This window comes from Ricinus communis, chromosome 3 (genome assembly GCF_019578655.1).
Source record: "Ricinus communis isolate WT05 ecotype wild-type chromosome 3, ASM1957865v1, whole genome shotgun sequence".
NCBI lineage: Eukaryota > Viridiplantae > Streptophyta > Magnoliopsida > Malpighiales > Euphorbiaceae > Ricinus > Ricinus communis.
In genome coordinates this window covers 22,584,101-22,655,554 of record NC_063258.1, presented here as the reverse complement: position 1 = coordinate 22,655,554, position 71,454 = coordinate 22,584,101, and the positions used below count along the sequence as shown (strand labels likewise).

Here is a 71,454-nt window from a genome sequence, read left to right as displayed (position 1 = left end):
AAGATTCATCACTAATAGATACAAAACACTTGAAAGATGGATGAGTAATTTTGTGTAGGTATTGCCACTTCTTTCTCCTTTGAATATCACTTTGTCATCCACTAGGGTGTTGACAAGATATCTAATAGAGTCAAAAGTGACTTTGTTTCCTTTGTCACAGAATTGAATTAGACTTAATAAATTATATTTTGATCCATCAACTAGGAAAACATTATCGATAAAAGATTTACAATCCTTACCAATGAAGCCGATGCCAGTTACCTTACCCTTGGCATCGTTTCCAAAGGTTACTATGACACCCGTACAATAATAATAATAATAATAACAATAATAATAATAATAATAATAATAATAATAATAATAAAAATTATAATAAAGATAATGATAATAGTAATGATAATGATAGTGATAATAAGGATTGTGATGATGATGATAATAAAACTATAAGTTTTATAAATTTAATGGATATGACTAGAGTAACCAGTTTTATTTAATATAATTTGATTTGTATTTTATTTTTAAATTAGGGTGAGTTAGAATAGGATTATAATGTTAGATAAAAATAACAGGGTTTATTAGACTATATCTAATTAGTTTGACTTTTCTTTTTTATTAATAATTAATTAGGTGAATTATATAAAGGGTAAATGTGACACTCAAATTTTTTCTCAATATGAGTACATGAATTAAATATTATATTTGGAATTTATAAAAATATTTTTATAGAAGAATTATCATAGAAAATGGCAAGATTTTAATTAGCAAAATAGTAATGGATTTAATTGAAAAAGAGTTACTAAATTGGTTAATTAAGTTAATAAAATGTTATGATTAAATTGATATTTATTTATGAGAGAGGGGCCTAAAAGAAGAATTAATTTGAAATGGGGTTTAAATAAGAATTTTTAAGGTTGGTAAATATGTCGGTAGGAGCATATAATGGTAATATCAAAATCAAAAGAAAGGGTAAATAAGTAACTACATATTTTTCATAATTTTGATTTAGCCCAAAAGTAGTAGTTATAAGCTTAATTGAAGGAATAATTTTAAGCTTAAGTGTAACACCCGGAATTTTTTTTATATATTTAATAGTGAGTTTTTATTTAAGTTAATTTTAGCTTTATTTTTATTCAAGTAAACTATTTGAGAAATGATTATATTTTGGTTATTCAAATTTTCCCAAATGCATATTTATATAAGTAAAATTATATATTGAAAAATTTTGGAAGAAATTATAAAGGATGTTTTTATAAAAGAATTTTGAAAAAATTGGTATTATAATTGATTAGTAGTATTAAATTTTAAGTTGGAAATTGATTATTTAATTTAATTGTGTGTAGGATTTAATTGGAGGATTATTTTGGAATAAGGATTAAAAGTATAATTTTATTTTTATGGGGTTTTAATGGAAATTTGTGAGCTTGGTATTTTTGTAAATAAATATGTCGGTCAGGGGGTCAGGGGTATTTTTGTAATTGTGTATTTTCAATAATTCGGATTTGGCCCAAATTAAATAGTTAAGGGCTTAATTGAAAGGCTAAAGGAAAGTTTGGGGGTCAAATTGGAATTTTAATGGATGAAATTGTAAGTAATTAAGAAAGTTGAGGGACCAAATTGCAATAAGGAAAATTTCAGGGGTCAAATGTCGATATTGAAAGGAATGGAAATCGGGGAGAGAGAAAAGAAAGAAGGAAGAAGAAGAAAGGGAGGAGAGAGAGAGGCGTCGGCGTCCATGGTGGACGGGCCCGAGGGGCTGGCGTCGGAAGGAGGCACGCCAGCGGCCGATGGTGGCGGTGGAAGCGGCGTCGGAATCGCGACGTGTGGCGGCGGCTCGTTCGGCTTCCGCTTTTCGACCGATCTCGGTGGCGATCAGCTCCCTTGGAGAGAGCTTCCTTTTGGCGGCGGCCGGTTTAAGAGAGAGTTCGCGAAGTGGTGGCAGCCGTGTTTTGGGCTTTTCCGTGAGCTCCCGTGAGGATGGATGATCGGAGGATGTATCCCGACTCTCCTCAGCTCAAGCTTCGCGATGGCACCGGTTTCGTGGCGATCGGGCTTCGTTTGCGAATCGATGGTCGAGATCGTCCGCAAATCTCTCCGGATGATCGGGTGTCAGATCGGAAAATCGAAAGCAGGGATCGTCATCAGCGCGTCGTTGTGAGTCCGATGGTGTATTCGGATCGTCGATCGGACTCCGGCGACCGGAGGCGAGTCGACCGAGCGTCTCGGTAATTTTCTCTTGCCGTTGATCTTAGAAATTCTTGAATTTAAATTTGTGTCTATTGGGTTATATTGAGTATTTGATGTTATTTGTGAGTCAAAAATAATTGTCTGTCAGTTTGCTTGCCTCGTATTTTGTGCTGTGTGGCGGAGTCGGGAAATAGTGAAGTTTGGGGACCCGACTCCTATTGTTTGAATCGTTAAGTATTTGAAGTGTTCTTCCGGCAGTCTGGACCCGCTTTTACTGGGGTAATGTTCGTGTTGTAAGGGAGGTTCTCACGGATTTTCGGTAGAATTCTCCCGAGTCGAGATTCTTAGACAGTCACCCTGTGAGTCTAGACCTAAGATTAATGATCGATTGTTTCAGTTTTGATAAATTGTTTTCCGTGATTAGATGATCTGTCTGCTCGCCCAACCGAGGCACCGGAGCGAGCTAGGAGGTCGCCCAATCCCTGTGAGTTAAAGTCATTTAATCTTTCTTGCTAGTCCGATTTTAATATGCTATTTAGAATTTGTGCTTAATATGATTATTAGTATCGCAAAATAAATGATTTCACTTGATTATTAATATTTGAAATAATATAAATATTATTATTAGTATGTTATAATAAGATAAACGTTATTATTTTTCCCTCACAAATTGCACGTTGTTTTACCTTAAATCTTTAATCTTTATTTCCGATATGTGTTGGTTGAGTTCATCGGGATAATGATATTTATTATATGTGATGATTGTGTCTTGGAAAACGTGGCTTGTAGAACATGCCACTTTGATGGGTTACATCACAATGATCATGGACATGTAATAAGATTTTCATGGGTTTGCCTTGGTCGAGCATGGCTCTGCCGATTTGTGTAAATTGTCGGAGGTAAGGTCCCCGGTCGAGCATTGCTCTCGGTATGCCGGCTTATTTGGATACTTAAGTGACCGGTGGAGGTAAGGTCCCTGGTCGAGCATTGCTCTCGGGGGCGCTTATTGGATTAAGAGAGCCGAATGGCTACTAGATTTCTTATTTGGATATTTAAGTGACGGTGAGGTAAGGTCCCTGGTCGAGCATTGCTCTCGGGGCGCCAGTCTTATTGGATTAAGAGAGCCGAATGGCTACTAGATTTTGGGGTTTAGGGTTCTACCGAGCCACTCGTCCCGTAAAAGTAAAAATATATTTTTATTTATTCATTTATTAATTTATTGTGGTATGATTATAATATGGATTGTATTTACGTGCATGGTTGATATTTTGATTCGAATGATTAATATTTTATGTGAAGGAAATAGTAGGGTATGATTATAGTATGGTTTGATATACTGATTTGAATAATCTATGTTTTCTGAGAAGAAGCAATAGTCCCTAGATTATTTGATTTTAACTCACTCTCGAGACTGACAGTCTCCATTTATGTTTTTTTCAGATTCGTGACTGTTAGTTCTCCCGCGACTCTTATTCAGTAACCCGACTCCTTCATCATCGGGTGATGTATTTGATTTGGTATGTAAATTGGTAAATCTTAGATTCTCCGCAGTAGTAATAGTAGATGTATCAGTTGTAAATTTTCTGAGTTTCAGGTCTCGCCTAGTTTTTCTGGCAGACCGAAGTATTTATGTAAAGTGTAACTATTAAGATAATTTGTGGTTTTAATAATATTAATTTGAGATGAGATTTGTTTAAATCAGTGAGTGTCAGGCTTACTACGGGTTTCGGTGGCCTTAAGCCTACCCATTCCCTAGTGCCGGTCACGGGCCCACGGGTGGGGTCGTGACATTAAGGATTTAGCGGATATTTACAGGGGGGGTTATGGTTATTCAAATAAAAATAAAGGGGCTAAAGGCTGTTATGTGAAAAAAAAGGAGAAGAAAAGAAGAAAGGAAGGACGAAGAAGAAAAAGGAGGGGGGGTGGGAGCTTGACTGCCATCAATAGCAGAAGGTGGAGGAGCTAGTTGGAGCGACAGGAAATTTGACCGGAGGTGCACCGACACCCATGAGCTCGGCGATGACAGCAGAGTAGGCCGTGAATTGAGAAGGATAGCAACAACATTCTTGCTATCGTTTAAAGTGTTTTCAACAATCATTGTCGGTGGACCTGGTCTTAAAATGACCAGCATTTTATGGGCTTCCTTTGGGGGTTGGCAACAGTAGTGAAAGTGGCCGGAGGAAGAAGATCCAATGAGGTGAATAGTGTAAGGACAATTTGATTTTGAATTTTTCAATTAATGCCATTAAGCTTCCAATGCTTAGAGGACACATTCAAACTCCTCTTGTCACAAGCTTTCTGATGGCACTAGTTTCGTGGCAATCGGACTCCATTGGAAAATCAACAGTTGAAACTGTCTGTGATATTTAAGGATGATCAGGAGTTGGATCAGAGAATCAGATACTAGAATCATCATCTGCGTATTATCTTAAGTCCGTAGGCGCGCTCGGATCGTCGATCGGACTTTGTCGGCCGGAGGCGAGTCGACTGATTTCAATACGCGTCTGGATAATTTCTTAAGCTTAATGAGTTTAAAATTGTTAATTAAAAATATACCAGTATGAATTTGGAGAAAAATAAATTAATTTAAACATCTTTATTTAAAATATATGTCATTAAAATGGGTAAATTTAGCAACGTGATAATTTTATAAAGACTATTATTAGTTGTTTTATAAATATTAATAAGGAGAAGCAAATTAATTAAAAGATACAAGTTAATTGAACTTAATAACAACACCCAGAACTTTCAGAAATTTAATTTAATAAATTTCGATTGAGATTTTAATTGAGTAGCTTATAATTAAATTTAATTATGTTATTAGTAGATAATGGATATACTAACATAAGAATATTATATTTAATTAGAATAAACAAAGAGAGTAAAATTTATATTTAAGTGATTAGAGAAAATTGGTGGAATTAATATTAGCTATATGATTATAAGATTGCTGGCCTGAAATAATTAGTAGTTTGTTTTGATGCCTAAATTGTGAGATAGATAAGTTATTCTTTTATATTCAAGGTTAATTATAATGTCTAGTAAATAAATAGTAATATTGAAAAATAATTTATTTTTGAGGTCACAGATGGAATTTTATGGACTGTGCTGTGTGAATATTTTCTGCAGGTTTTGGACCCCTTTTTATGGAAAAGATTAGTCTGTTTTATAGGAAAAATGCTGCAGAATTTTCGGTATACTTAACTAAATGGGATAGATAGAGAATCAATAGAATTATGTTAAAATAAATTTAGAAATTTAAAAGTTAGAATTAGATTTTTAGATATTCGGTAGTAGACATTGGTTAAAGGTTATTAGAAATAAATTTAACATTAATTCTAATTATGTTTGTGCATGAAATTCTAGGATTTGTGCACTCGAATAATAGTTCGGATGAAATTAGAAGAGAAACTTAGTGAAGGTATAATTGGTCGAGTCCTGCATACCGGGTAAGTGGATAAACTTATAACATTATAGTTTTCTTTAATAATATTATATATGTAAATATATACACATATTCTATATGATAAATGCTCTATCTTATGAAATTTTCTTTAAATAAAAAAAAAGTCGAATTAGAAAGATGAGAAATATTTTCTATAGCACCTGGGAGCAGATAATGGTATTTTAAATTATTATTATTATTATTATAATATTATTATTATTATTATTATTATCAAAAGATTATGTTGTGATTGGAATAAGTGTACATACTTATTTATGTAGCCTATATGATCACACCTTAGATGTCAGATATTAATTGAAATATACTATCTTTGGGGCAGCGCCTAATGTACATTGGCTTTTAGGGTGTATACTGGATGGTTACCTTTTGGGGGTATTGTCTCCGCGGTATGACAAGGATTTGCATTTTGGTGCTGCCAGGTTAGACATCCGTTGCGGCTAAAGCTGTTAGAGATCAATATGAGACATTTATGATTGTGCACAACTTTTTATTACACTTCTAATTATTGATACTATCGTGCTTGTTATTATTATTATTATTATTATTATTACTAGTAAGGATAGTAAGTAGTTTAATTTTATGATTCTGTCCTCTGACAGTTTAACTAGCCGGATTTACGTTCGCATTTTCTTTTAATTATTTAGCTTGATGTATAACTCTTTGTCTATTTCTCCTTGTTATTTGTTTATCCTCTCACTGAGTTTTACCCACCCTTATTTTTCCTACTAGTGTTATGCAAGATATTAAGAGTCTAATCTAGTTAGAAATCGAGCAATTAGAGCTTCAGGTTGCTAGACTCCACGGTCTGGAAAAGTGAAGATAGAAGATTAAATAATTAGGCCCAGTTTAGGCAGGGTCGTTACAGTTACTTTACCTTCATTATAGTTCTTGACATTCACAAAGAGACTCTTGTCATCCGTCATATGACCTGAACATCCACTACCAACATGCCAAAGATTTGTGCTTGTGGGTTTAAGACATACCTATAAAAAGAAGTTAATTTACTAGATTTTAGGTACCCAAACAAGGTTAGGTCCTTTGGAGTTAGCATTGGAAAACCTAATCATGAAAAGATGCATCTTCCTTATTTGGCATTTGACATTGATATACCAAACTCTCATGCAATAGTGGAAGTTTAAGTTCTTCTTAGCCACTTTTACTTGAGGTTTGGACCTCATATGATTTTTTTCGCATATACATGAACAAGATTTGTTAATTTTTGAGTTCTTATACATGAATGCATGCTTCTTCTTTTTTTTTTTTTACTTTTGGCTTAACCTTTGGAATATGTGTACCTTTCCCTTTTTTTTTTTAGATAGGAGGTGTAGTGTGTGTTTTGTTCTTTGAAACTCCATTTGAGTTTCTCTCAATTGTTTGTGGTAGAGTTGCCTTGACAAAGCTTGTGTTGTGAGATGTAGATGATGAAGCTCAATTGAACCCAAGTCCATGTCTGAGAATGAGAGGTCTTTGAGATACAACTAGTGTGTCAAAAGACGTTTTCCCTTTGTGAGATCTTGAAATTGAGTTCCTAAACTCTTCAATTTCCTTTTTCAAAGAATTGTTTTCTTTAAAGATTTTTTCATTTGAAATTTCATCCAATGATTTCCTTAGGTCCTTATTGGAAGTTTTTAAGGAGGCAATTTTCTTCTTTGAGACCTCAAGGTCTTCCTCCAAACTAGAACACTTGTTTTTGTAAAGATTTAGTTTCGAAAGCATGTTTTATAAAAGCTCATTCTCATTATCCAACACATCATCACCAAAAGAATGAGAAGAATTGCATGAATGAGAAGTAGAGCGTATCTCATAGGAGTCTTCCATGTTGGCCATGAAATAAAGACTGGCATCTTCTTCTCTTTTACTTTCATTATTGGAGGATGAGAATGCATCACTCCAAGACTAGCTTTCTTTTCTTTTTCTCCCTTCTTCCTCTTCAAGTATTTGGGACAATTCGGCTTGATATGTCATTGCTTTCTACATTCGTAGCAAGTGACTTCCTCTTTTTTGTCTTTGCTTATTCTTGATTTGGAGAAGGGTTTCTTACTTGTGAAAGGCTTGTTGCTTCTCCTTTTGGCTTCAAGTATTTTTTTTTACATGTTTGGTGATGAAAGCTATATGATCACTCTTACTTAATGTTTTTTCTTGATCTTCATCATCACTTGGGACGTCATTTACTTCTTGAGCTCTTGTGCTAGCCTTAAGTGCTAGGGATTTTTTCTTTTCACTATCTCTATCAAATTCATCCTTCACAAGATACATCTCATAGGTTAGAAGCTTACCTATGAGAACATCTGTAGAAACCTTTCCTAGATTTTTATGATAGTTCTCCAAGGTAGTCCAGATTCAATGAGCTGTAGTGCAATGTTGCACTCTCCCACATTCTTCTCTAGAAAGGCAACTCACAAGTGTCGTTATTGCTTGCTTATTTTTGTGGTTGTGCTTCTTGTGGACATCCACCCATTCTTTTCTAGGAAGAATCCTTTCTTTACTATTTTTATTTTGGTGGGAACTTTCAATTTATTCACTACATAATCCCACACTTCATCTATAGGAGTTCAAGTACATTTTGAGATACATATATAAAGTTATAACTACTCATTTAATAAGAATAAATTAATGAACATGTAAATAAAAAATGATGGAGAACCTTCAATAAAACAATCAACATTTAAAAGTTCATGTAATAAAAAATGAACCTCATTATAATAAATAAATAAATATTGTGTCTACGAATAATGAATATTGATATCCATCATAAAATGCAACACTTTTAGTTTTAGAATTATCAATACACTATGAAGAATTATTTCAAATAAAAATAACGTTGATTTTTTTATGAAAGTTAGATTCACTGTTTTTCTAATGCATATTAAAATATTTTTGCGACTGACATAAGCATTTATCATTCATAGACATAATATCCATTAGTTTGTTAATGGATATTCATAATTAATGAACATCATATTTATTAATGGATTCAAACGGACATATATAATATAGATATAATAAATATTTTTTCAACAAAATAAAGTTAAAAAATAATAAATATTTAATGTTTAAATAATGTACATTCAATACATGTTTAATAAATATTTTTTTTCAAATCTAATAAATATAAAATATTTAAAAAAGATACACGTCAAGATTCTGATACACGTGTTGCATCTCGACCGAACCACAATATAATGTGGTATGAGGACCAAGATATAAGGCCTCGAAATATGAAGTATAAAATATTTTATATTTTATTAAACAATATTTGAATATGAAGATCCAAATGCAAGAGTTGCAATTGACTCTCGGACTCGGGTAAGCATAAGGTTATAGAATTATGTCCAATTTAATTATTTCTAATTTTTCAAATAACTTTGTTTTTTTTAGCAAATAATTATTTAAAATTTTTAGAGTTGTAATCTTTAATAATCTATTATCAATTTTTAATAATAACACAGAAATATATAATCTATTACCAATCTTCATACATAATAAGAACTACATAAAAGATATCTTACATTAAGCAACACCAGTAAGACTTCATCAAAAAGAATAAAATTACTTTCACTCTTATAAAAATAAATTGCAAGTTTGCAAAATATTATCCCATTTTTCGCAGAGCATGTCACACTCCCATTACATGCTAACCAATAGACATTAGCCAGGAAGCATACAAGCGTCGTAGAATATATACTACATGTAGATAGGTCAATATGCAGGTTGTTAAGAATCAAGACACAAGGTTATTAACATATAAACATATGATTATACTTAAACATCATTTATTAAGTATTCAAAACATCTTCTTATGTCTTACAAGGCACACTTCCATATACATCACATAACTACATACAAAATGCATCAGGAGGAGACTCCACAAAACTGGCCCAACCTGACAGAACTACTAAAAGCTAGACTTCGGATATAGCCAACGGATGCACTACTATTTACAAACCCAAGAAGAAAAATTTTGGAGAGGGGTGAGCCTCAAGCTCAGTAAATAAATAATCAACATAATCTATATCACATACACTTCATACAATTTCCACCCAATCACATAACTTACCATGATTCATAGTTTAGGTATAAATTCATACCATTCTACTCAATTCATTACAACCATCATAGAAGAAATACAATTCAACAATTATGGTTAGTTCTCACGGCTTGTGAATCCCCTTTTATGTGCTGCTCCGCCTCATCCTCACCCATCGCACACGTAAGTTGCTCCGCCTCATCCTCACATTATACACTTTTATAGCCTCTCTAGACTTTAGCCTCCCAAGGCTTTATATATATATTTTTCACAGGGGAATCCACCATTCACATGCACATATGCACTTAACATCACAATTCAATCATTTCACTTATATCATATTGAAGCAATAACAATTGTTCCACCCAACACCAATCATTTCCATCTCATTCATTCAAACATAACACAATATTAAGCAAACACAACCATTCGCAGAATATTTGATTAAATATATGAATATAGCAAATATTAACTATTTACTTACTCAAACTACACTTATTCCTTCAGCATATAAGAACCTCCTTTCTCCACAACTTCCTTTCCAGGCCTTTGAGTACCTGTCAACACATTCATCAATTCACATTTCATGCATATTCCAAATATTCATGTAAATGCTAGTTCTAATGCATTACAAGATCATCCCCTCTCTAATTCATAGGTCTAACTCTTCCTCTAAGACATTTTTCATCTAGTTAAATACCAATTTAACTCAAATTAACATCAAATAAATTGCATAAAACTAATCTCCAACATCTCTATTTTCTAGATAGAATTTAGTACCAAGGTATATTTATTGCTGGGCAAAATTGGCTTAATACAAAAATCTCGTATTAAATAGACATATCCGTTTATGCGTCTAGTTTCATCTCCAAGAAGAATTACTCAATTTCGACTTCTATAGATTTAATTATCTTCAAATTACTGAGCAAGGGTCATACAGCTAGTTGTACCCGAGCAGAAATTTGTTTGCTCAATTTAAGCAACTAAAACGGCAAAAATAGCAAAATCACAAAACTACAAAGTTATAGAGGACTCTTCAAAATCACAGAACATCAAGGTTGCTAGAATTTTGACAGTTTTCCATCTTGACATACTTAAACTTAAATCAAGCTTAATCTCTATGCAATCATTCAATACTCTACTAATTCATGATAATCAGACCTTTAATTAATCAATGAGAGCATTAATTGAAGTTTTTCCAATCTGTAATCAAGAACCCTAATGACAAATTAATAACACTCAAGTAACAACTCACCAATTTCAGCTTTTGGGTTGTTAATATGCTTAAATCCTTTAGCTTTAGCTTGGCTCCTTCAATAGTTGGTAAAATCCTATCTTAATCTTAAGTTTTTCTAGGTATTCCACTCCTCTCTCTTATTCCAAATTTTGTGTTTTTGGCCATGTACGAATTTTAGAGAAATGAAGAGGTAAAATGAGCTTGCTCATGGTTCCAATTTCCAAGATTCATCTCGCAATGCCACCACCTACTTAAACTAGTTTTATCATCCTAAATTAATTCTTACTAACCATATATAGGTACTAACTTTTAATTGTATCTTTCAAGTCCAATCTATTTACCCAACCTTCAACTTTTGGTTCAATTAAGTCTTAAGGCTTAATACACATAACCTAAGTACTTAATCAACTTATCTAAATTAATAATCTAATAGCATGCTTCTTATTCTCTACTTATAATTAATATATATATATGTTCTCATAAAATAAAAATATTATTGATATACCATCATATGCCCAATGATTAAATGTAAATGTACATAACATGAATGATGAGAAAATGCAGGCGTTATAACTCTCCCTTCCTTAAGAAATTTCGTCCCCGAAATTTTAACAACTCACCAACATTACAATAGAATAGATGCGGATACTTCTATCTCATATGCTCTTCCACTTCCCAAGTTGCTTCTCTTGGTGAATGATGACTCCACTTAATTTTGACCATAGGAATGTCTTTATTTCTCAATTTCTTAACCCTTCAATCAAGAATTTTTATCGGTTCTTCCACATATGTCAACTTTTCTGTGTTTTCTATCTCTGGCTCTAGAATGATATGACTAGGATCTGATCTAAATCGTCTCAACATAGAAACGTGAAAAACATTATGAATAGAAGACAGCTCTGTAGGTAATGCTAACCTATAAACCAATGGTCCAACTCTTTCAATAATTTCATAAGGTCCTACATACCTCAGACTCAATTTCCCTTATTTACCAAACCTTAATATTCCTTTCTATGGTGATACCCGCAAGAAAACTTTATCACCCAAAATATATTCCATTTCCCTTCGATGCAAATCAGCAGAACTCTTTTGTCTGTCCTGTGCTACTTTCAAATTCTTTTTAACTATCTCTATTTTATCCACTGTTTCTTATACCAATTCTGGACCTTCAAGCTGTCTTAAACCTTCAACATCCCAGTATACTGGACTTCTACATTTCCTCCTATACAAAGCTTCATATGGAGCCATACCGATACTAGAATGAAAACTGTTATTATACGCAAATTCCATCTGTGGTATGTAATCATCCTAGTTACCCTTGAACTCAAGTGTACAAGCCTTCATCACATCTTCTAATATCTGAATAGTTCTTTCTGATTGCCCATCTGTTTGAGGATGAAAAGCTGTACTAAAATGAAGTTTAGTACCATATGCTTTCTGTAAACTCTCCCAAAAACGAGAAGTAAATCTGGGATCCCTATCTGATACAATAGATATAGGCACACCATGCAGTCTAACAATCTCAGAAATATACAATTCAGCAAGTTTATCAAGTGAATCTGTTTGCTTCACAAGTAAGAAATGAGCATATTTAGTAAGTCGATCAACAATTACCCAAATAGCATCATGCTTATTAAATGTACGCGGCGATCCATAACAAAATCCATAGTAATCTTATCCCACTTTCACACAAGTATAGATAAATAATGAAGTTTACCTGCAGGTGCCTGGTGCTCTCCTTTCACTTGCTGACATGTCAAACACTTACTCACAAATTCTGCCACATCCTTCTTCATTGTCGGCCATCAATAATAAGGCTTCAAATTTTTGTACATTTTGGTACTTCCAGGATGCATTGCATAAGGTGCATAGTGCGCTTCATGCATGATTTCCTTTCTCAAATCCCTTACATCAGGTACACATACACGATTTCTATTCAATAACACACCATCATCTTTCAACACAAATTGTGTATTCTTTCCTTCTTGTACTCTACCCTTCATCCTTTGCAAATAAGAATCTTCACACTGTGCGTCTTTAATTTTATCTCCAATCAAAGGCTTTACTTGTAATGTGGCTAACAGATCATCTTCATAAACATAAAACTTCACATCCATAGCTCTAAGTGCAACTAAATATTCCACATTATAACAAATCATACTTGAAAAATTTTCCATTGACTTCCTACTTAAAGCATCGAAGAACAACATTTGTTTTCCGGTGGATGATAATCAATAGTGCAATCATAATCCTTCAAAGCTCAATCCATCTTCGTTGTCTCGGATTCAACTCTTTTTCGTAGGGATATATTTCAAACTCTTATGATCAAGAATATCCGAAATGTCTCCCTGTATAAATAATGTCGCCATATCTTCAATGCATGTACAATACCGCTAATTCAAGATCATGCGTAGGATAATTCAGTTCATGAGGTCGCGAATTGTCTTGGAAGCATAAGCTATAACCTTCCCATGCTGCATTAAGACACATCCAAGTCCTTGCCTAGAAGCATCAGTATATATAATATAACCTCCATTTTCAGATGGCAATGCGAGTATCGGTGTAGTAGTAAGCCTTTTCTTCAACTCTTGAAAATTTTGATCACATAACTCCGTCCACTGGAATGGCACATTCTTCTTTAACAAAGTTGTGAGAGGCTTAGCAATAACCGAAAAATCTTTTACAAATCTTCTATAATAGCCGTACTAACCTAAGAAAACTTGAACTTCGGGGAAACATTTCTGAAGCGGTTCCCATTCAATAATTGCTTTAATCTTTGATGAATCCGGTTGCACTCCATGTTTAGAAATAATATGCCCTAAGAATGCAATTTCCTCCATCCAAAACTCGCATTTGTTGAATTTTGCATACAACTGTTTTTCCCTCAAAATCTGTAAAACAATTCTCAAGTGTTGTTCATGCTCTTCTAGGCTTCTAGAGTAAATCAGAATATCATCAATGAACACAATAATAAAGTGATCTAAATATGGCTAGAAAGTCTTGTTCATCAGTGACATAAAAGCACCAGGAGCATTTGTTAAACCAAATGGCATCACAATAAATTCATAATGCCCATACCTTGTTCTGAACGCTGTCTTGGCAATAGATTTCTCTTTAACCCGAAGTTGCCAATAACCTGATCTTAAATCAATTTTAGAGAACACAGTTGCACCTTTTAACTGATCAAGCAAATCATCAATTCTCGGCAATGGATATTTATTCCTCACTGTAATCCTATTCAATTGCCTATAATTAATACATAATCGCATACTACCATCCTTTTTCTTCACAAACAGAACTGGTGCTCCCCAAAGTGAAGTACTTGGCCTGATGAAACCTTTATCAAGTAACTCTTCTAATTGCTTGTTTAATTCTTTCAATTCCAATAGAGCCATTCTGTATGGTGCAATGGAAATAGGTGTCGTGCTAGGGATGATGTTAATCTCAAAATCAACCTCTCGATTTGGTGGCAAACCAGGCAAATCATCTAAGAATATGTTAGGAAATTCTCTGACCACTGGAATGTCTAATACCCCTGGACTGACCTTAGTAGTATCTACAAAACTAATTAGATATGCTTCACATCCATTTTTAACTAACTAACACGCAGTCACTGCTGAAATCAAACAATTAGGAATTGTCTTCCTTTCACCCACCATTACTGTTTTCATTTCTCCTTGTATTTCCATAGCCACTTCCTTCGTTTTACAATCAACAATAGCATGATTTCTTGACAACCAATCCATCCCTAAAATAACATCAAACTCTCTAAGATTAATAACAACCAAATCTGCATGTAGTTTGACACTATCTACTACTACAGAACATGATCTCACTATCGTATTTACTGTGATAATATCCCCAACAGGCATAAATATATATATATATATATATATATCATAACCTAATGCCTCTATATTAGCATGAACATGCGATGCAAAATCATGTGATATGAATGAACATGTGGATCCAGGATCAATAAGAACATGTGCATCAGAATCATGAATAAAAAGTATACGAGTAACAATTTCAGGTGCTACAAATGCTTCATTTCTAGTAGTAGCAAATACTCTAGCTTGTGCTTGTGGTTGACCAATCTGTTCTGATGGTGTTGCTGAAATAGTTGAACCTCCTCTGCATCTGCCTGAACCAACTGGAATATTTTCACCAACATTACTCTGACCCACTGTATAAGATTCTCCAGCATTATTTCTTCTCATAGGACAATCTCTAGAATAATGTCCTGGCCTACTACAAGTGAAACATACTACTGGTCTAGGTCCCCAACATTCTCCAGTATGTCTCCTGTTGCACATAGGACAAACAGGAGCAAACCCTCTACTAGCCGAAACTTGTCCTCCTTCAAGTCTGGATGAATTGTATCCACCTCTACTATAAGGTACTGTGGAGGATCTACTAGACTGACCACCAAACCCTCGTCCACGATAACTACTCCGCTGTGAATTAGAGCCTCTGAACGAAGAAATACTAATATATCTTCGAGGATTACTATAAGTACCAATGATCTTCTTCTTTTTAGCTTCCATAGTATTCCTTTCAAATGATGTTTCTTCAGCTCTCAAAGTAGCTTCAATTGAGGCATTGTAATTCTGAGGTTTCACTGCCATTTTCTCACGAATGTCAAGCCTCAAACCCATCTCAAATTTCTTCCTTTTCAGTTCTTTAGTGGCTATTTCTTCTGGTGTATACTTAGATAATCTCACAAATTGAACTTCGTACTCTGCAACTGACATATCATTCTGCTTCAACTGAAGAAATTCAAGCTTCTTTCTGTCTCTATAAATTTATGGAGTATACTTCTCAGTAAATTCTCTCAAGAAATCATTCCAAGTCAAAGTCATTGGTCGATCTTTACTTCTTAAAACTGTTTCCCACTAATCAAGTGCATCTTTTTCTATTAAAGACACTGCATATAGAAGCCTTTGTTCTGATGTGCAATTAAATCTGTCCAACACCCTTTTTGTATTTCGTAACCATTCCTCAGCCTCAGCAGGATCAGTAGTACCCTGAAAAATATTAGCACCTTGTTTCCTAACCCTTTCATAATTATTATCTATCACAGCCTCTTGTTGTTGAGTCTAAGGCGTCGGTGCTTGTTGTCGAGCTACCCGTTGCATCAGAAAATCCATAAACTGTTCTATAACATTTTGTACATTCGATTGTGCAGCATTTTCAGAATGTAGCTCATGCTCATCATGTTGATCATGTTCAGATGCATTTTCATGACCATGCACAGACTCTAATGACTTATCTGGGCCAGTTGCGTGTTCTCCTTGTCTCTCCATCTATATATATGAAATGCAAATACTCAGTCAAGTTCAAAGAACATATGTCATATGCTTAATGATGTGCAACATGAATCTACTCCCAATGAATCTAATCCCTGCTCTGATACCACTAAATGTCACACCCCCATTACATGCTAACCAATAGACATTAGCCAGGAAGCATACAAGCGTCGTAGAATATATACTACATGTAGATAGGTCAATATGCAGGTTGTTAAGAATCAAGACACAAGGTTATTAACATATAAACATATGATTATACTTAGACATCATTTATTAAGTATTCAAAACATCTTCTTATGCCTTACAAGGCACATTTCCATTTACATCACATAACTACATACAAAATGCATCAGGAGGAGACTCCACAAAACTGGCCCAACCTGACAGAACTGCTAAAAGTTAGACTTTGGATAAAGCCAACGGATGCACTACTATTTACAAACCTGAAAAGAAAAATTTTGGAGAGGGGTGAGCCTCAAGCTCAGTAAATAAATAATCAACATAATCTATATTACATACACTTCATACAATTTCCACCCAATCACATAACTTACCATGATTCATAGTTTAGGTATAAATTCATACCATTCTACTCAATTCATTACAACCATCATAGAAGAAATACAATTCAACAATTATGGTTAGTTCTCACGGCTTGTGAATCCCCTTTTATGTGCTGCTCCGCCTCATCCTCACCCATCGCACACGTAAGCTGCTCCGCCTCATCCTCACATTATACACTTTTATAGCCTCTCTAGGCTTTAGCCTCCCAAGGCTTTATATATATATTTTTCACAGGGGAATCCACCATTCACATGCACATATGCATTTAACATCACAATTCAATCATTTCACTTATATCATATTGAAGCAGTAACAATTGTTCCACCCAACACCAATCATTTCCATCTCATTCATTCAAACATAACACAATATTAAGCAAACACAACCATTCGCAGAACATTTGATTAAATATATGAATATAGCAAATATTAACTATTTACTTACTCAAAATACACTTATTCCTTCAGCATATAAGAACCTTCCTTTCCAGGCCTTTGAGTACCTGTCAACACACTCATCAATTCACATTTCATGCATATTTCAAATATTCATGTAAATGCTAGTTCTAATGCATTACAAGATCATCCCCTCTCTAATTCATAGGTCTAACTCTTCCTCTAAGACTCTCAATTATTGTTTTAATATCATAAAAATATTTTCCATCTAGTTAAATACCAATTTAACTCAAATTAACATCAAATAAATTGTATAAAACTAATCTCCAACATCTCTGTTTTCTAGATAGAATTTAGTACCAAGGTATATTTATTGCTGGGAAAAATTAGCTTAATAAAAAAATATCGTATTAAATAGACATATCCGTTTATGCGTCTAGTTTCATCTCCAAGAAGAATTACTCAATTCCGACTTCTATAGATTTAATTATCTTCAAATTACTGAGCAAGGGTCATACAGCTAGTTGTACCCGAGTAGAAATCTGTTTGCTCAATTTAAGCAACTAAAACGGTAAAAATAGCAAAATCACAAAACTACAAAGTTATAGAAGACTCTTCAAAATTTTCATAGACACCAATTAAGCTTAATTTGGACTTATATAACCCATGTTATGCCTAAAATAGAGAACATCAAGGTTGCTGGAATTTTGACAGTTTTCCATCTTGACATACTTAAACTTAAATCAAGCTTAATCTCTATGAAATCATTCAATACTCTACCAATTCATGATAATCAGACCTTTAATTAATGAATAAGAGCATCAATTGAAGTTTTTTCAATCTGTAATCAAGAACCCTAATGACAAATTAATAACACTCAAGTAACAACTCACCAATTTCAGCTTTTGGGTTGTTAATATGCTTAAATCCTTTAGCTTTAGCTTGGCTCCTTCAATAGTTGGTAAAATCCTATCTTAATCTTAAGTTTTTCTAGATATTCCACTCCTCTCTCTTATTCCAAATTTTGTGTTTTTGGCCATGTACGAATTTTAGAGAAATGAAGAGGTAAAATGAGCTCGCTCATGGTTCCAATTTCCAAGATTCATCTCTCAATGCTACCACCTACTTAAACTAGTTTTATCATCCTAAATTAATTCTTACTAACCATATATAGGTACTAACTTTTAATTGTATCTTTTAAGTCCAATCTATTTACCCAACCTTCAACTATTGGCTCAATTAAGTCTTAAGGCTTAATACACATAACCCAAGTACTTAATCAACTTATCTAAATTAATAATCTAATATCATGCTTCTTATTCTCTACTTATAATTAATATATATCTGTTCTCATAAAATAAAAATATTATTGATATACCATCATATGCCCAATGATTAAATGTAAATGCACATAACATGAATGATGAGAAAAAGCAGGCGTTACAGAGCATCCATTTATTGAAGAGGAAATTACATCTCCCATATTATTTTGTTTACTTTTTTACTTTTATACGCTTTGTTTCCTGTTTTTACTGTTATGCTTTTTATTTATTTGTTTTTGACATTATTTAGTTGGTTTTGTTTTCTATTTTATCTTATAACGATTTTTTTGCACTAAACCATATATTTGATTACGATTTCCTTTCCTTATTCTCTCTATTTTTTGAAAATCCGTGGTTTGTTGTTCATGCAAGTGATCTTCTTTTTTGTGGTATCGTTTGCCATGGAAAGTGAAAGCATTTAACAATAACAAAAAATTACATATTTTTTCCAAAACAAATGCCCATCCAAACTCTAAAAAATTACAACAAATCTAACAATAATCTCATTAGTAATTCACAAATTCACAACATGAAACAAAAAAGTTAAAGATTAGAAACTTATTGAAGATAGAAATTCATCAATTCTTTAATTTTATAATACTTAAGTCCAATTTTAAATATATATTTAGTTGATTTTATATTCATTTAAATTTTATTTCATTAAAATTCTTTAAAAACTACTAAATTATGTGATTTATTAAATATTTTAAAATTATAAAAGATGAATGTTGAATTTCAAAATTCGGATCTACAGAAAACTAAGTACTTAGATCTATTTTACAAAAAAAAATCCAAAAAATAGTATATATTGAGTATATATAAATATATCATAAGTAGAGTGTGTTTGCCGGAGTATAGGTCCCTGGTCGAGCATTGCTCTCTAGGCGCAGGCTTATTTGGAAACATAAGTGACCGGACTGGATTTAAGGACCCTGGTCGAGCTTCGCTCTCTAGGTGCCAATCTTATTGGAGTAAGATAGCCGAAAGGCTAAGAGAGTTAATGATAATTAAGTGACTGAACTAGATTTAAGGACCCTGGTCAAGCTTCGCTCTCTGGGAGCCAGTTCTGTTAGAATGAGAGAATTGAGATGTTAGTGTTGAGATTAGGGTTCTGCTGAGGTACTTCGTCCCGTAGTATGTGAAAGTTATTTTTATTTAAGCATGGCATGACACATTTATTTTTTTACATGAATTAATATTTATTTCAATTAAATAAATGTGTTATTGAAGCGGTTGTAACTGTTTTTGGATATATGATTTGAACTCACTCTCAAGAGTGACAGTCTCAATTTTACTGTTTTTCAGATCTGTGATTGTTAGTCCTCCCACGGCTCTTATCTAGCAACCCGACTCCTTCATCATCGAGTGATGTATTTGATTTGGCATGTTTGACTTGTAAAATTTTAGATTCTCCGCAGTAGAAGTAATAGACTTATTAGTTGTGATTTTATGTAGTATCAGGTCTTGCCTAATTCTTCTGGCAAACCGAATTAAATATGTAGAATTTAATGATTAAGAAATTGTGACATCAGTGATATTAGATGAGATTTAATTAAGTTAGTGAGTGGTCAGGCTTACTATGGGATTCGGTGGCCTTACGCCTACCCATTCCCTAGTGCCGATCACGGGCCCACAGATCGGGTCGTAACAGTATACCTCATGGGAGTCTTCCATGTTGTCCACGAAATAAAGACTGGCATATTCTTCTCTTTTACTTTCATTATTGGAGGATAAGAATGCATCAGTCCGAGTAGCTTTCAAACCCATTTTCTTTTCTTTTTCTCACTTTCTTCCTCTTCAAGTATTTGGGACAATTTGGCTTGATATATATCCTTGTTTTCTATATTCATAGCAAGTGACTTTCTCTTTCTTGTCTTTACTTATTCTTGATTTGGAGAAGGGTTTCTTACTTGTGAAAGGCTTGTTGCTTCTTCTCTTTTTGGCTTCAAGTATTCTTTTTACATGTTTGGTGATGAGAGCTATATGATCACTCTTACTTAATGTTTTTTCTTGATCTTCATCATCACTTGGGACGTCATTTGCTTCTTGTGCTAGCCTTAAGTGCTAGGGCTTTTTTCTTTTCATATTCTCGATCAAATTCATCCTTCATAAGATACATCTCATAAGTTAGATGCTTACTTATGAGAACATCCATAGGAACTTTTCCTAGATTTTTATGATAGTTCTCCAAGGTAGTCCAGATTTAATGAGCTATAGTGCAATGTTGCATTCTCCCACATTCTTCTCTAGAAAGGCAACTCACAAGTATCGTTATTGCTTGCTTATTTTTGTGGTTGTGCTTCTTGTGGGCATCCACCCATTCTTTTCTAGGAAGAATTCTTTCTTCACTATTTTTATTTTAGTGAGAACTTTCAATTCCTTCGCTACATAATCCCACATTTCAACGCTATAGGAATTCAAGTACATTTTGAGATACATATATAAAGTTATAACTACTCATTTAACAAGAATAAATTAATGAACATATAAATAAAAAATGATGGACAACCTTCAATAAAACAATCAACATTTAAAAGTTCATGTAATAAAAAATAAACCTCGTTATAATAAATAAATAAATATTGTGTCTACGAATAATAAATATTGATATCCATCCTAAAATGCAACACTTTTAGTTTTAGAATTATCAATACACTATGAAATATTATTTCGAATAAAAATAATGTTGGTTTTTTATGAAAGTTAGATTCACTGTTTTTCTGATGCATATTAAAATATTTTTGTGACTGACATAAGCATTCATCATTCATAGACATATCATCTATTAGTTTGTTAATGGATATTTATAATTAATGAACATCATATTTATTAATGGATTCAAACGAACATATATAACATAGATATAATAAATATTTTTTCAACAAAATAAAGTTAGAAAATAATAAATATTTAATGTTTAAATAATGAACATTTAATACATATTTAATGAATATTTTTTTAAATCATAAATATAAGATGCACGTTAAGATTCTGATACAAATGTTGCATCTAAACCGAACCACAATATAATGTTTTTTGAGGATCAAGATATAAGGCCTCGAAATATGAAGTATAAAAATATTTTATTTTTTATTAAATAATATTTGAATATGAAGATCTAAATCCAAGAGTTACAATTGACTCTCGGACTCGGGTAAGCATAAGATTATAGAATTATATCCAATTTTATTATTTCTAATTTTTCAAATAACTTGTAATCTTTATATAATCTATTATCAATTTTTTATAATAACATAGAAATATATAATCTATTAACAATCTTCATACATAATAAAAACTACATAAAAGATATCTTACATTAAGCAGCAACACCAGTAAGACTTCATTAAAAAGAAGAAAATTACTTTCACTCTTATAAAAATAAATTGCAAGTTTGCAAAATATTAACCCATTTTTCGCAGAGCATCCATTTATTGAAGAGGAAATTACATCTCCCATATTATTTTGTTTACTTTTTTACTTTTATATGCTTTGTTTCCTGTTTTTACTTTTATACTTTTTATTTATTTGTTTTTGACGTTATTTAGTTGGTTTTGTTTTCTATTTTATCTTATAACGATTTTTTTGCACTAAACCATATATTTGATTACGATTTTCTTTCCTTATTCTCTCTAATTCTGATTTTTTTTTCTTAGTCTTTATCTTTTCTTTTTAATTTTGTCTTTTATATTTTTGATATTTCCACTATTTTTTGAAAATCCGTGGTTTGTTGTTCAGGCAAGTGATTTTCTTTTTTGTGGTTGATTGTTTGCCATGGATAGTGAAAGCATCTAACAATAACAAAAAATTACAAATTTTTTCCAAAACAAATGCCCATCCAAACTCTAAAAAATTACAACAAATCTAACAATAATCTCATTAGTAATTCACAAATTCACAACATCAAACAAAAAAGTTAAAGATTAGAAACTTCTTGAAGATAGAAATTCATCAATTCTTTAATTTAATAAGACTTAAGTCCAATTTCAAATATATATTTAGTTGATTTTATTCATTTAGATTTTATTTCATTAAAATTCTTTAAAAACTACTAAATTATGTGATTTATTAAATATTTTAAAATTATAAAAGATGAATGTTGAATTTCAAAATTCGGATCTACAGAAAACTAAGTACTTAGATCTATTTTACAAAAAAAAATCCAAAAAATAGTATATATTGAGTATATATAAATATATCATAAGTATATATTTTTAAAAATTAGTAATTTTGTGTTTATATTATATGTGCTTGATATATGACTTATAAAATCTTTATATATTGACTATTATATTATATAGATATATAATTTAAATAAATAATTGTACATTATATAGAAAAATAATTCTTCTTAAAAATATAAAATAATTTTTTAAGTATACAATGAAAAATATAAACCAAATATGTAACAAGTTTATTTTAAGTATATAATACTATGATTCTCATTTTCTTTTTCTATTCAGATTTTTAAAATAATTTTTGATATTTATATGGACTATCTATTTTTCTTTACGACAATAGCAAATGACATTTAATAACAATAACTTTTGTAGTCAATTTCATGACTTAATTACATAAATTAAAACTTGTGTAACTAATTTTTTTTTTATAATTAGTTAGTAGCTATTATGAGCAGTTAAAATTATTTATTATAATCTATAGTACTTATGCATCAAATATATAGGTTTTAATGAATTCAAAAATGACAGTAGACACTCCTTATATACTCATAATATATTCAGCATATACTATATATTGTTGAAGAAGTAAAATGTAAATATTGTTATAATTCTTTATTAAATTTTCAAAAAATGAAACTTATAGCTTTTCTATTTCTTTTTTGTATTTTATTAGTTTTACGTATTACGGTTCTTTTCTCTGAAAAAAAAAATCAGATATGACTATAGTTTTTAATCAACAAGTTTATGAACATTGGAAGAGGTTTCCGATAATGTTATTGTCTTACGCAAATTCTATTTTTTATGCGATTTGGGTGAGAAACTTGATATAATTTTTATGTAATTTTTATGTGGTTCTATTAATAGGTTTAGTGATAGAATTATTGACTTTGATACTAAGTAGGTATTATTTTCTCATAGATATGTTTTAAGTTGTAAATTTTATTTGTTTGACTTTATTATAAATGATTTATATATATGCAAAAAAAATTAATGCTTCAGTGTAAATGTGTAAGTGTTAGTCCTTTTGGCCATCAAAGCATATTTAAACATAAACATGTTTAAATAAAAATTAATATACTCAGAATCTACTATGAAAATACTATTTATATATTCACAATATATTTATAATATATTTTGATAATACTATTTGTATACTCGAAATAACTTTAGTATAAACAATAATATTTATAATATACTCAGAGTATGTTATATACCATTAACTATTAGATTTGGGAAGTTGTTGTCCTTTGGTATGACAATGTCTATTAAATCTGTAATATCCAGAATTTTTATATATTTAATAATGAGTTTTTATTTAAGTTAATTTTAGCTTCATTTTTATTTGGTTTAATTTGAAATGATTTAATGTAAATTTTAATATTAGTTAATTAAATGAATTATTTTTTATACCCAATTAGTGTGAAATTTTAAGAATTAATTAAGTAAATTATTTGAAGGGTAGATTATATTTTTTGGTTATTCTGATTTTTCTCCAATGTATATGTATATGTATAAATAAAATTATGTATATTGGAAAATTTTGGAAGAAATTGTAAAGGATGTTTATAAAAGAATTTTTGAGAAATTGATATTTTAATTATTTAGTGGTATTAAGTTTTAAGTTGAAAATTTACTATTTAAATTAATTTTGTGTTAGGACTAAATTGGAAATTTATTTTGGAATAAGGATTGAAAGTATAATTTTATTTTTATGGGGTTTTAATAGAAATTTGTGAGTTTGGTATTTTTGTAAATAAATATGTCGGTCAGGGGTATTTATGTGATTATATATTTTCAATAATTCGGATTTGGCCCAAATTAATTAGTTAAGGGCTTAATTGAAAGGATAAAGGAAAGTTTAGGGGTCAAATGTCGATATTGAAGGGAAAGAAAAATCAAGAAGGAAAAGAAGAGAGAGAGAGAAAGAAGATCAGGGAAGAGAGAGAGAGAGAGAGAGAAAAGGGGAAGGCGGTGGCGTGCGTCGTCGGTGGCGGCTTCGGAAGTGCGCGGGCTGGCCGTCGGAGCAGCAGGCGGCGGGCGCGAGCGTGCGGCGGAGAACGGCAGCGTCTGGCAGCGGGAATCGCGCGTAGGAGCAGCGGCTTCCGGAGGCCGTTTCGGCGGTGTTGGCGGCCGAGTCGGGTGGCGATCGGCTCCTCTCGGCAAGGGCTCTCTTCTGGCAGCAGTGGCGACGCCTGGGGTGGCCGGAGTTGCAAGATCCGGCAAAGTGAAATTTAGAGTGGCAGCCGGCGTTTTTCAGCTTTTCCGGCGAGCTCCGGCGGAGGATGGACGATCGGAGGACGTATCCCGACTCTCCTCAGCTCAAGCTTCGCATTGGCACCGGTTTCGTGGCGATCGGGCTTCGTTTGTGAATCGACGGCCGAGATCGTCTGTAAATCTTTTCGGATGATTGGGTGTCAGGTCGGAAAATCGAAAGTGGGGATCGTCGTCAGCGCGTCGTTTCGAGTCCAATGGTGAGTTCGGATCGTCAATCGGACTCCGGCAGCTGGAGGCGATCGACCGAGCGATCGAGCATCTCAGTAATTTTTCTCTGGCCTGTAATTTTAGAAATTCTTGGTTTAATGGTGTGTCTACTGGTTTATATTGATTATTTGATGATATTTGTGAGTCATAAATAATTGTCTGTCAGTTTGTTTGCCTCGTATTTTGTGCTTTGTGGCGGAGTCGGGAAATAGTGAAGTCTGGGGACCCGACTCCCGTTGTCTGGATTGTTGGATATTTGTAGTATTTTCTAGCAGGTCCTGGACCCGTTTTTATGGGGAGTAATTTCCTGTTGTAGGGGAGGTTCTGCCGGATTTTCGGTAGAATTCTCCCGAGTCGAGATTCTTAGACAGTCAGTCCTAGGAGTCTAGACCTAGGATTAATGATCGATTGTTTCAGCATTTTGATAAATTGTTTTCCGTGATTAGATGATCTGTCTGTTTGGCTCGCTCCAACTGAGGGACCGGAGCAGAGCTAGGAGGTCGCCCAAAACCTGTGAGTTAAAGTAACTTAATCGTTGCACTATTGCTAAGTCTGAATTTAATAAGCTATTTTAGAAATTTATGCGTAATATGATAATTAGTATCGCAATATAAATAATTTCACTTGATTATTAATTATTGAAAATAATATAAATATTATTATTAGTAACGTTATAATAATACATATATTATTATTTTTCAACACGAATTGCACGTTGCCTTATCCTAAATTTTTAATCTTTATTTCGATATATGTTGAATGATTTCATTATACAATGATATTTATTAAATGTGATGATTGCGTTTTGGGAAATGTGGCTTTAGTAGAACATGCCACCTGGTGGGTTGCATCAGGACCGCGTGCGTACCGGTAATGATCAAAGATAGGTAATAAGGTTATTATGGATTTGTTTGCCCTGATCGAGCATTGCTCTCTAGGCTGAGTTCAGTTGATTGCCGGAGTTAAGGTCCTTGATCGAGCAACGCTCTCTGGGCGTCGGCTTATTTGGAATTCAAGTGTTCAGGCTGGAGGTATGGACCCTGATCGAAAGGCTATTAGAATTTGGGGTTAGGGTTCTACTGAACCACTCGTCCCGTAAAAATAAAAATATATTTTATTTATTTATTTATTTATTTGGTATTATTATAATATGAGTTGTATTTACGTGCATGGTTGATATACTGATTTGAATGATTAATATTTTCTGTGAAGAAAGCAATAGTCTCTATATTATTTGATTTTAACTCACTCTCGAGACTGACAGTCTCAATTTACTATTTTTCAGATTCGTGACTGTTAGTCTTCCCGCGACTCTTACTCAGTAACCCGACTTCTTCATCATCGGGTGGTGTTTGATTTGGTATGTCAAATTGTAAAAATCTTAGATTCTCCGCAGTAGTAATAGTAGGGATATCAGTGGTAATTTTCTGTAGTTTCGGGTCTCGCCTAATTCTTCGGGCAGACCGATTTAATTGTGTAACATTTAATGTTAAGATAATTTGTGGCTTTAATAATATTAATTTGATATGAGATTTGATTGAGTTAGTGAGTGTCAGGCTTACTACGGGATTCGGTGGCCTTAAGCCTACCCATTCCCTAGTGCCGGTCACGGGCCCTCGGGTGGTGTCGTGACAAATCAAGGTTTACATACCTCATGCCTTCTTGCCAATATCCCTTGTAGTGAAAAAAATAAATATTATGTCCATATATTTAAATAAAAATATAAAAAAATAATTTAAAATCTGAATGGAGAAGATTCAGTAAGAATTATGGTATCATATACCTAAAATAAACTCGTTATATACTTATTATATAGTATTTACTGTATTCATTTGAGTCAATAATAATAACACAAAAAGAAATTTAGTTCTTTCCATACATGTATTTTATCAAACATTTAAACTGTATATTTGATTGAACAAAACCAATTATAATTATATTTAAGAATTATAGTATCATATGCTTGAAACAAACTCATTATATACTTATTATATGCTATTCATTGTATTCATTCGAGTTAATGATGACAAACCAAAAGAAAATTTAGTTCTTTCCATACAACATTTTATCAAATATCTAAATTGTAATATCTTATTTAATAAAATCAATTATAATTATATTTAAAATTTATAGTATCATACACCTAAAATAAACTCGTTATATATTTATTATATACTATTTACTGTATTTATTGGAGTCAATAATAACAAGCCAATAAATAAGTTATTTCTTTCCATATGGGCATTTTATTAAATATCTAAACTGCAATATCTGATTTAACAAAACCAATTATATTTCCACATAATTTTTCATATAGAATAAAAATTCAAAATATAAATACTAAAGCTAAAGAATACGTAGAAAAGAAACATAAATATTGTTTTGTTTATAAGAAAATCTTTATTAGTGTTCAAGCAATTCTTTCATATTAATTCAAACTCAAGCCACTTTAGCTTCTTTACTCTTCTTTTTTTTATTTTTTTTATTTTTTAAAAAAAAAAAGTCTTTAGCCATCAAAAATCCATTTTCCATCACCACATATCAAAATCAAATATTCAAATATAACAAAATAATCCAACTAATAAGAAAAAATCTTAGAGAGGCATAGAGCAAGAAATGACAATGGTGATACTCTCCTTTCTATTGATAAACATGTTCATCTTCTTTTAAATCCTACTTCTCTCAGTTACATGCTTGTCTTCTTTTTTTTCTTCTTGTAGTTCTATTCTCTTTTTAATCTTCTAGTGTCATTATAGTAATTATGACTTGTTTTCACTTTTTTAGTTTTCTTTGTCCATGAAGCTGTGTACAGAAGAAGGAAAAGGCTAAAGAAAAAAATACATGTTCTTTCAGTTTGAACATAGAAAAGTAATATTTTTTAGTTCTAAAGTAATTTTGTAAAATTTTAGAAATGCAGGTATAAAAATTAGTTGGCCTAGGTCTTTAGATATTTGTATAGAAATTCCTTTATTGAAAGAGTTATAAGATTAATGATAAAAAGGGTATCATTTAGTAAAAGGAATATTAATAATAATAATTTTTGGGTAAAAAATTTAAATTTTGTGAAGCAACTGTCTCATTAACTAGCAAAACATCCAATTTATGAGAAACATATTAAATTAGTGAAGAAACTTAAGATGTCATGAAAAACTTCATTTTGAAAAAACATCTACTTTATGAGAAAACATATAAAGTTAATTGAAAAGAGAATAGTAACACTTCATGAGAAAAAAAAAAATATCATTCTTTCTTGTTATCAAAACTAAAATTTTACAAAACCATATGGTTCATTTTTTTAAATCAACAACTTGGAAAAGAAATTGCTAAATTGAAAAAAAAAATAATCTTTTTATAATTATAAAAAAATTAACTTGATACCATAGAAAAACAACCTTTCATAATTGTTAACATATTAGAGTAATTCTTGATTATAAAAAAACTATAATTTTATCAAAATATGTCACATATTACATAATATTATTGCTTCACACAAAATTAAATTAGTAAAATAAATAAATAAATAAAACTCATGATAAACATACTATTTTATGAAAAAACAAAAATAAAAGTATAATATGAAAAAACCACCTCTCCTAATATTAGGGTTTAAAGGATGAAGGGATGGTGTTATTGGAAAATGGATACTGGCCCAAAATCAAAAAGGCCTACTGGCCCTCTATATTGTAATGGGCTTACCAATTGGGTTACTGAAACAAACATATAATTTTATAATTGTTCATTAGCTTGTAATTGAATTGAGCTAAGTCAAGAATTAATAAATGAGAACCTGATTTGCTTTTATAATGAAGTTTGATTTGAATCAATTAAGCTTGTGAGCTTAATTTAAAAATAGTTCGTTTATTATACTAACTGTGCTTTACTTAAACTCAAACTTATTAAATAATATTATTAAAATATTAAAAAATTCAAGCTATTACTCACTAAGCATAATCTTGAGCTAGAGCTTGGCTTATTATAGCTTATAAAAGAATAATGGTTAGAAATTTCAATTTCAATATTAATTCTAAAAACCAAATTTTATTATGTAATAGACTTTAGTTTAAACATCTATACAAGAAGGACTTTCATTTTTTTATGTATCCAAAGAAACATTGACATTGTGTTTGGGTGAAATCCATAAAATTTATAGAATTCATTTGTAATTCTAAAGCTGATGTGCTTTGAATGAAGTAAAAGTTAATTTAGAATTCTACATATTCAATTTTGATTGAAATTGGTTATAGCTAAATTAAATTCTACCAAAATAGGTAGAATTTACAAATAAATTCTACATTAGTTTGTCAATATATTCTACAACACTAAAATATCTCCTTTAACTTTCAAAGTCTTTATCTCGTGCTCTTGCGTAAGCAAAATAGCCTTTCAATGGTTTGGAAGCAGCAACTATTGCTAACGCACAACGGCTTCCCGCAAGTTTCGCACATTCAACATAGCGTTCGGACTCATATGCCTTCCAGAACCAAGAGTCTTCAAGCATCTAAAAAGACTATATCTTCAGACATCTAGATGGATAAGTTAAGTATATATCATGGTTTATACTATTAATGAATATGTATGTTAATCTATATGAGATCTATATCAATTATTTCAGGGTAAAGCGGCGCATAAAAAAGGGCTGGTATTTCCATTTTACTTCATCTCTCATATATTTTTATTAAATAAAATGAATTTCTTAATAGATTTCAACCAAACATAGCATAAATATATATTAGTTAGGTTTATATATAATGTTGTCAAAAAATGTATGAAAAAGAATCAAACATATTCCTTCAAAATAGTGGATTCATATTTATTTATATAAAGGTTTGCCTTTTCTTACTAACAAAAATTTCTGCTTTAAGATTCACTTAGCGTTTAAATCAGAATATTATCAAATTATTATATTAAGAAGAAATTTTGATTATATAGACTATAGTATATATCTAATGTGCCTATTGGTGTGTCTATTTATATAAATAAGATATCTTGATAAAAAAAAGTTATACTTATTAGTATAATTTAATTACTTTAGATTAGTATAATTAAAGTACTAATGGATTTTAGAGTATATTTTGAACTTATAGATATTTAAACAAATTTTGAAAAATTGTAGGTAAAATAAATGTTGTAGCCTAGTGTAACTTATTTTGTTTTAATCTTATTTCGTTAAATGTTATCCGACTAGCTTTATTTATTATTTTGCTGAATAACTCCATTTAAATATTATGATTTTGTTATTTATATTCATATTTTAAATTTATAAAAAGAATGAATTTAAGCTTGAGTTTATAAATAAATTGATTTATGAGCTTACTCATTGATTTTATAATTGAGTAGACTTTGTAAATATGTATTAGTCAATTTCATAAATAAACATAACTGAAACTCAAATTCACAAACATTTTTATAAACCATAAAATTAGCAGGCTTTCAAATTAAAGAAATAAACTTTATTTATATAATATGTTTTAATATTAGATAATTTTATTACATTTTTTTATTTTAATTAAAATTCATCTATTCATATTTGAAACATGATGGTTTAAGATTCGTTTTGGTTCAAATTTTAAAATAGAAAAAAATAAAAAGTGAAATGAGAATTTATATAAATTATTTGGTCGAATAAAAAATTGAAAATTAATAGTCTTTAATTATTTAGTTTATCATAACATCAATAATTTAATAATATAATTATTATTGTCCTTTATCCTTTAAACTAACATTGATTTTCAAAACATTCTTGCAATTATTGTCCTTTGTCCTACTATTCCAGCCTAATTTCTATGCTCTCATGCTTCTCATAATCTAGACAGGCAGCAGGCCTGAATATTATATTTATCAAGACTAGAGACTCCAAAATGAGTTGTGGCTGCGGCATTTAGTGACCTCCAATGTGACCATCGACCGAACCACACCTATTTCATGCAAACATATAATATATAAATATTATATATTATATATTTTGTTGGCAACCGAACATCATTACTACCCTTGTCCTAACTTGAAAAAGAAAAAAAGAAAATTTGGTCTAAGAATTAATTAGGCTATGTTGGTCACAGTAGTGACATGGCCCAACCCCCTCTCTAATAGGACAGTTTTTTAAAGATAGGCCCAGCATTTTAGGATTGATTTGTTCTTTTTCCTTTTCTTTGTGCACCTCCCCACTTGGTTGCTTCATTGAAAGATATGCATAAAGTTAATGCAAAAGCTTGTTCATTGAACATTATAGAGCAACATGGCTTCGGATTATATTGTATAGTTGTCCGAAAATTGATGAATATATAAACTTTAGCTAGTATGTGATTAATCTCAATCCATGCATATCTATATTCGACGAATTACATTTTAAATTCGAGTTTATTTTTATTCATAGTAAAAAAGATTAGTGAAAACTTAGTTCGCCCGGTAAATATATGGACTTAAACTTAGAGTTGCTATATTCACTTACAGTTTTAAAAAAACTATAAACCGATTACTGTTTAAGAAGAAGACAATGTATTTATCTTCTGAATAATATCATGTGCTAGGGCTATCAATTGAAGAAAAAGAGAAGAAACAGAAACTGAAAGCTTGATAGGGATGATGCCAGTGACTCTGGGCCAAATTGGGTCATCATGATCATCTCTCCTTCTCACTTACATACATGTTGTTCTTGTTGGAGAAGAAAGATTCAAAAGAAAACAAATTAACAATTATGTTTATGTCTTGGCTCTGTTAGTGAGGCTGGCATTTAGACATTCTTAGCAATCAGCAGAAAAAAAAAAAACAATTAAAAAAGGGAAAAAAAAAAACTTGAGGCAGGCGATACAAGTTGATGAGTGAGGTCAAGTTAGGCCAGCTCAATTACACCAAATGGACCCGACATGTACTGATGTATATTATTTGGGTACAATTAATAAACGTGCAACAGATTTGCCATTTCATGCCAAATTCCATGCTTAATTACACCCTTTTAATTAATTAATTATTAAAAGGGTCATTCTCAACCGAGATTGAATCTTAATGATAATTTTGATCGAAATTAATGAGATAAACCGAGATGAGGCAACTTTATAAAAAAAATTATATCATTGAATTGAGTTAACTAGTTTAGTAACATTTAACTCTAACTAAATAAAAAAAAAAAATTCTTTCTGATGAATAAAAATGAATTGAAATCTATAATTTGAAACTAAAAATTTAAAAATTTTGCATAGAATTATTTCTTTATCTTTATTTACCACCTCATACTGTGTTCTACAGTTCAACTATATATTTTTCACTATTAAAACTTTTTTTGTGATTTGATTTATATTATTTAGTAATAAGAACTCAACACTTATGTAATTTTATTTTTATAGCTTTGTACGGTTACAAGATACTATCTTATACCTTAGTCGATTGTATTATAAGAAGAGTTTTTATTTTTATAATTCTATAATAATAAAAAGTTACATATTTGTTTGCTTGTTACTTTCTAATATACTATCTAATTAGATAATAAATATGATTTTTTAGTGTTGTATTTTGATGGTTTAAAATTAAATTATTTATATATAATTTAGAACAGTCTAAAATTGATGTCAAAATATTCTGATATTAAAATATTTTATTCCAATAATAAATATGAAATAACAGTCTGAATGAAATTCATAATTTTAGTTTAAAGTGTAGTTGACCTAATTAATTGGAAGAAAAAAAAGTAAGGTGGGAAAGTTGATAAAATAAAAAATTCAATTAGAGGGAACAGGTAAGCATGGCAGTCTAAAAGCCTGCATATCTACAAAAAGATGAGCAAGGAAAAAAGGCATATTGTGCTTTGTCATTTACTTGTTCTATGCTTCTGTTATTAAACCTCTTTTTTAACTCTTTACATTCTCTTTATATTGTTGTTTATTCATTTGAATATTTCCCTTCTATTATTTTATTCCCAACTGAAGTGACACTGTGAACTTGGGGACAAGCCAAATAGAAACTTACTACTGTTTATCATTTTTCTAATGCAAAGGATTGAATTAATCATTAGTATAATACTAATAATTAATTGTATTAATGAACCCTTACCACACCCTAATCTATTCCTACTGGTAGTAATTAAAGAATTAAGAATAAAAAAACAAAAAGAGAAAGTAAAACTTCAGATGTCAGCCTGTGCTTTTGCATCAAAGTTGAGGAAGAAAGAAAGGTGATGAAATTCAGTGTTCCCTTCAAAGATAATCCTTTTCTTTTCCTCTCTTTTTTAGGGTTTAGGTAAAACCAAGATGGTCCTATTTCTATATTTTTCTCCAGAAAAAAAAAAAAGAGTTGTGGGTTTGGTAACTCAGTTGGGTCCTTTTGTTGACTCTTTCTTTAACAAAAATTAATTATTTTTGTCTTGTCAAAGAAATAGAAATATCATTGGGAACTATAACAACGTACCAAATGAGAGTGGTGACTAAAATTTCCCAAGCATTCATCGTGAAGTTGGGTTTTTTCTAAATGTATTTATAACTTATCTATAGCACCGGGACACTAAAAATTCAACCTTTATGTCTAATTGTAAATTTGGTATATTTTTAAACTTTTTATCTAAATAAACCAATTTGGCTAATCGATTATAATTATAACTAAATTAAAATCTCAATCAAAATAAAATAACATGTCATTAATTATTATTAAATCTTTATATGTTATTACCATATGTAATTACACATCACACACGAGCTATTAGGATCATATTATAAATGAATAAAAAAATAAATAACAAGTGAAATTATAAATTAAAGAAAATAAAAAGTGAAATTTTTTTTCACTCTTGTCGTAATTTTATATAATTCTTAAAAATATATTAATAATAAATAGAGGAATATTTAAATAAAAATTTTAAAGATTAACTAGATTTATAAAAAAAAAATATTTAAATCCTTAATGTCGTTAGGCCTTTATCTATTATCTATAATTCTAATTTCATAATTAATTCACTTAGCGTGATTCTATAAGTTTATTTTTCTTTGATATTTTAAAAGATTTTATGATTTAATTATTAATAATTGCTATAAAGAGTGTATGTATTCCATATTACCTTTTATCTCTTATATTTTAAACAAATAATATGCATGTTTTAACTTCTTCTTTTTTACTTTTTTCTTTCTCTTTCTCTGTTCTAAAATTATGTAGAAAACACTAACGTTCTGTTTCATTTGCTCTGAATTGAAAAATCTAACTTGTCCTAGACAAAGAGTTTTCATATAAGTATTTCAAAACTCTAAATTTTTTTCCATATTGATTTAATGAGTTTATAAAGGAGTAATTAGAATTGAAATTTTATGTTTGCTTTAAGCCTTAGATATCTATTGCATACTAGGATGCAATATATTCTCTCCGTTCCAAAAGATTCTTTTCGTTCTGAAAGGGATCTATTATGACGGTAATTTAATAACACTTTTAAATAATGTTGCTAAAAATTAGAAATTAACAACACTTGCTAAAAAAGCATTCGCTAATTATAAACATTAGCAACGCATTTGAATAAGCGTCAAATAATTATTAACTTAATGACAATGTTTATTGTAATGTCTTTATTTATATAAAGTACCTAGGTTTTTTGCTAAAACGTCACTAAAAGTACCTCTGGTTTTTGCTCTTACTGGTGCATCATTAAAATGGCAACACTGTTAAAAAGAAGCGTCATCAATTTCGGCAACACTAATATGAGATGTCACCAGATTAATAATACATTGAATATAAAGACGAAAATTATAAAGCGTCATTAATTTAATGACACTCTCTATAATACATTGTCAAACTTGACAATCCATTATGTTAGGCATATTAGTATTCTACTACAATAAAAACTATATTTAAAGGAGTCTTAATTAGAAGAGCTCATTAACTCAATCATTATAATAAGGAGTCTTCTTTAGTTTTCAATTTTTCTTTTCCCTCACGTCACATAAATTCTCAAACATTATAATTTTATTTTTGGCATCTACTTTTGACAATTTAAAGAATTATACATCAAGTATGTGATTATAATAATATTCTTTTTTAAAATTTTTAATTTTAATTTAATTTTTAATTAAATTATATAGAATATAAAATCATAGAGTATACATGTGGCTTGTGCAATTTCTAAATGATATATAGATTTATCTATGAAATCTCATGTGCTGTAGCTTTGTAAATTTTAATTATGGCTTTCATGGTATTAATATTAGGATGCAAATTTAATCTTTTCTCTTGTTTCATCATAAATTCTTAGAAGTTTAAGTGATAATTACATTTTCCAATTTCCATTTATCTATCTTCAGTACATCTCTCTTCGTGCTCTCAAGACTTAATGCATTTCCATCTTCTTTCACACTACTGTGTTGCTACCATTTCATTATTTTTTTTGCCAAAAATCTTCAACACCATGTACAGGATTACATCATTCCTTTTAACTCTTATGATGGGAAATTAATCTTTAGAATTGTTATTATGCTAATGGATATTTATATTTGTTCTTATAGCATTAGAACTCTCTCAGCATATGTGTTGAAGCCTTTGTTTCTGTTTTTTTTATAAATGAGTTTTTAAGTGTTTAAGATAAATTGGTATGTAAAGTTCGGTCCTTTAATGGTTACTGCTAATGCCACATATTGTGGCTCAATCTTTTCTTTGTCATAGTTAAGAATTTCAAAAATATTATGGAGTTATTATTTTGGTACTTTAGGAATTTGTTGATTTAGTTACTTATTATATATTATATATTTTATGAGTTGATATGTAATCAATTGTTAGTGTTAATTAATGGGCGATTTTATAGCCCCTAATAATGGTAATTTTTATATAATAATAATTAGACAAAGGGTTGAACATATTATTTTATGATATAAACCTTGAGTTCTTCTCATAAATTCTTATTTTTTCAATATAGTTTATATTTTTTTCTTTTATTAATATACATGTGAATCTAATTATTAATGAATTCTTTAATACTTGTGTTCATAGGAGACAACTACCAATATAGTTACATAATGTAAAACAATATCTAAGGAACATGATACAAATGTTATTGAAGATGAAGTGTTTACTGAGATCTTAACGCAAGATCAATATGGGAGGATTAAAGGATATGGTCTAGGAGTAATACCATCATAACTATTTGAATCAAAATTTCAGCAAACAAAAATAAAGCAGACTAAAATGGATAAAATGCAAAAAGAATTTTCTAAAATGCATGCATATTATGAAACAAAGAAAGCAAACTTGAAAGATGTGTATGAAGGTAAAATGGCGAATATAAAAGCAGATTATGAAAGAAAAGTGGTTGGGTCACAAAAAGACACAGACACTTTTCTAATAGAATTGTTTCGCTTTAGAAGTTTTATAGCAGAGGTATGATAATACATATTAAGTATTCATATTAATTTGTAAATTATGCAAACCTAATCTTAATTTTTGTGTTAAATGTTTCTAATTTATCATTATGGTATTGTTGTTTTTGCTGAATCAGTTTAGAATTTGAAGATTCTCAAATTTGAATTAAATGTAAGTATATATTATATATTTTGAAACTTTATTTTATGATATTTGAAATTGGATTTCTTTTCATTTTAAATTTATCCTAGATATGTACTTTTGTTTTATTGCTCATCCTTGACTTCATTATTTTACATAAATTAAAATCTTTGTTAGTCATTCGTTCATCTCGGTTGTTTTTATACCTTAAAATGAAAAAGATAAGCTAATCAATTGATTCTTATTCATTCAAAAATAGAGACTTCGAAGCTGATAGAAGAAACTAAAAGCATATGATTCGACATCACTTGCAGAGCTCATTCCTAAGTTAATAAATATCAGAAAGTTGTGAAGACATCTGTATTACCTTTAAATATAGTGCTTTTGAATTATGAGATGTGACTATTATATTGTATGCTACTATTAGTATGTTTTTAAATTTTGTAAGCAACTTTGATTTATATTCTATTATATAGAACTATATGGTTCTTTTGGATTTTATTTGGAGTAATATTATAAATATTGTGTGTAACACAATTATCAATGATGAATAACCTGTAAAATTATTGAGATTTTTATATAATATTAATGTTATTTCAAGATATAAATTTTTTATAGCATACTAATTTTAGAATCAAAATATTAAATAGCATCACCAAATTTGGCGATGCTAATCTAAAGAGCATCGCCTATTTTAGTACGTTCATTTTATTGAGTGTCTCTAAATTAGAGATGCAAATTGTTGTTAATGTCGCTAATATAACGATACAAATTTTATTGAGTCTCTAATTTAGAAACGTTTATTCTAAAAAGCATCATTACTTTAGAGATCCGATTACTTAATATTTCAGTAAAGAAATTTTAAAAAAATGAATTATTCTTTTTGCAATAATGATAGAAATAAACGTCATCATATTAATTTAATAACGCGGTAAGATAAAATATCAAAATATTATTTTTACTGACACAAACATTTGCATTTTGATTTTATTCGTGACGGCTAATTTAACAACATAATTTATGATATTTAGTATTGTGTCGGTAATAATTATAGTGATATTTCAAAGCATTTTTATAAAAAATTTAGCATCGCTAAACATATATTTTCTTGTGGCGAAACTATTGAGCCCCTTAATTGACAATAAGGTATTTCACAACGTAATTGATGTTTTTTTTTTTAAAAAGAAATTACAATTATCTGTTTTTTCTTTTATATTCAATACAATATTAATTTTTTTTCTTATTCTATCTTTATGTTAATCTTATCTTATCTACATCTTTATGTTATCTTTATATTTAATAGTAATAAATAATAAATTTTAAATATATTTATAGAAGAATAATTTAGTCCAATTTAACCGTCTTTTTCTATAATTTAATTAAATTTATTAAGTGAACTATTAATCTAGGTAAAATACTAAAAAAAAAGTCAATTACTCTAAAATAGAGAGTAAATATAGGACACTAAATTTATAGTTGATACGGTGTGAAAACTACATGTTTATTTATTAAAATAAAACAACTTGCATCTTTTTGTTATTAATTAAAAAATAAGCTTATTATTATTTAATATTATTTAAAATTCGTGTCACTAAGAATAAGATTTAAAAGATTAATTGTTAATTTAGTTTAACCAACCAAATATTGAACTTATGGAAAAAAATTAGTTAAATACGTGAAATATTGAGTTGGTAATTGATAGAATCTCGATTCACTATTTAGGAAATTGGGTTGTGCGAAGTTGTATGTGATGTGTTAACTAACATTACTCAGATTACTTTTATTCTAATTACGGACAATGATATTATTATTTTTAGAATATTTTTACTCTATGGAGCATAGGTTTAAGATTAAAATGGGTCGGTCGTTTTAAATTAGACTTGATGTTATTTGAAAGATTAAGATATTTTTACTTTATTTGTTTAATTATAATATATTTTCCTGTCGTCTCTTTTGCATTCCTAATAAGTGGGCACCCTAAGTGTTCTTTCTGACCAACTATAGAATTCTGTCCAGAAAATCCTAGTTTGCCCTATTTATTTTCCTTAATGCAGAGAAGGGTTATCTGTAATGATTAGGAAAGCAATAAGGGATAAGCAACTAGATAGTGTTCAGATATGCAGGGATAGTTCAAAAGTTACACATCTTCTCTTTTGTACATGATTACATTTATCTTTGCAACGGCAAATGCCGTTTGAGTATCGAAAACTCAAAGCTATTCTTAAAGCCAATGGAGAATCAATAACCCATATATGCAGAAAGTGATTTTTTTTTAAAAGAAGAAATCATTGAGTTGCTTCCTTCTCAGTCACTTCTACATTTTGTGATGATTTGCAGGCACTCATTAGCCAATTTTGGTGGGGTGACACAGGTGTGTGCATTGGTATTCACTTTGCAAGTCACATCCAAGGTAAAACCCTTTCTCGGAAGGGATTTTCTTTTTTATGTTGATATAATTAATTTAAAACATATAAAGTAAGATTTTTTTATGAATTTTAATGCAGTTGCAAATTTAAGTTTCGAATTTAAGACTTTAATTAAATAAAAATAGATTATTACTATCTCATTTACACGCTCTTAAGTTTGAACGGCTCTTCATAATCCAATTGGCAGCACAAAACATGTTTTTCTTGAGTGTTTGCTTGCTGTTTAGATAAGTTCTTCATTAGGCCTGATGGCTGACAATTTTCAGAGAAGGACTCTCATGGGTTGGTTTTGTTCATTGAGAAAAATTATGGTTCTCACTCTTTGGCACATATGACATTAGAAAGAATTTGCTTATTCACATAAAGAAAAAAAAAAAAATCGTTTTGAATTCTAATATACGGAACATATGGGATTAGGCTTTATTAATGATGTGATTTGATGGAGGAAGTCGTCCCTCCTTTTGTTCTATGCTTTCTCAATGAAAGTGTTTCCCAATATAAGAAAAATCACATGAATTGAGGTGGCAACATTGTGAAAAGCAAAGTTAAGGAAACCATCTTTAGTTAAATTATGAGAAAATTACTATTTCTCTATTGGATTTTGACTATTATTATATTTTTATCTCTTTTTTAAAAACTGAATTAAAATATTCTTTTTTTTTAACTCTGGATATACTTTAGTCTCTGTAGAAATAATATATGTTTTAGTCACTATGTATTTATTTAGACTAATATTATTATCTCTTGATTTTACAAAATAATGACTTTTTAATCCCTAAATGGTTAATAAATAAAGAATCAGAATATTATTTTATAAAAAAAAAAATGAAAACCATAGAAAATGCTAGTTCTTTTAAAAGTAGAAAGATTTATATATAACACAAAAACTAAAATTTTAAAACTAAAAACTTTTGATTCAATTTTCAAACAAGAAGGATGAAAAAATATAACGTCCGAAACTTAGGGGAGAAAAAAATAATTTGCCTTTAACGTATCAATAATTGAAAGAATGAGCATATGATTTTCACCTTTCCTTTACAATGGCCAACCTTTTCCTTTTCTTTTTTCTCATTAGGGTTAAAATTTAGAGGATTGTTCCTAAAAACAAAAAGCTTATACACGGGGCAAATCAAGTTCCTTATCACCCAAAGAAAAAACTCATTCTAGAAATTTGGATTGGAAAAACATAAGGACAAGAAAACAAAACCAAAAAATGAAAAGGGGAGGTGAAGTCATATTGAGACATTAGGTGGTGGATGACAACAAGGGTCTCAATACCCTTTTCAATGCACATCCATGGAAGTTTTTTAATTCACATCTAAAATGTAAAAGTCGTTCATATTTAATCAATAGAAGAAAATAATTGATTTTCTTAAAACTGCAACTTGGGTTCTAATTAATCAATAATTGAAGTCTAATCATATCCTAAAAATTAACTTTTTCTTAATAGTGTGAAAGGGCTCCTAAGTCTATAGAATACACACACACACACACACACACATCTAAAAACTTTGAAGAAAAAAAGAAAGATGGTTGGCTCTTCCATTGCTTTTGAAAAAGGCATCTCCCACACAAAAGCATGCAAATTTCTTCGCAAAAAGTTATAATTATTATTTATTTTTAGCACCGGCCTTAGGGAACCTTTGCAACGGTTGGGGGATCTTTTAGGAAAGGAAATATTATTGGTTGAAGGGGGTCCAATCATAACAACGATTAGGGTGCGAACCATACGGTCCATGCCTATTCCACGTGAATTAGCCGCCGACGCGTGCGGTCTAATCCCACCTTTGGTTTTATGGCTTACAAGATTACACATTTAGCCTATTTGGTGGCCCTCTTGATTATGACTTCACCAATAACAAATAATCACCTAGAGTGGCAATTTGGTCATTTACTCGGCTTTACCAAATCACTTAAGGATCTGAATTTAGTTTTTAAGAACGGTTTTCGAAAGTTAAATCGCGTTTAGATTAAATCTCTTTATCTTCTGGTGACAAACTTGAATACGTCTCATGCTAATTATAGTTTTAAAAATATTCCGTTGGATAGGAAAATCCGCATAATTATACTTGCAAATATTAATTGATAAATAAATATTATATATTAATATACCTTTTTTTATTAATTTTTATTTTTTCATTTGGCTATAATCAATTATTTTGAAAATTGATATCATAGTATGAATTACTGCCGTTGACCGAGTTGACTCTTCTAGTAAATAAAGATAAATACAATATATTAAATTCCTATGTTTATTTTATATTTTAATTAATAGCACTTTGTGCATGAATTGAATCATTTTATTTTTTGCATGTTCTACAAAAATGTTATTGTCAAAATATTTGGACCCACATGAAAGGAGAAAATAAATAAAGAAAAAAGAGGATCCTATGCATTAAATAATTATGTATCCTATATAACTTCTACTTTGAGACTTTTATTATTTTCCTTTCAAGGGATAAGAAGTTATGACTCGTGAATAGCTTCTCTTCTATTTCAACTTTTGTTAGTTTGGTTCTATCAATTTGGTAGAGGTTTGTTATTATATTTAAAGTTGATTTTTCAAATTTCCCATCATAATATATTAGAAATTATAGAGTGTCATTAGCTTCAAATCAGAATTGAAACTCAATCTTTTCTCCAAATTCTTTTTTTCCATGATGCTAGAAGGTTTTAATTGGAGAAGATTATATTTTAGCTCATAATTTTTATTTTTTAAAAAAATTAAATAAAAAATTAAAAATTAAAATCTCTTCAATATTTTAACAAAGTAAAAAAAAAGTTTACAAGCTCTAACAATAAGGTCATATATCGATAAAAATTATTATGAAATATACTATTTCTTTTCACTGTGACAATTAGAAGCAAGAAATGAGATTCAAACTCAAAACCAAACCCGAGACGTGACTATTATCTAGTGGTTTACTATAATATTTCACTTAATTCATGTGCTATCTTTGCACCTTGTATTGTAAATTATTTTAATTGAAATATATGTCATTTTAAATGTAGGTAGGAAAAGGCAATTTAGAAATATAATTTTTAATTATTAATCACTGTGAAGATAATGTAGACTTGTACCCAACTGATTTGTTTTAATAAACATAACACTACAAAGAAAAGTATGAATAAGAATTGTGATCATATAAATATATTTTCAAATTGCATGTTTTCATTGAACGAAAAAGAATATATATATACACACACAAGAAAGAAGACTGAGAATCTAAAAGAATAAGCAACTTTACAAGCTTTTGTAGATGAAGCAAAAGGTAAAAGCAATGATGTAGGAAATAAAGAGACTTGCAACGCATGAAATGGGAGTCAAAAAGATAGTGCCTATTGCTTAACCTTTTTTATTAATAGATAGTCAACAAAATACACAGAAAATTTTAGGGTTTACTTCCTTTTTGGTATGTTCCCTCCTTATTTCTTTCTTGCTTCATGCTTCATGCTGACTTTTGAGTTGTGTTTTAATTTAAATACATAGTATCCAAAAATATCTAAAGTTTTATTCCATCTTTTCTCTTTTTGCTTTTCTTTTTTTTTCTAAAGATAAACACCGAACTGGTAACATTATGGAAAAGAAAAGAATATAAACTAGAATATGCATTTCAGTGTAATTGAATATGCTAATTCAATTACTAGCATTAATATCTAAGGAAGAAAGAGAATGAATGGAGCAGGGATAATGATAATAGTAATTCAACTTTGGATTTAGTTTCGTTTTAGTTATAAAATTTTAAATTTTATTTTTATTATATAAATGCATGTAACATTAGGAATCACACTTCTCAATTTGTATGGATTACATGGCATCAGAACGATTATTGAGCGATTAGGGTTTTGTTAAGAAAATTTTCTTACTTTAGGTTTGCTGAAAAAAAAGATAGATTTAGGATTTCAATTTGAATCGCCCATAGAGTGCCTATTGATCATCATCATAGACCTAGGGAGGAGTGCCACCACCAAATCGACATCTCTTCATATTCTGGAGACAATTTGTCATCACGCACTATTTGAAGATAGTTACACAGTCTTATGCGCTAGGGCATAGGGACACATTTAGTGTAGAAATTTTTTTCGGTCAATTCTTGGTTTGCCTCGCTTTCTACAACACATATTTGTGCTTTTTTGGTATTTTAATAGGTTTAAGTTTCTTGTTTTTCCAGGTCTAAAAAAATTTATTTATGTTGTTTGTTTATTTTGGTCTGGAGTTATGTTGGATATGGTTCCTCTAATGACAAGAATAATGGATTATAAGCTCCAATTAGTTGTACTGGAGTAAAATTGTTCGATTGTATCTTTGAATCGTATGTCACTATTGTCGTAGACTAGGTCAGTTGAACGTGATTGTAAGAAACTACTGAGAGTGTAAAATAAGGATAAGAGAACTGAGTTGAATCATGTTGCATTTATTTGTAATATATTTGAGAAGTTCATTCTAATCTCAGCAGATGAGTTTATTAAGGAATGTGTATTTATTTAAGACTTTCACAGACTTTTTTTAAATGAATTACTTTTAAAGAGTTCCTAAATTTTTAATGATTTTCACAAATTTTACTTAACAATACTTTTATAGACATTGATAGACTTTTGTTAATATTCTTTATCTATTATTTAATTATTTAAAATAAATTTAATCATTTTATTTTTATTATTTTCTTCATTTTTACGTTTACTTTAAATATTATTCAACATCATGTTACGTGCAAAATAACGGACTTCGTTTCATTGTTGTGTTAAATCCATACCAGTTTAAATTCTCAAAACATGAATACTATTTCTTTTATCAAGAGAATAAAAGAAATAATAAAATCTAATAATCTTTCTAGTTTGCCAATAATTATATTTACCAATAAAAAAAATTATTCAAATAATCTTTCTAATAAAATCTAGAAGTCTATATATGATGGGGTTATTTGCTCGAAACAATTCATTAAATGCTTCATTTTAAATTCATATTTTTTATGAGGGCTCTTTTAAATAAATTAAAAACTTTCAGTTAATTTCTTGCATGTGTGACTACAAGAAAATATTATTAGTAAATAATTTTTAATTTCTAAAGTTTCATATAATTTCTTATATCTTTTAAGATGGAGAATATAATAAAGAGAAATGAATACGATAATGCAGGAAAATTTGGAAAGAAAAAAAAAAGAGTTTTTTCAAAAAGAAAGTCTATTGAAATCTTGATGAAAAGTGAAAGAGAAATCTTGAGAATTTTTATTCATAATAATGCATAAAAAGTTATTAAAAGTATATAAAAATTTATATCTATAAAACTCAATGGCTTTTTAAATACTAACTTACTTTTAAAGATTTTATAAAAGTTGTAATTGAATACCTCCTAATTTTTATAAACTTTTTAAAAGTCTTTAAAAGCCTATATTGAATACCCCATGACTTATACAAAGTTTTTTAAAGTAATTATTGAATACACCCTAACTTTTAAACTCCATCAAAATTTTTAAGAATCTTAATTGAATACACCCTCCTAAGTTTCAACAATACTAAAAGTCATTGAAGTCATTGTCATCTTTATTCACTGCTATCATTGAATCTGGTAAATCAAATTTGTGTCTTGTTTCCTCATCGTCTAAATGGGTCAAAAAATTTGATGCCACAAATCATATGACAAGTAATTCTAGTATATTCTCTACTTTTCAACTGAATAAACCTATCTCTACGATTACTTTAGTAGATGGATTGACATCTAGTATTTTTAGGTTTGATACAATTACCCTAACTCCATCCATTCCTTTGTCATCTACTTTGAGTTTACTACAATTTTCTTTTTATTTAATCTCTATCAATAAACTTACTTTAGCACTTAACTGTTGGGTCTCATTCTACACTAATCAATACTTATTTCAGGATTTATGACAAGAAAATTATTAGTAAAGGACATAAGTGTAGAGGTCTTTACATCAAAGGTACCAAGATATGTAGTTTGTTCTATAATAGTAACTCCTTATGAAGCACATTGTCGGTTAGGCTATTCTTCTCTCCCTCTATTAAAGAAACTTTATCCCAATTCCATATTTTGTCCTCATTAGATTGCAAGTCTTGTTCGTTTGTCATACCATCCTCTTAGCTCTAGCCCTAGGGTCAATAAATAAGCTAGTACTCCTTTTGAATTAGTTTATTCAGATTTCTTCATGTCCAGTCACATACAAACTAGAATTTAATATCTTATGACGTTTATTGATGAGTTCTGTAATAGTAACTCCTTATGAAGAAAATTATCAGTTATGCCATCATTCTCTCCCTTATTAAAGAAACTTTATCCCAATTCTATATTATATACTCATTAGATTGTAATTCTTGTTTGTTTGCCACACCATCCTCTTAGCTAGAGTCTTAAGGTCAATAAACGAGCTAGTACTCTTTTTGAATTAGTTTATTCAGATGTCTTCATGTCTAATCACATAACAACTAGGATTTAAATATTTCATGACGTTTATTGATGATTTCTTTAGATCTTAGCTTACACGAGCTCAGTTACACATAAGCCTAAAAATATGAAAACCCTAACATTTAGGCAAAAACGACATCGAAAGAGTTCAATGGTCATTGGACTAGTTTGGTTCGGATAAGATCGTTTTGGGTTATAGATATTTTGGATTTGGTCATTCCGGGTCTAAGTCTTCTTAGGTTCGAGTCTTTCTGGCCCTACTCCTTTTTTAGATCAAGATCATTATGGGTTCGGTTCGATTCGGGTTCAGATAAAATCTAGTTTGGATTGTCTCGAATTTCAGGTCGGGTTTCATATTAATTTATCGAGTTTGGATTAATTTACCTGATTTTATATTTTGATCTCATGAATTTTATCCAGTAAAATTCTATATGTTAGTTTTTTTAAAATATTCTAGTTGAAGATCTGAAGTTTAAATATATGTATTTTGGTGGACTAGGTGCAACTCATCTTAGTAGCTTAGTAGTAAGAGGGAAGGCATTGCCTCGATTCGATTGCGTGAGCAAGGAACAAAGTAGCTCGCCATTGCCAGAGAAATTGTCATTTTGTTAAACTATCATTTTTATTTACCTCATATTTTTCTTTAAAAACTAAAGAAAAATAAAAAGATACAAGTTTTATTAATTTTAAAAATAAGTGACTTAATTTTTAGTTTACTTATGAAAATGGTGTAAACTAAAGAAATTTAAATCCAAAATGGTGTCAACATCGAAAATTTATCTAATTAATCTTTTATTGTCATTTAAGTTTTTTTTGGCTTTTATAAGAAAATTGCTTAATATTATTAATTTAATTTTTTTACTCAAATTATAATTTTATTTTTAGCCTCAAATATTATTTTTCATATAAATATAACATAAAATAATTTTACCTTTTAAAAAAATTAAATAGAAATTAAACTAAATTAAATTCAATTTATTAGATCAATTTTTAATGTTTATAATTTTTTTGATTTTATTTATATAAATGCAAGCTAATGATTTTATTTAATTGATTAGCAATTTATAAAGCAATGATTTAAGAGATTAAAAATTTAAAAATGATATTACAAAAAATATTTTCTAAAATTCTAATTGAAAGTAAAATATATTAAGAAAATTAGTATTAAAATTAGTTATATATGATAATTAAATGTCACCAAAAGGTTATTTTTATTTTAACAAAAAGTTATTTAGGATTATTTTGAATTTTGAATCAGGTTGTGGCGGTTATTAATTTGGATATTATTAGGTCTTCGATCGAATTGATTACGGGCTTAATTTTTCAACTTATGGAACCGTTGGATGAGTGTCACCTATAATAATGAGAAGCCTCATAAACCCTGAGCTCGCACAAGCTCAGGTCAAGTCCTCTCTCAACTCATATGAGGTGAAACTGAGCTGACGAGAGCTTAGGCTTAGCTTGGCAGAAAACCGGCTCGACCCTAATTTTCTTGACTATAAGCGGTTTTCAAGATTTTCTCACACCAAATGCATTTCTTCTTCTTCTTGACCATTAAAAACCTAAATTTTTTTCATCGGACTTAAATAAAATTTCAATTTTAATTTTCACTGATGACACTACTAAAACGGATTATGAAATTTCTTAATATCATCGCAAATGCCAATTGGAGTTTTAAAAACCAACATCAAAATAAGTGTGCATGGATTAAATTAGTGTTTTTGAGAGAATCTTCTAACCTCCCTATATTAATAGCTTTGGTTTCCAGATAGAGAGTTCTTTCAGTAATTTGGTCTTTGAAATTATCACGGATTAACACTTCTTATTTTTGCCAATATGTGAAAGAAGCCTAAGTAGGATCCAAAACATGAAATCGTAAGAGTTTCAAAAATAACTTTATTTGATGATAGAGATTTGAAAAAGACTTTTTCTTTGAAATTTAAGAGCTTCCTCAAGTGATAGAACTCCTCCATAGTAGCCTTAGCAAACATTAAACTATCATCCGCAAATAGAAGGTGAAAGACTAGGGGCTTCTTCAATAATAGATATGCGGCATATAACGGAATGTTCGACAAGGTTGTCAATCCTTTTGCACACAAAAAAAAAAAAAAAAAAGAGGCGATAAAAGATCTCCCTACCTTAAACTTCTACTCATCTTTCATATGACTTAAAACAATGTGATTAATTGAGGATTATAACATAAAAAAGACATATAGCTTATGACTATTAGCCCAAACCTCCCCAATGATTTTAGCTATGACATTACAAAGGCTAAAGAGCCGAAAATAAGAAATAAGCTCAGTAGTAGCAATGTTAGAGATTAATGTCCTAAATAAGATTGAAAAACATACGATCAGGACCATAGAATTTGTTGGTTGACATCTTAAATAAGGTTCTTCAGTGTCATCTTGGAGAAAGGAACATTTCGAAATCTTTCATCCCAATTGATACTTTCTGCAGCACAACACCTAATATTAAGTCTGTATCTATTGTTAACAAATTACTAGAGCCCAAAAGTGACCAAAAATAGCATCCCACCTCTACTTGGTTTCATAATTGATTTAAAACTATCTTCCATTTGCAACTTGTAATGAGTTTTTTTATTAAAAAAAAAAAAAATGAGGTTCTTAATTCAACTTTGATTTTGGCTCATTGATGAACCCAATTATTACCATTCATTCCTCTCTCCCTTTCACCAATAAACTAGCTCCTTCTCAGCCTCATCAATCTCATCCAATTTTCCGTCTAACTCATCACTATTGTCAAAGAAATCCATTCAAATTCAGCCAACCTTTATGCTTTAAATAATTTCCCTGACCCCACTTTTTAAAAGTTGTTATATCCTTTGACATGGTCTAGGACATCTCTAGTAGAACCCCTTCCATCATCTCCTTCCTAAGAACTTCGCACAATTTCTCAACAAGATTCTTTATCAACCTAAGAAGATTCAAAATGAAATCAATCGGACTAAATATCAATTATGGTCTGTTTCTGCATGGTACAACCTTGAAACCTCAAAACAAAGGGTTTAGAGTCATATAGATAGAAACAAATAAGTTTACAAATTAGTTCAATTTTTTTAAATAAGTTTACAAATTAGTTCAATTTTTTTTAAAAAAAAATTGAATTAAAAAGATATAATTTCGACGATAAAAAAATTAAACTAATATTAGAGCTGCTAATTTATTACTAAATTTATTTTAAACTTTGAAAATCAAAATACAAAGTAACAACTACAGTGTAATTCTTTTTAAAAAATTTAAAGAGAAAAATAACTAAAACTCAAAATAAAATTGTGTCGACAAAAAAAATAAAAGCTTGTAAAAGAAAAATGAATTGAAATCAAATGGGTTTCCTTATAATAAATTAATGCATTTGGTAACCAAGTGTGGGGTTGCACATAATCATGCTGCTGCGACCCATGATGGGTTTCTTTTTATCACTTGGAAAAGAAGAATGATAATGCAAACAATAATAATATTTATTAATGAAATAGAATATAATAATAAAAGGTGAAGGAATGGAAAGGTTTTGATTAAATTAAAGTAAACAATCAAGTGTAGAAGAGGGAAAGGGATAAGGTCATCATCCTCAAAGAAAGTATCACATATTATTATATAATATTTTATTTAAATATAAAATATAAAGAGATAGAGAGAGAGAGAGAGAGAAAGGAAAGCTCCACTTGGGTTTTGTCTTAATGCAGAAAAAGTAGGAGTTGGAGGAGGTGAAAAAAGGAGGATGGCGTTTTCTTCTCAACCCAAAGATACCTTTACAACTTTATACTTTGTGTCCTTTGCTTATGTCATTTCCACCTTTTTAGAATGCCAACAAAAATTCAACTGCTCCCTTTCATATTTAATCCTATAATATAAATTTATTACTTTACTTTTTAATTATCAATTTTATAAAGTTATATATTTATTTTGGTTTGCTTTTAAAAATAATAATAATAATTTTCTGCTATCTATCATCTCCTTTGACTATGCCACATGACATGATTATTAGCCTACTATATTGAACCAACTTTTCTCAATAGTCCCCATACTTTCTCTATTGCAAAATCAACCATTTATTTGTATTAAAACTGTGACATACTGGGGCAGCATGAATCTTTCGTCCAAGATTTAAAATTAAATTTGAAAAGAAAAAATATTCACCAAATTGCCATTGCTAAAGATTAATGGCCATTCATAAGGTTTTTTTTTTTAAAGTAATGATTAAAAATTCAACCGCTACTCCACATTATTATTTTAATTATAAATATTTTTAGTTTAAAAAGTAAAATTATAATTCTTTATTTTATAAAATTCATCCAGTTTAACTAATAGTAAATTAAATTTATATAATAAAAAACTAACAGATTGTAGAATTAAATTTGATTTTGTAGAATATATTTTTAATAGTATTAGTTAATATATTATATTAACTAGTGTTTATAATTTAATAATAAAAATATAATAATTTTTAGGATTGTTATTTGTTGAATTGATCCTTTGAATTGAATGGCTTCTCCATTTGATCTCTAAGCTAATTAGAGGTTCAAAATACTAAATTCAGGTGAATATGTATTGATTTATACTTTTTAATTCTCTTTATTGAATGTACTTACATATTTTTGAATTGTTATGAGTTCATGATAAAACATTATTTTAATGAACAAAAAAAAGTGGTTCACATTATAGTTGACTTCCTAAAAGTTTTTTTCTTTCTTTCTTTCTAAAGGGAGACAACTTTTTTTTTTAAGGAAAAATGGGAAGAAGGAAGAAAAACAAAAGTTTCAATAGCAACGACCCTTATAAAATGGTGATTTATAACCAAACAAAACATAGCTTTCTTCTCAAAATAGGTAAAAAGCATTAAAATTTGTAATTAATGAGAGGAGATATACAACTTAGGAAGGGGCCAATGAAGAAGAAGAAAAAGATAATTTGGCTACAAAAATTATAGGCCCTAATAAATGAGAACACATGCATGGTTGGACTTTAAACTCATGTTATGATGTGGTCATGAATGCAACATTTTTTGTCTTCATACTTCTTCCCGGCACATCTCTTGTCCATATTCAATTTGAAAACTAAAAAAAGAAGTACTTAAATAATTAATTAATTAGTTTGAGCAATTTTCACTGATGGATAATTGAATATGACATTTAAAGCACTATATATTTATAGCAATAAGAGTTCCAAAATTCAAATTGATATGATGATAATGATAATGATAATAATAATAATTATTATTATTATTATTATTATTATTATTATTATTGACCTTTGTATTTTTACATGAAAGGGTCCAAACCCTTTGTTCTCTGTGAAAATGGGTTGTTTTTTCATGCATAAAAAGATGATTATTAAATGAGAACACATGCTATTCGACCTGTACAATTGGAAGTATCCTTTGTCAATTTTGAACAGAAAATTTCCTTTTCAAGGAGGTTATGCCTTAATTATGTTTTGTTGAAAGTTGTATGACATTGTCCACCACTCTTGACAGCCCCTTCAGGACAATTAATGTCTATGCCCTCCACATATGGGAATTGCAGATTGGAAATTTATTGTTCAATTACCTTTTTTTTTTTCTTTTTTTTAATAGAAGGACATTGTAATACCAGTGAAATTTGAATTTAAAATTTGTTTAGGGAAAGGCTTATGTCAACTTATGATCTCTAAACAGAAGGTTTATTGTTCAATTTAAGATTTTGGAATGCTACAGAAGAAGTGGGTAATATCACCAATCTCAATTAATTTAATGTTCTCTAAACAGAAATTAACTAATAATCTCTCGTCAATGCACCCTAATTTGGAACCCTATTCCTTCCCAAAATATCAAAACCAAATCCCTTTTCCATCTTCTACTTGTGTGGGTCATGTGGTTGTTAATGATTTGACAAATTTGGTGTTGGATTTTGCTGTGCATAATTCACATACATGAAAAACATTTTTCCTTTTATAAAATGGTTGGACCATTAATTCAATAATCCCCAGGCATATCCTACTTTGGCCTCCTTTGCAGAAAAAGAGTTTGAATCTTTTCATCAAATAAATCTCTAAAAGATGAGAAGAAAAAACAATCAAAAGAAAAGAAAGGAAACAGATCCAAATTTTCAGTAAAGACTTGGAACTGGGTTTTGGGCAAAGATAAGAACAAATGTCTGCTATCAAATTAACACACATTAAGAGATAAAATCTCATAAAGTAACATCCACATCTTGATAGCAACATGACCCTCCAAAATTTTCAATTTTGGACCGACTGTTTTCTACCAAAATTCCAAGAATCCGAGTCTCATTTTCTTTGTTTAAATTCCTCTGGACCCTATTTCTTCACCAAATTCCAAGAATCTGCTTAATAATTTTATTCTATAATAATTTACTATTATTTTCTTTCTTTTTCTTTTTCGTCCTTTTTACTGAAAGCAACAGCAACACCAAGAAGGGCCGAGGGGACTCGTGTCACATTTTTAATTGTCTTAACATTTCACTCAACTGTCCAAGGACATACACGAACACAGTTCTCTCAAATCATTGCCACGTCATGCAGAAGGTCCCACGTCGTCATTTTTAATCTTCTTTTCTAAATTTTTTAATTCTTTTAATCAACTCTTAAAAATACCTAAAAGTTAATTAATTTATCTTGCATTTTTAAAATTCGAATTCTAAAAGCTAACCTCCACGTCCCCATATTAGATTAATTTTCTTCATAAAATAATTACTTTCTATTCTATTGTGTATCCATAGACCCCCTGTGTACATATAAAGAAAATTGAAAAACTAGCTAAAAAATTAAAATAAAAAATAAAAAAACAGTAAAAATAAGCAAAGTAAATACTCATTTACTAGAACAAGAGGAATGCCTCACTTTAATTAATGGTCCACTATGTAAGTAAATAATAAATTATCTATGGTAAAATTACTATAATATTTCTATAACAAGAAGAAAGAAATAATAATTGGAAAAAAAAAAAAAAAAAAGACATTATGGTGGTAAAGAAATAAAATAATAACTGTAAGAAAAGAAAGGGTGAGACTTTACTTTGGTTGGCGAAAGGTTCCGTTAATCTATCAACGTCTCCCTTTTCACTAACTGTTTTTCTTTTCTTTCTTTTTTTCTTTTTGTTTTTTTCCCTTTCCTTACCCCTTTCAAACTTTTTTCAGTTTTCACCACCCGCCAAAAACAGTTGAACCATATTTACAACTCTATCCAACAGGAAATGACTACTACTACATGCCTCACAACCCATCAACCGCCACTCTTATGCTGCTCGGCAGCCAATCCCCATCGCTCCGGCTACCCGAGTCACCATCCGGCTCGAGCCGGATAACCCTGGATTCTTCACCATATGTTGGTAACTTTAATTTGAGCTGGCGGATGCTTGGAACTAATGCTTCCTCAGTCCATTCTTCTAAACTTCCTCTGCTTAACCATAGTCCAGCAGCAATCTTTTCGAGCGCATCGTCTTGAATGTCCAATGAGAGTCCTTCACTGATAATGGTGGAGAACTTCTTGGTTACAGAATTAGAAATCTCAGATCGAAGGGAGCCTAGATCCACCGATTTGAAAACTATATTATCATCTACAGATTTGAGCAGCTCTCTAGATACTGATGAAGTTGTGGGCGTTAGTAGTCTGTTATTTAGGGATTGTTCATCTTCATGATCAATTGTGAGATCACTGGAGTTTCGAGAACCATCAGCTTTATCCTCCTCAGCATCAGCAGCTTCATTCAAGTCGAATGATAGTCCTGAGTCTTTCCTTGGCTTTGCAGGTCTCACTTCGTCATGCAGCCAACTGGCTCGACGTTTTGCTGTTTTCTCGCAAAGGGATAGTCTTAATTGCCACCCTCCACTTACCAAACTGGCAAGCTTCGTTTCATCAAGTGAGGTACCGTTTGACAGGAATTTCAGATTGTCTGGTAACCAATTTGCTGTGAGAATGAAGATCACATTTCCAAGACTAATTTCACGGCCATGGGAATCAGAAAGTCGTCCTCTCTCCATGGCCCGCTTGATGCTCCCACGGACAATCATATCTGCTTCATCAATGTCCTCAAGCATGATTACTGAAAAAGGATTCCTCCTAACAGCCTCTACTATTCGATCAACTGCTGTTTTACCACGGAAATTTACATCAGATTCCCTATCATCACGACATGAACCAAGAGAAACCATTATAGGATTGCTCCCATAAACTAGATCTGATAGAGCCGATGCCATCTTCTTCTTGCCAACCCTGTCTGGACCTGTGAATAATAGCCAAATGTCACCCTTTGAACTGTTACCACGCTGTTTACCATTGCCCAATTTGCATCGAGTCACAGTTGTTGCCACTGCAGATGCTGCATCTCGCTGCCACCACACCTTTTCAAGAAGACCCCTGAGGAGCCTTTTAAATGAGTCGGCATCTAATGCATTTAGGAGCTTGATGGCTTGCAATTCAGTCAACTTGGGTTGTGGCTCAGAAGCAACACGACCCAAAAAGTCTTTAGTGCGCTCTCCATGTCCTATCTCAGGAGTGTTTTCTTTGCTCTTTGCCTGCCCAAGAACCAGGTCTGTCCTCACAGGGCTTCCTGGTGGAGTAACTGCCTGACCATGTGATTGACTTGGCGACTGTGGTGATCGATCAATTGTGGAGTTTAATTGTGGGTTCAATTGTGGAGTTCCACAAATTTTGGAGTTCAATTGTGGAGTTCCACCAAGATTTCTATTCAACCCTAACTTGGGCTGGAAAGGTTGGCGGGCATGCAAGTTTGGATTGTACAAGTTTGTCATAGAGAGAGCTGGTTGTGTTATTCTCTCAGAGACAACATTGGGCTGATGATAACCAGGATGAAGACGCAAGCATGTATCATGCCATTTCTTCTGCAACTCTACACTCTTCTGCTTCGACATTAATTCTTGATCCTTAGTCTGCGTACATTATACAGTGACAAATATTCAGTTTTATTTTTGCTGCTAAATATAACACGTTTAACACACAAAGGGTAATAGAATGTTTTACAAGTTCATAGTTAAATTCAAGCCGAACTTACCGCTGTCTGATCGAATGATTTAGTGTCAATGTCTTGAGACTTGGCATTTTTCAACCACTGAGGCAATAGTGTTTGAGTAGCTTCTGATTTAAGCTCTGAAGAAGATCTCTCAGACTCTTTTGGCGTAATTTTGGCAAGCTCTTGCTCATAACTCTGCATGCACTGCGGACAACAACTCGTTCTTCGAGCAGGATCAAAGTTCTCAGTAGGACGTCTCAGCAGAGCAGGTGTAACAGTTGGAAAGCCCTTTAAAGGTGATAAAGACTCGACTGAGCTGCTAAGAATCCCATTTGGTCCAAGCCTAAACATAAAGAAATATGAGATCCAGTTAAGTACACCAAATCTAGAAAAAACATGAATTTCTTACAATACAAGGACTGAAGAAAAAGCAAGCAAGATATCATTCAACTCAAAGGAATTGGAAATGAGTGCTTTCCTTTTAAACCAAATGTTAAAATGTTATAAATATTGACAAACAAAAAGAATCAATTATCAGAAAAGCCCCAAATTAAGCAAGCATCTGATGATCTGACAAAACTATAAAACTTCAAATCAGAATTTAGAATTCAAGAATTTTATCCAAGAGGAAGGTATCATGGAATCTCTAAACAGTAATTCTTGATACCATACCATCATCATTCACCAAAAGATACAGCAGAAAATTATCCAACAGTAATAGAAAAGAGCATCAAACATAAAGCAATAAACCAAGAACAACATACACACCTAGGAAACATTCCTGGAAGAGGTGCTCTAGGTGCAATTGGCACTGCTTGCAGATCCCAATCATTTTCCATGGAAGGATGATAGACTTGGCACCTCAAATATGTCTCACAAGTAGCAGTTCCAATGAGCCAAACCCTTCCATTACTCCTCTCTCCAAACCTTGTCAAAAGTTTCCCCATCTCTGACACGGCCACCTTGCCAGCGTCAGAAACAATCTGCTGCTGTTGCTGGACACCAGCAGTAGCTGGAAAACTCACAGCCTGCTCAACTAACCATTTCAAATCCCCCAAATCAAGAATTACCCCTCCGCAGTCCAAATCCCCAATCCTTGTCTCAATCGAATCTCCTAATTCTACAATCTTTGATGATATTTGTGCTTTATCAAGAAAATCCTTTTCCAAATGAATCACATGAACGTTCTTTAACAACCCTTCTCCTATTTCTTTATTCTCTATTCTTTTCAACAACTCCTTAACAACCATCTCCGGCTCCGATTCACCAACAAGAACAGGATTCCTCTTCTTATTCTTTAACAAAATATCAACAACTCTCTTAACCTCCTCATTTCTTTGCTGCCCAGATTGCGCTACACTCCCTTGTTGCAATCTTGGATTAACATACAAATTCCGATTCGCTGTAGCATGTCCAGGTACTGGCACTTGCATGACTGCACCAGGTGTACGAAACCCAAATCCAAAAGAACTCGAATTAGAGACACCGCAACCACCAACACCGCCACCGCCACCACCAGCACCAGAAGAAGAATTAGAAGATGAGTTCATAGACAAAGACTGTTCAATTGTAGCCTTAACAGCAGGACTAGAAAAACTAGCTTCTCTCATAACTCTACTAACACTTGGATCATCTAAAATTGATATAATTAACTGTTCAAGCTCAACTTTCACTGCTAACAAAGGCTGCTGCTGTTGTTCGGGACAACCCCTTCTTTGATGAGCTTGAGCACGCTTTAGAGCAGCCATTAATGCATTAGAGATTGGTGGGTCGTGACCAGGACTAAGATTTTGTGCAGTCGGCAATCGCTCAAGAGCAACACTGAAGCAAAGCTCTAAAGCTCTGCACTGAAGTGGGTGCGAAGAGTTCGGATGTGATTTGATACAAGCTTGCCTCAGGAACCCAGATGGAGAAGATAATAGAGTGGCGGCAACATGAAGCGGTGTCGTTTGACCATGATTCCGGCGAGTTGCTTCTGCAATCGAGTGGTTTAAAACGCTCGCCGCCTCTGGGGTGAGTGTTTGCTGGATGGTACTTAGGCCAGCTCTCATTTCTTTCTCTTTATCAAAATTCAACAAAATAAAGAATGAAATGGAGCTAGGCAATCAAGAAAAGAGTGTGTGAAAAGATTGGCTCTTTCTTTTGATTTTGTTTTAATTTGATTGATTTTGTTTTGTGAAAACAAAAGAAAAAAAGGACTTTGTTTCTTTTCTCAGGGTGAAAAGATGAGAAGGAGAAGAAAGAAAACAATCAAGAATAGGACCCAAAAGTCTACAAAACAAAACACAAACAAAAGAATCAACAAAGTGGAAGTGGATTTAGCTTTTAAAAGCTTTTTAGCTTTCTTTCCTTCTTCTTCTTCTAGTTTTGCTTTTCCTTGTTCTTCTTCTCTTATGGGATCTATCCATCCAGCTTTTCTTTCTTGTTGCTTGTTTCTTTTTCTCTCTTTCCTTTTTCTTTTTTTTTTTTCTTTTTTTCTTTCCTTTCCTTTATCTCAACCTCTCCCTCTCTCTCACAACAACAAGAAGTGTGTGTATATCTTCAAATCTTGCATGTATGTATGTGTATGTGTATGTATGCAAAGCAAAATGTGTTGTGCTGTGTGTGAAAAACACACAAAAAGGCAAAAGGGAAGAATTCAACGCGAAAAGGAAAGATCAGATCCCTTCCTCTCCTTCACAAGAGCCATCCCATCCTTCCCTCCCTCTCTCTGTTTCTTTCTTTCCTTCCTCCTTGCTTTCTTTCTTTCCTCTCTATTTCCTATCCCTGTCAAAAGAAAAGAAATAAAAAAATCCTAATAAGCAAGAGAAAAGTGACCCATTTTTGTAATTAATGTGACCCAACTCAAAAACTGACCAAATTATTATATTACTTAGGTGGGATTTACAGAAAAATTAGTTAAAAGATTAACTTTTTTGTTTTATATTTGTGGGTATGTGTGTAGAGAAAGAGAGAGAATTTCTGGAGAATAGGAAGAAGTTGTAATAAAGGACTAAGGAGTGAGTAATTGTATTATTATCAATCTTATTTTTATTATTATTATTATTATTATTTATTCAGTTGCAAGAATTTCTGGAAAATGCTTTGTGGGCAGGGTTGGATGTAACTTTTTTTTAGTGTTTATTATTTATTTATTGTTGTTCTTAATTAATTAGGTTTTTTTTTTTTCTTTTCTCTTTGTTTTGTTGTATACGTGAAAGAAGAGATAATGGTAATGAAGCGTGAGATAGACAAAACATTTTAATATTTAAGAATACTTGGAAGCACAGGTTTTTAGTATAGTAATATCTTTATCATGAGTGTGATAAAGCGGCTATTATATACGTTATATATTAATATATTATAATAAATTTTATTATCAAAGTGATTTTATATTATATTTATTATTAAAATCAGTAAGTAATTTCTGAATTTCTGATTTTGGTATTATATTTTAATATTAATTAATATTTTTTATTTTTAATAAAATTATCAATTAAGTTTGGTTATATAGTGTGAACTCCTGAGATAATAAAAAATAATTAAGTTAATTTTAGAATTATCAGTTTATTTTATTAGTAAAATATTATTTTAAAAATAAATAAAATTAAATTTTATTTTTAATTTTAGAATTTTATTTATTTAAAAATAATATTTTAGTTATTAGAGGGTTGATTTAATTTCTCATCATTTTATTATCGCTAGTGATTACATCTAAAATTAAAATAAATATTAAAATATAATGTTAAAGTTAAAATTTTTAAAATTAGATGTTAAATTTAATAATAACAAATATGAAGTACAAAACTTTTTTAATAATTAAACTATTATATCTAATGTAGATTTCAATTAATTGAATCTCTTATAAATATAAATATTGCTTCTCAAACCATAAATAAAGAAAAAGAAATTTTAATTTATTTATTAAAATATATATTTATTATCAGATTAAATTTATAAATATAAAAATAAAAATATATTTTTATAAATATAAATATAAAAATAAATAATCAATATTTCAAATATAAAATACTCAAATTTTCTATTTATCTTCTACCAATATCTCAATATAAACAAACCTTAAAAATCAATTAAAATTATAGTAATAAGTTAGATTATAGACAATAGGTTCAAATGTACCATTTAAAAGAGAATAAAAAAATTGTTACCAATTGTTTCTTTGTGTTTGAAATGAAAATTATGGAGAAATCCTTTGTACCAACGCTGCCTCTCAACGAGTTATGGAGAAATCCTTTGTCGAATTTCCACTTTTCTTTTTTCATGAAAATTACTCATAAAAGAAATATTTATTTACAACTAAAATGATTCTAATATTAATATACATATAACATATCGAGATTTATTATTTTTTTAATTTTTAAAAATTAAATTTTGACGCTATTTTAAAAGAATTTATATATTTATTAATATTTTATATTAAGAAATAATTAAATATTTATTTTTATTATAAAATAGATATAATTTTCACTATTTATTAAAATATTATTATAACTAATTTAAATAAAATAGTTTCGATTGGAATAATATATAAGAGTACATAAATTAATTATTCACTAGAAAAAGGGCAAAAAAAAAAAAAAAAAAAGCAAAGGTTTACAGAAGGTGGGTTAGATGATGAGGAGAGTGACAATTAGACGCAAATAAGAGGAGAGTGAAGGTAAGAGATTAGATTTAAAATTTCAATAATAAAAAAAAATATTATAAAAATAAAAATAAAATTGTTCTCTCTTTATAGAAGAAGCCTCTCAACCAATTTTCTGCTTTTCACATGCAATAGCTGCAAAAGCATCCGCACGGCCTCCAACTTTTCATACTTACCGAATTAAAACACTTTCTTTTTTTTTTTTCTTTTTTCTTTTTCTCTCTCTCTCTAACTTTGCAATGTTTCCTTTTCTCTCTCTTGATAATTTTTAGCATGCAATTCTTGCTTCAATTCCAACACATTTTTTAGCCATACGGGCGCCCGTCTTTTTCTTTTTCCTAATCATTTTTCGTTACTAGTGATATTCTTCGCTTTTATCTATTACTACTAATTTGATTATCAATATTATTTTACACAATAGGATTCTTTATTTTTTATTATTTTACTCATCATATAGAAAATAAATTTTTTATAGATATTAACCGACAACGAAAGAAAAAAACTCAAATTAAATTTAAAATTTTGATGTTATTTTCTGATTCCAACCTTTCTTTTCAAATTGAGGATAACTATTTCTAAATAGCTAATAGCCGGTAGCTGATAAATAAAAATTATTTAAAATAATTAAAATGGCTGTTTTAATTAATTTATTAAATGATAAGTAAATAAATTTTAAATATATACTATTTTATAAATATATGTTGTTACAAATATTTTATTTTCTCATTCAAAAATCAAATACAGTACTGTATTAATATGAACAAAAAGAGTTCACGGCAATTGACGAAGTCAAGCCAATTTGAAAACTAAGGTTTTTGGATCTAAATACACAAATTAAGACTTTATTGGCTATAGCATGATTCATCCAAGTACAAGTTTGTTTGTTTTTTTTTTTAATTATTTTATTGAAAGAAAATTATTAAACGGATAACAGCTAATTCTAAATTGAAAAGAAAAAAAAAGGGACAATTTTTTGGAATTTTTATTTTTCTTTCTTTGAAATATCTAAACTTAATTGAGGAATATATGAAAAAATGACCATATAAGTTGAGAAACACTCACCCAAGAGATAAATAAAACTCATCAACAAGAAAAATATATATTTACAATGAGAAGACAAAAAACAAAACACTTATAAAAATATGAGATAATCATGAAGAAAAAAAATTAATTAATTAATTAATAATTAAAATCCAAAATGTGGTGAAACTACCATGAAAAGAATAAATATAAAATTTTTTTCAAAAATATGCTAATAATAATTTTTTACAGTTATAAAACTCTCATTTTACCACAATATCAGTGTAGTAAATATTGATATGAGATTGATAATAAATAATATTAAAAGTTAATTTCTATAAATATTGTTAGGATTTTTTATCAATTAATATGTTATTTCTCTAGAAGATTAAATTCTTATTATCAAAAGATTAAATAAATAACAAAATAAAATGGATTGTTCTCTTATAATAGATTGCTATAAACTTCTATTAAAATAATAGATATTATTATATAATATATATTAATATTTTTAAAATATAATATATATATTATTATTATTTTTGGTTCAATTTTAACAAATTATGAAATTTTACTAAAATATTTTTAGTGAACTTTTTAATATACTGTACGATAATTTAAATATTAATTGATTTTTCAAATCTATTTATAATTTTTTAAAATTTATATTAAAAAATTATACGAACTCAAAATTTTATTTAGTAATTTATAATTGTAAAATTAAATAAATAAAAGTTAATTATAGGTATTTATATTTATATTAACTACTGAAAGATATTTTAGACATTTAATTTTAAACTAACAACTAAAAAGATAAAATAATTTAGATCTTTAAATAGATTTTTAATGCATGATAATTTAAATATTAGTAAATTTGTCAATATATATTTTTAAAATTTAGATTAAAATATTTTATATTAAAATTTAAGATTATATTTAATAATATAAAATTTTAAAATCAAGTAAATAAAAATTATATTAAGTAATGAAAGATATTTTAGATATTTAATTTTAACTTAATAACTAAAAAGTATTTATATATTTTAAACCAGTTAAAAGGATAATTTATCAAAACTGAAAAGAATATATTTTAATATTATTTTAAAAATAAATTTATGTGATTAAATGACATTGGGAGGAGGAGAGTGAAAAGGTGAGAATCAAAAGAAATAAATGAGTCCATTATTTCGAAAAGTGACAGGAAAGCAATAATAGTCTTTAGTTTCGAACTCTGCCAATAGCCATCGAATAATGATGGAAATGAGTAGCGAAAGTTTTAAAATTCGTGTCCTTTAAGTAAAAACCGAATATATGAAAAAATAAAAAATAAAAAAAGAAGAAAGAGAATGAATAAACTAATGTTTTTATCATCATACTTTCTTTTGTCAATTTCAAGATTCATTGTTTAAATTTTTTATTTATTTTTTAATTGATTAATAAATAATTTTTATTTTTAATTTTAAAATTTAGTTTTTATTATTTCTTTTATTAGATATTATTTAAATTTGAAATTTCATAATTTTGAAATGCATTTTTATATTAATAAAATAAAATCCATTTATGTTTGCTATTTTTTTATTTTTGTTCTTTTTTCAATACATTGTTGATCATGATTTAAATCAATGATTCTTTTACTCATTAAATAAATTTTTAATTTTTTTATTATAATAGCTTTTGAAAAGCCTATTCCATCTATAATTAAGAGTGAGCAAGAAAATTGAAAAAGTCAAACTAGTTATAGAAACTAAAAATATTTTATTTAATAAAATGTATAAAGTTTAAATTTTAATGCTTAGTTTGACAACATAAAAATTACTTTTTATGTTCTTAAATAAATTCTCTTAAAGTTGATATGCAAATATTAAGACATATATTAAAAATAATTTTGTATGAATAAAGAATCAATTTATTAAAATAGAAAAATTTCTATAAATTTTCCTTTTTCATTTTATTGAATTTTTTTTCTACTTTATTGATACTTTCTCTCATAATACGTATAGATAAAATTACAAAAGAAGTATTAATACTTCATTAATTACTTAAAATAACACTTAACTTAAAATAAGAAAAAGACACTTATTTTAAAATTGAGAAAATAATATACTGTAATTTATATATTTAGTTTAGTTTAATAATAATAAAAAATATGAAAATAAAAAATTTAATAGGCTTTTATCATATTTGTTAGTCATAGAAATAAACGTATATATTTTGACATGTAATTATATCACAATAAAAATCATAAGAAAAATATAAAAATAAAAAAATCAGAATAAAACCTCATGTTAAGAGAGTCTTGGAATATAGGGAGAAACAAAACTATTAATTGAATGAATGAATTAGAAAGAAGAGGTTACAAATTGTTGGAATGCTGTCTGAAACGACCTCGTTTATTCACTTGCTCTTAAATTCTTTTATTTGGTAATAGAGATTGAGATAGTAGAAGATATGAATGAAAATACACTTGTTTATATGCAATAGTGATGGTGATAATTATGTTCTCAATTATTAAAGGGCATAAATTTAATAAAAATGTAAATTAAATACACATAAAACTTAAAAGTTATTAATTCAATAACATAAATTTTATACATTTACTCACTCCGTTTCAAAAAGGGTATATTTTTTGATCCATTCCAAATTATATTTCATTTTCTAATTGTTAGTTGAATCATTATATTAAAAGATTTTATTCATTTATTAATATAAATATTATCACCTAAACTTAAATTTTAACTTTCTTATTTTAAAATTATAAATATAATTTTGAATTCAATGTAATACTAGATTCTTTATATATAAATCTTAATAGTTATAAATTCTATGGTGATAATAAATGAATTGGCAAGTTGGAAAAAACAAATATATATAGTTGGCACTTAGAATTTTTAATAAAAGTGTTTTAGTAAAAAAGTGAGAATTAAAGCTATACACTATAAAATAATTACTTTTCTTAATCTACATATGAATTCAAAGTGAATTATATTTTTAAAATAGATGAAGTAATTAATACAAAAATGAAAGTTTAAATAGTTTAAATAAATTCATTAGTATTCTATTTGATAATAAATAGAAGATCATTACATCTAAGAAATAGCAATTAATTGATGGAATAATGAGCTTATTTTTATCATGAATTTACATATGTTTGTAATTATATTTAATTTTAAGTTATTTTCTACATCTAATTAACAATATTGAGACAAAAATGACATAATAAGAAAGTTAAAATATCAAGATTTATTATTTTTGTAAGAATTGAGAGGAGAAAAGAAAATAAATAAATAGCAAAATAAAACTCTAATTAAACATAATTAGATATTTAGGTCAAAATTTTAAAATTATTATATTTAATATTATAAATTAAATTTCACTTTATTTCATAAAATTGCGAGTTTTGATATTTCAGTATTTTATTATTTTTATTTTGTTATTTTAATAAATAGAAAATACAAAATTAGCAACATATGTTTAAAAAACTGAATAAAATTATAATTATTCATGAAATATATATATCATATATATGTAATAATAAATTTATATTTTTATAAAAATTAGAATAATAATAAATATACATACAACACTTATATAAACAATTGATAATAATAATAATAATAATAATAATAATAATAATCAGAGGGGGCATGGGCATGGATCCCCCACAGAAGAACACATCCCAAAACGTAGCGTGGCGACCAAATTTAATTTTGGTCCAAACGTAAGAGGTAATGTATATACAGTTAACTGTGCAAAAGCAGGCCGACAATGGAAAGGAAAAAGTATACGGATGGCTTCATGTTTTTATATGTGTCTACTTTTTTAACCTAAGACCATTTTGTCTTATGTGGAGTTCCCCCTTTTCTTATTTAATTTCTTGTTCTTTCTGTTTTCTTTTTTTATATAAAAATAAAATAAATAAATTCTGATAGGGAAAGTCTCATTGAAATTAAAATTGGTAGATAGAATAGAAATCCTAAAAATTAAATGGAGGCAACCGCCCAATAAATATCAATCAATTCGATTAGTTTGTTGATGTCCAAATTGGGGCTCAACTTGGACCGACCTTGTCTCGGATCGGTCAACAATAGAGGCTATGAGAACTCATTTCATATTAATTTTTGTTACTTAATTATGGTTCTACTATTAGGCTTAATCAATTTTATAGAAAACTAAACAAAATATTATGCACAACAATTATTGGTGTTATTAATTTCTTTTCTTTTCTTTTTTTGGACAATTTGACCCCAATTTTTCATGTTTAAGCTAAGCTTAGGCTTTATTACTTTCATTACTACATTTTTAGAAAGGTTGGGTCATTTAGTTGATTATCTTATTTTAATATTTAATAAGTAAATAATTCTATTAATTAATAAATTCTTGACAAAATCAACTTCATTCTTCGTTAGTTCACAATTTTAGTATTTAATAACTTAAAAATTTAGAGAAAATATTTTTGTAATTATTATATGAAATGTTTAAAAGAAAATTGATAATCATTTTTCTTAGACTGTGTACGTGTCTCGTCTGAAGTGAATTTTATAAAAATTTATAGAATGTATTTATAAATTTAAAATTTATCTTTCTAATCGAAATAAAATTTATTTAAGATTGAGATTTATTAAATTAATAAAAAAATTATAACTAAATTAAATTTTAATAAAATAGATATAATTTTACATATATGCAGTATTAATGGAGTTTTATAAAGCTAAAATGCCACTTTGTACTCCTTATTTCATTTTATTTTGAATTGTAATTTATTATAAGAATAATATTCATTTTATCTTAAGTGAATACTATCATTATTAATTCAGATATAAAATATAAAAAGTTTATTTATAAATAAAATAAATTTCAAAATAAATTTTAATCAAATATAGTATTAATATTATTATTTAATGCTTAAATTTAGAGTTTGTAAAAGTTACAAAACTGCAAAATTATTATTTTTACGACCGCTATCGAAAGTAAAAATTATATTATCTATTAAAGAAAAAGTGTAAGCGTCATGAAATTATTTTAGAACACGTGATTTTTCTATGCAACCACTTATTGAATTGAGAATTAAATATTTAGTTTGTATTTTTATAATACTTTATATAGTAATTTATTATTTTTAAATTTATGTATGTAATTTATCTTGAATATATATATATATATATATATATCATCTTATGTGTTTTTTTATAAACTTAATAAATCAAGTTAATATTTAATAATATTTAATCTATTAAATATATAATTATAGAACTATATTTATATACATTAATTTCTAAAGCTAATTTTTTTTGACATGTATATTTAATTATTGACACATAGAATTATTATCTTGACATGTGCATTTACTTTTTGATATATGAGATTCAAGTTTATCTATAACTTTATGATTTTTAATTAATTTATTGATTAATAAGTTATATTCTTAATTAAACACTCATTTTAATCATAAGAAATAATATATTAATAATAAATTAGTTTTCTAATTAGACAATGATTAATTTTTTAATTAGATAATGATTATTCTAAGAAATAGCATAGCAATTGTATTTTAATATTATATTAACTAATAAATTATTTTTCTAATTAAATAATAATTTTAATCATAAAAAATATTAAACTTTTATCAAATGATAGAAAAACACAACCTTTCATAAATAACTCTTCTATTATCATTAATAACTTATTTAAATAAACTTTTTATTTAAAAGAATCACTCTCTCCATCCAATTTTGATAAATTATTTTTAGTTTATATAAAAATTCAAGAAATTCAGTTTTTTAATTATTAAAACATACATTAAAATAAGTATTTTCAAATAGTAGAATTATATGGGAAAAAAATCCCGACTTAGATGTAAGTTAATAAATAAGAGTCGTCCAATATGAATTTCACTATTTTCAAAAATATATTAATTCGTGTTCTGAAATGTATAAGAAAATTTTAATGTATAAAAATTTCAAATAAATATAACTATATATAGTTTTTATCAAAACCGAATTAAATTGTTTGAAAAAATATAAAATTATATCAAAATGAATTCTGATGAACCTAGTGAGAACCTAATCCAACTTGATTCATTGGCAAAGTTTTAAAAAATATATATTAAAAGATTTTGAGTTCAGGTATAAACTTAATATTTAACTAATTTAATATATTTAGTATAAAATCAGATTTAATACGTTTAGTATAAAATTTCTAAATTTAAATTAATTTTAAAATCGAACTAAAGTAATAAAAACAGACCTTATTAAATCAAGTTAACATAAATAATTAATTTTGGAACTGATAAAAAATATATAGAAGCAGCTACAATTAACCAAAATCGGCAATTCGATAATATGATTAAATTAAAAAGGAATAATGCACAATTTTATATATCATATTTGGGAGAGAGTAAATGTCTAGAATCAAAAAAATATTCCGAGAATTTTGATTAAACAGAAAATGACTAAATTTTTAATTTTTATTATTAAAATATTTATATATTATAAAGATGTATTTTAAAATATTTTATATTATTTAATTATTTCCTTAAGAAAGTATGAATTTTTTTAAATAAATACATCAAGAATAAAAAGAAGATTCATTTAAAAGCTCTAAGAATTTGAAAATCTTAATCAAACCAAATTATTCGATTTGGCTTGATTTAATTCCAATTCGGTTCAGTTAAAGACCATTTGCTTTTTCCAAAATTCATATTCTTTTGTTGCAGAAAATAATATTTTTCATTTTAAATTATAGTTTTTTAATTTGAATTTAATAAGCAATTATTCAAATAATGTTATTTATTATCATGGTTCTTATGACATGCAATTAAGTTTCATAATTTATACCTTAATATGGTACCTTAGGGAATTTATTATGAGCTTTTTAAAAAATAATAAAAAATTAATAACTTTCTTAATTTACATATAGATTAAAGTAGACTATTTATTTATTTATTAATCAAGATTTTCTTTCATTCCATAAATGGGCTTAATTTACATGTAGATTAAAGTATACTATTTATTTAAGACGAGGAAAGTAGTATTTTGCGGTTCAAATCTCATTGGTGCAAAACTATGAACAGTTTTTTTTCCTTTTAATAAAAGAGAAAACTAGATACTTTTTCATTTTGGCCTATCTAAATTATAGTCTATTTTTTAATTATTAATTTAGTAACTAGTAATTAAAAATATCATTTATTTATTAACATAAATATAGTAACATACAACTATTTTTTTTATGTCTATAGTTTAAAATTGTAGTTTTTATCAAAAATGTGATAAGAGTATTTTAGAGAAATATTAATTAAAATGACTAGCTAAAATTAAATTTTCTTAATTCACATGTAATTAAAAGTTAATTATTAAAAAGATTATATAATTTTATACTTATATTAAACCTAGTATGTAATTTTTAACTTTAATATCATACTTGAACATTAGTTTCAAATTTAATTATTATAAAATTATCAACTAAATTTATTAATGTGGCGAGAATTCTAATGATAATAGAAGAAGAAGAGACTAGCAGCGCTCGTGTAATTAAAATATTATTATTTAAACACTTAAAATTAATAAAATTTTAAAATTAAAAAAAAGTTTATATGTTTAAATGATAATATTTTAATAATAGAATAAGTCAACAATTCTAATAATGACTTAACTATTTTTTATTGTCATTAGAATTAATTTCAATTTGACTTATAATTTTTAATGAAAATTAAAATTAAAATCAATATTAAATATAATTTTAAAATTAAAAAATAAAAATCACATTTTAAAATTTGATAACAAGTAATAAAATATAAGATTAATGTAGCTAAGTCTATTAAAAAAGAGATTATTTTAGCAATTAAATTGAAGTAGACTATCTTCTAGAGATGGAAAAAAAAAAAAAAAATTAGGTTAAAGAGAAAATCAACTTTTAGGATTCCAAACTTTACAAAATCTTTCACTTACTTTAGAGTGAACAAGAAAAGCAAGAGGGGAAGGAGAAGTCTTGAGAAGCCAAAAACAAATCATAATCATCATATTCTCCTTTTTGTAACGCACGCCCTCCCTTCCCTTTTACGCGTTTTTCGAGCTCTCCCTCCCTTCTTACACTACAACCACTACCTCCTTTTTCACCCTTCCTCACGCTCTCTTCTCGCGCGTCCTACCCCAACCTTCTTCTTGACTTTGACTCTTTCAATCCAAAAATCTAATCCAATTCCCAACCACTAATTTTATATAATATAATTGTAATAATAAAAAATTGAAAATTCTACGTACGGGAGGCAAATAACGTTCTGAATTAACGTCATATGTAACCTAAAACTATTAATTTTTTCCCGGCAGGTACTATTTAAATACATTATAAAATAATTATATTGAAATATTTATGTGTCGGTGTAATTATATTTTTTATTTATTTATTTTACGTACGAATTAGGCAATTCTAAAATTGAAATATATATTTATAAGAAGTCATGATTATCAAATTAAAAGGAAAAAAAAGAAAGCATCCATGCGAATATACTTATAATATTGTGATTAAATTAATAGCATTATGATTTACGACAAAATGGAAGTTCCAATTATCTCGTGGGTCCTTTATTTGAAAGGAAAAAGCTTTTTCTTTCTAAAAAGAAGAAGGATAATAAATAAAATGGTTAGAAGTTAGAACAAAATTGGTACGTACCACAGTCCACACGGTTGCAAAGCGTGATAATCATCATAGCCGTTAACCAAATTAGCGCGAGATTTTCAATTTGTCAGTATATGAGAGGATAAAAATAAACAAGAAATAAAAAGATGACGCGTGCAAACTTAGTCCTTTCCTTTTCCGGTGACCGATAGAAAAAGTTAGAGGTAACTGCTGCCTGAGAGAGACTTTCAACTTTCTGCATTTATTATGCCTTTTTATGAATCCTTTCAGGTATCTTTGCACCCGGTTTTCTTGTTTCCTTTCTGCCTCTCTCAACTTTTTATTACAAATAAAAATTATATTTATTTTTTTACCCTCTTCGTTCGTTGCTGCCTCGTCTTCGAAGTACAATAACATTAATATTTAAATAATAATTTAATTAATTATTTAAAACCAAATATTAATTTATACTAATTCTAAAAATAATAATAAATTAATTATTTTAAAATATTTTAAAATTTTATTTGTATTATTACATTAATAATTTATTAAATTTAATATTATATAAATTAATAATATAAATATAATTGATATTACTATTTTTTAAAATAAAATTATTATATAATCAAAAATTAATTTATTAGTAAATATAATATTTTAAAATATAATATTTTATAATTAAAAGTATTATCTAATTAAAAAACTGATTTGTTAGTTAAATATAATATTAAAATATAATGAATATGTTATCTTTTAGAATAATCATTGTCTAGAAAATTAATTTATTAGTAATATGTTATTTATTAGAATTAGAATAAATATTTAATTAGGAATATATTAATTAATAAATTAATAAAAAATTATAAAATTATACATAAATTTTATGTGTCAAAAATAGTACACATATCAAATAAATTTTAGATTTTAAAAATTAATATAATATAGATTAATTAGCTTTTGGAAAGAAATTAGCTCAAAATATATTTTTATAAGGCTGAATTGATCTTAATCTTCATTTAAAATTAGTTGATTTGGTAAAATTTAAAACACAAATATGAAGATATATTTTATAATTTCGAAATTTGGGTGGTTAGTTACACAAATTTATTTAGAGTTGTACGTAATAAAATTGTAAATTTACTTATAACTAAATTATTTTTTTAATATTATATTTAGAAATAGTCTAATAAATCTAGAGAGGGTTGAGTAAGATTCTTACGGATAATAAAATATTATCTCAAAATTTTTATAATAGTTATATATTTTAGCTTCAAATTTGAGATTTTAATTAAATTAAAAATAATTATTACCATCCCATCTACACACTTTAGAGTTTTTAAATCGTCTATACGTGTATTAAATGGTTGTTTATAATTATAAAATTAGATTTATATATGAAACTTAATAAAATTTTTAATTTTTAATATCTACTCATCATATTTTAAAAATAACATCAAATTAGATATTTATATAAAAAATTATTCTGAAAATTAATTAATTCTACTATTATATAAATTAATATATCAATATTATTGATATTATTATTTTATAGAATTAAAAATTATTATATAAATAAGTACAATATTTAAAGTTATTTTTTAAAATTAGAATTATTTTTAATTAAAAAATTAATTTATTAGTTCATAAAATATTAAGATATAATTAGAATGCTATTTTTTAGAATAATTATTATTTAATTAGAAAACTAATTTATTATTAATATGTCATTTTTAAAAATTAAAATTAAAATTTAATTAGAAATGTAACTTATTAATCAATAAATTACTAGAGAAAATATAAAATTATATTTAAATTTAAAATAATATATCAAAAATAAAAACAGTTGTCGAGATAAAATTCTATATATAAGAAAAAAAGACATATATAAAAAAATTTTAAGTCTTAATATATATATATATTTCTCTTTCATGTTTTCTATTTATTCCGTTTATTATAATTTATTATGAGTTAGTTATTTATTTCATTTAAAATGAATTTGTAGTTATTACTTAATACACTAAATATCAAAATTTATTTGCAATAAACTCTATTTACAATCAACCAATAAGTGAAAATTTTTGTTAATAGATTACGATAAAACACAGTTTATATTTTCAGTTAATAAGAAAATATGAAAATTCAATGCTTGAATGTATTAAGTAAAAGTTTTAAATTAAATATTTTGATTTATTTATTTTAAATGATTTTTAACTTATTTGCGAATGTTATACTAATGTCACGTACCATAATCAAATGAACTTAAAAGTAAAAACTACTAATTTTAATTTTAATTTTAAATGCTAATTTGAGTTATCAAACACTCTACTCAGAATATAATGTTTCTGAAACTTGTCTTATCAATTAACTTTCTTCTGGATTGAGTTTATTCAAAAACATTAATATGAGCTATTGAGTCGGCCATACTTTTAACCTAAAAATAATAATTACTTACAATATGCTCTATTAAAACGAAAATCATAAAATTTCATGAAGTTTATTTATATATGTATTTACTAAAAACAGAAATTTATCTAAAATTTTATATAATTAAATTTATAAAATTACAGATAACTAATCTAAATTTTAATAAAGTAAATAAATTTTTTAAATGAATTGATATAAGGAAATTAATATATTTCATACAATTAATATATAACCATTTTATTTTACTTATTCCATTATGTATTGTCTCTATGATTCTTTTGTTGTAATTTATTTTAA

At 28.4% G+C, this 71,454-nt stretch overlaps 1 protein-coding gene and 1 long non-coding RNA gene across 2 annotated transcripts; one reads left to right on the top strand and one right to left on the bottom strand.

Annotated features, from left to right (window-relative positions):
- The first annotated feature begins 24,588 nt into the window (after positions 1-24,588).
- On the top strand, positions 24,589-26,185 carry LOC125369484. Its single transcript, XR_007215185.1, has 3 exons — positions 24,589-25,225; positions 25,616-25,682; positions 25,994-26,185. It is a non-coding gene; the product is annotated as an uncharacterized LOC125369484 (long non-coding RNA).
- Positions 26,186-52,311: 26,126 nt separating this feature from the next.
- Positions 52,312-57,341, bottom strand: LOC8270662 (protein SUPPRESSOR OF MAX2 1). Its single transcript, XM_002533136.4, has 3 exons — positions 55,230-57,341; positions 54,504-54,804; positions 52,312-54,381 (listed from the first exon to the last, which is right to left on the bottom strand). The coding sequence occupies exons 1-3, from the start codon at positions 56,510-56,512 to the stop codon at positions 52,705-52,707; spliced, it is 3,261 nt and encodes a 1,086-aa protein (XP_002533182.2). The 5' UTR covers positions 56,513-57,341; the 3' UTR covers positions 52,312-52,704.
- Positions 57,342-71,454: the final 14,113 nt, after the last annotated feature.

Bases quoted from the DNA above. Each gene is read 5' to 3' on its own strand.
- LOC8270662 (XM_002533136.4), bottom strand. From the start codon at position 56,512: ATGAGAGCTGGCCTAAGTACCATCCAGCAAACACTCACCCCAGAGGCG. The intron at 54,805-55,229 runs GTGTGTATGTTG...CTTTATGTTTAG, and splicing joins CTTCCAGGAATGTTTCCTAG to GCTTGGACCAAATGGGATTC. The intron at 54,382-54,503 runs GTAAGTTCGGCT...TAATGTACGCAG, and splicing joins AATCATTCGATCAGACAGCG to ACTAAGGATCAAGAATTAAT.